Genomic DNA, 72,089 nt, shown 5'->3' with positions numbered 1-72,089 from the left:
TTGCCGCTGACATGCAGTAATTTCTCCAGATTCTCTGAACCTTTTGATGATATTATGGACCGTAGATGATGAAATCCCTAAATTCCTTGCAATTGTACGTTGACGAACATTGTCCTTAAACTGTTCGACTATTTTCCCACGCAGTTGTTCACAAAGAGGTGAACCTCGCCCCATCTTTGCTTGTGAATGACTGAGCAATTCAGGGAAGCTCCTTTTCTACCCAATCATGGCACCCACCTGTTCCCAATTAGCCTGTACACCTGTGGGATGTTCTAAACAGATGTTTGATTAGCATTCCTAAACTTTCTCCGTCTTTTTGCCACCAGTCCCAGCTTTTTTGGAAAGTGTTGCAGCCATATAATTCTAAATTAATGATTATTTGCTAAAAACAATCAAGTTTATCAGTTTGAACATTAAATATCTTGTCTTTGTAGTGTATTCAATTAAATATAAGTTGAACATGATTTGCAAATCATTGTATTTTTTTGATGTACTGTTTTTATTTATGTTTAACACAATGTCCCAACTTCATTGGAATTGGGGTTGTTTTAGCATTTGCATTATTTACACCACCCCATCACTTGTACACATTCTTTGCGTCATCACATTACACAAATAGTATTCTCAAGGCTTGTCCTGATCTATGTGGAAATATTTTTGAAGAAGCGCCCTGCATTCCTGACTGACGTGCCACACTTGGACTGTTTTCAGTTTCACCATTTTGGGTAATTAATTGGTTCTTCTGGGGGTCAAGTGGTTTCATGTCAATTCGGTCGTAGTGTACGTCAACCTGCCACGTGTGCATCTGTTTTCTTCTCTCAGCAGCTGCCAACTGGGCCTGGCAAATGACTATGGATTCCTACATGCACGCACACACACACACGCACAGACACACACACACACACAAATTGAGGTGTTTTATTTGTATTGGCTAATTACATTTGCTGAGATAGCCTTCAACAGTATAGAAGTTCAGCAGGGATTATGGCTAATTTATTGTTTGCATCCAGGATCGGTGCCTCCAAGACCACTAAACTATAGTAGGAAGCTGCTTTAAAAAAATTTAAATATGGATTGATCGCTAGAATACTGAACTTGTCAGAATTACAAATATATTTAAGAATCACACAAACAAACAAAATACTGTGATGGCTGAGACGAGATACAGGGTTGATTAAATCAAGGTTTCCTTCCTTTTCTGGAGTTTAGAGACCATTTATTTTTCATGTCATGAATCCTCGTTAGGTTGCAGGGGGAAAATTCCTTTTTCACGTTTTAATTAATCCGATTTTTTATGATTATACATTGAAAGGATTCTTTGCTTAGGATGGAGGAAATGCTACAAATTTCCCTGGCTGGTCTCAAACAGGCCATGTTATTGTCACAAGGTCAGTACTCAGCCATGAGTTGTCTGTATCTCTCAACGCTACATAGACAAATAAATGTACCAAACCTAAAATGATATAATGAGAAGCTAATATTCAGACCATCACACATTAACACACACACAAACAGAATATACAAGCATCTGCATGCAGTGACAGAAAGAAGAGCAGGGGTGGGTGGGTGGTCAATAAATTCCCCCTAGGGTCGCGGGCGTGCTGGAGCCTATCCCAGCTATCATCGGGCGGGAGGCTGGGTACACCCAGAACTGGATGCCAGCCAATCACTGGGCACATTCAAACAAACAACCATTCGCACTCACATTCACACCTACGTGCAATTTAGAGTTGTCAATGAACCTACCATGCATGTTTTTGGGATGTGGGAGGAAACCGGAGTGCCCGGAGAAAACCCTCGGAGGCACGGGGAGAACATGCAAACTCCACACAGGCGGAACTGTCCTCAGAACTGTGAGGCAGACGCTCTAACCAATCTTCCACCGTGCCGCCGGCGCATACTACACAATTACAAATATTGGTCTGTTTTCATCAGTCAAAAGTTGAAATTTCTCCCGGTTTGAAACAAGAATGTTTGGAAGAGTGAAATGTTGAACTCATACTTTTGTGCCGTATTGGTGTACGCGTACGCCCTACAATGGGCCTGTGAATTAAGATGCAAGGCATGTTGGGATGCCAAGGAAGCCTCTCCGAGGAGAAAGTTGAATTAGAGATTGTCAGGAGTCACACACACACACACGCACACACACACACACAAGGATGGCAAACAACGCGGCGCGTTTTAAAGCTCATCTGCAAACTGATTCTGTCAGGGAGACTTAGTGACGTGCGGCTGCCTGCTACAGCTTTCCTCCATAACGGCGCCGGGCAGGATCAGCGTTGTGAGGCTCACAGGGGAGAAGGAGAGGCGGCGGGCTCTAAATAGAGCCTTCCTCTTTTAAATATTAACACTCAGCCTTCCTTTGACAGAGAGCAGGCAGCCATGTCGCCTTCCATCTCCACCCAGAGAAGATGCAACATCGCATTGCACTCAACAATACACACACACACACACACACACACACATACGCGCGCACACTTGGACACAAGGCTGTGGCCAACCCACATGAATACAAGATAAGTTATGTGCTGATGGTTCTTCTTTCCACCTCGACCAAATGATCTTATTATTCTGGACCATAGTTGTACCATTCAAAAAAAAAAATCCCTCTAATAGTCTATATTTTTTCTTGAAACATTTTGAATGTTTTTATTCCAAGACTACAGCCCTAATGATACTCGTAAGACAATGGTCCTTGAAATGAGCTGCCAAACTGTTACATGACAGTTAATTATTTTTTTTTTTGAATAGTCATTAAAAAAAGATCTCTTAGCAGCAGTTTTCTCTGTGGTAAATGTTAATGCAAGGACACACAGGAAGTGTGTTTTACTTGGCCTTGGAGGAGGCGGACTGGTTGCGTGTGTGTGTGTGTGTGTGTGTCTGTGTGTGTGCGTGTATGTGTGCGTGCGTGCGTGCGTGCGTGTGTTGTGGTGGGTAGTTGGGGGCCAAGACATGATCATCTTTGTTCAGAACAACAAGAGCAAGCATTGACGTATTTAACTCGTCAGAGAACAGCATGGTATGCAATAAGTTACTTCACGGCAAACCTTTTGAACACATTGTGGTTTTTGTGTCCAAGGACAAACAAAGCGCTGGAACAGCAGTAACATAAATTATACTTTATTAATGATGACAGTGGCAGCCTGTGCGTCTGGTACCTGGGCCTTCAGTGGGCCTCACCCAACATAATCCAAATCTGAATACCACCACTATCACGTTGCATTTACAGAAACCATCATTCCTGTGATTGGCTTGGACCATTTTACGTTGAAATCTCACGGCATGTCACCAAACAAAAATGTCACAAAAAGTGCAAATGTATAAATATTGAAATAATAATGAGTTCATCTCAATGTCTTTACAATTCGACTTACTCAGAGGGAATTGTGGACTTGTTTAATTAAACACAGAGCCGATATACTCGCAGGAAGCCATAACATATTCTGTACACAGGTAGAGACACAGGTTTATTGCGCCTTCTGTCATCTAATGGAAGAGCTTTTTTTTATTGTTCTGCCTGTTACTAGACGGCACGGGCAGAGATAGATCAACTAAAATATATTTGTAATTAATAAATAATGTTTTTATGACAAATTAAATGGGGGGGGGGGGGGGGGACTAATATTACTGCAGCTTCCTGAACAGTCTTCTTGGTGCCGGCGGTTTTATATATATATTATATATATATTATGTATATACTCCATCCACGACTGGTTAGAGCGTCTGCCTCACAGTTCTGAGGTGTGGGGTTCGATCCCCGGCCCCGCCTGTGTGGAGTTTGCATGTTCTCCCCGTGCCTGCGTGGGTTTTCTCCGGGCACTCCGGTTTCCTCCCACATCCCAAAAACATGCATGAATTGGAGACTCTAAATTGCCCGTAGGTGTGACTGTGAGTGCGAATGGTTGTTTGTTTCTATGTGCCCTGCGATTGGCTGGCAACCAGTTCAGGGTGTACCCCGCCTCCTGCCCGATGATAGCTGGGATAGGCTCCAGCACTCCCGCGACCCTTGTGAGGAGAAGCGGCTCAGAAAATGGAAGGATGGCTGGATTAGAAATAATTATGTTATTACTGTATGGTTTCATAAAGTACGATACTGTGTTATACTGTGAATGCTATTTTCATATTAAAACACACATTACAAAATTTCTGGTAGCTGTTTTATGGGAGGTTGGAGCAGATTAATTGTATTTCCATTTGTCTCAATGGGGAAAGATGATTTGAGATATGAGTGTTTTGAGTTACGCGCATGGTCACGAAACTAATTCAACTCACAATTCAGGACATCACTGTATTATCATTTTAAACATGTCCAATTTCCATAACAATTTCCAAACAAAAATAGTTGAAAAACATTCCCATTGCTTGATGGAGAGAATCCGAAATCCCTTCAATTTCCCTCACGTACACACGGTCGAAGGCACTGGTGTATGGATATGACGGATGATGTACACCTGCATGTTTAATTCATCACTTTTATTATTTGTGATCCAAAACATAAAAGAGAGCGTTGCCTGCAGAAAGAATACAAAATAGCTGACCTCATCGATAACAAGATAACATTTGCCTGCCTACTCAGCAGGTTTATGTTGACAAGAGTCAAACTTGAGCCATGAGTACATGCTTTTTCTTTGAATGTCAGTCCAACCAATATTGCTGTACTGTACTAGTCATACATATATTGCATCTTCTTGTGAGGATCTAAAATGATTATGATGCGTGTTAATTCACACATTAGACTACTATACTTCTAACCAGTTTTGTCTGTAATTAGTTGTTAGAGCTTTAAGGGCTGCGTCAGAAATGTTCCAGGACTGGTGTCCAAAAAAAGATACTGTACATTTCATATCCAAACTACAAGTTTTTCCCCTCGAAGTAATCCTCCTGGAGTTGAAAACACTTTTCCCTCCTTTTGTGCCACGCTTTCATGCATTCCTTGAAGAATTCTTCCGGGATTCTCTCCTGCTCTGTCATCACGGCCATCTTGATGTCGTCCACGCCTTCAAAACGGATCCCGTTGAGCTTGGGAAAGAGGAAGAAATTCACACAGAGCCAGGTCAGGAGAGTTGAGAGTTTGCTCCAGCATGGTGATGTTTGTCTGGGCCAGGAACTGTCAGATGCTCAGGGCATGGTGAGCAGATGCGTTGTGATGGTGAAGCAGCAACAACCGTCGCCGCTTCGCAAGCCGTGAATGAAGCGAAAGCTGCAGGATCTCTTTGTAGGCCATCTCGTTCCTCATCTGGCCCATATTGAAAGGGAACGTTTGGGTTTGAAACACTCAATATCTTCTGTGACACTTCCGAAGTGCCTCATATATTTGTAATCATATTCAAACGCGATGGCAGAGAGAGCTGAGATCTGCACAAATATTTATGGAAGTTTATTTAATGCCTCGCTGATAGTGAACTGCACACTGCAACCAAAGTAATAATGGGCCATTAGGAAGACATGACCTCATAGTAAGCACAGTAAAACAAAATTAATTTATATAGCGCATTTCATACACAAAGCCAATGTGCTTTACATGATTAAAAGCATTTAAAAACAAGGAGAAAAAAACATAGCTTATAAACATTTCAAAAAAGACAGAAAAATAAAAGTACAATTAAAAGAGCGTACAGTGCAAGAAATATCATTTAAAAGTGGAAATGCTCTAAAAAGCATGAGAAAAAAGAAGAGGTTTTAACCTGGTGAACCTAAAACTAGTCAAAGTGGTAAATGTAAACATTTGAACTCTGAGAGGAAATCCTGAAAATTTGAAGGTCATGTTTAGTGGTCCTCCAGCTCCAATGTTGAAAAACATGTACCTCTATGTATCATAGTTTTTACTCGTATCCCAAATATTAAAAAATGCAATTTCTGCGATAAAAAGAAAGAAGTCGCAATATTTGGAAACTCAGGCTTTTCATTGGCCAGAAAAAAAATGCAGATTTTTTCCCCCTCATTTGCAACTTTGTTGCGCTAATTTCTTCTTAATAAGAATACAATTATACGATATACAATACAGATAATACAACAGTTAAATGAATCTGATTTCCACTGAGGATGATTAAGCAAATTAAACAGTGGAAAGCGACTAGACTCATATTTATTTTGTGTTAACACACATTTACAGTGGTGACATTGTGTCATATTAAAATGAATAAAAATGTATGAATTGGTGGTGAAACAACAGATTTATCTTTGTGCTATTGAGAATTGAGGTCTCCTTCCCTCCCTGAAGACACAGCAGCCTTAAAATGTATGAATCATACAGGTATAAATAAAACATGATTTCAAACTTAGGGATAACAGTAACAGTGAGAAGAGTGTCTGTAAACAAGCGGGCCGGAAGTGGGTCACTGCGAACCACAAGTGGTTGGTTTTCGACATCCATTTGTCAGTTGGCTGAAGCATTTGGCAGGTTTTGTGGTGACATAGCAAAACATCCCCCCACCCGCCATCGTTCGCTCTCCTGTCTGTTGGTCCACTGCTTGTTTTACTTGGGCATTTTTAAACCCATTGTTTTCCCCACGACACAGACAATTAATAAATGCAAAATGTTATATAGAATGTTTTATTTCTTTCTAAAACAATGATTTTTGAAAAATAAATGTATATTGATAATTGCAGCACATTGGGTAGGGCCCGCACGGTTTGCATGACTCCTCCTTGTGACTAATAGTCGATGTGTCGCAATATTTTTTGTTGGCATTCCAAACACGAGGGGAAAGGTTCTTAATGCCTCCTCTCTTTTTCCCTGCGCTACGCTGGCAACGTTTAGTTGCTGGGTTTGCACCTGCCTTCCAGACGCGCTGTTTGAAGACGCAAGCTCAGCCAGCGCAATTCTTCTCAGGTTTGATAAATTACACTAATCTATTAGTATGCACTCCTCCCACAACATGCAAAAATAAACTACGGCAATTTGCCGCTTTTGGCAGAGCATGAGATGATCAGCTACCACATCTCTCCGCTTGTGGGAAAAAAAAGTCTTGAGCTCTTTTTTCGGATACGCAAAGTAGTTTCCAAGTTTAGCAAATCAGGCTCATATTGTGTAAGCATTCGCATCAACGCTAAAATTATAATTAAATAGCATAGTTATCGTCAGTGATATACAATAAGCAAGTATACAAATCTGATTATACAACAAAGCAAGTTTAAGTTTAACGTAAACAAAATTATTGCAGCACCAGGTAGCGTGGAGAAACAGTGCAAGTTAGGTGTACAAAAAAGGCAACTATATAAAAGTATAAGGCCTCTATTTTTGTGACCAGCTTAATTTAGACTGTTAGACTGGGTTTTCATAATTTGACAGATGTGCGTATTGGTGTGTCTACAGCTGAGTCCAATCAAAGCAGCTCTTCCCATTGCCTTTAAATTTGGCACAACAGGCTCACATGGAAACATCTCTATACAGAAGAGGACTCAGCAATCGGTGCGTTTATACAGTGATGGAGAGGATTCAATGGCCGCTTTTCACATACTGTATTTTGAAACGAAATACTTCTGTCATCCACCACACATGTCCGTGGAGGTCGCGTATCTGTCTTCTTGTGCCGTGATCAAATTCACCAAAATCATGTTAAATTAGCTTTGCCAAAAGTTCGATGTGGTCTCGTTCAGATCGACATTCTGCCACCAAATTGTCAATGCGCCAGCCGGAATGTCAAAGGACACATCGTTGCTGTGCCGATAAACCTATCTTGGCGCAGACGGGTCTGCCAAATTGACAAGCGGGTTGCAACAAGTCTTGCATTTGCACAAAAATCAAGATACACTAGTTTTTGCACTTCGACACAGTTTCACATTCCATGAAAATAGATGTTTTGTACAAATGGAACATATCCATGCATTTTCTATAACACCGAATCCATCTGACTTCAGGCGAGAGGCGGAGTTCAACCAGCCAATAACGGAGGCAGAAGTGCAGTGATAGAAATAGAGGAACTCAGAGAAGCAGGCAACGTGCAAGGGGGGCGGGAAATCTTCTCTTACTAATGAACCGTCACTTCCATATCTCAAGCCATGGCCTCCCAATCCCAACATCTGTCCCACCTAACCAGTCCTCATTATGACAACCCTCAACTAAGCCACACACACACATACACACTGAAATCCACTTTTTACGTACACATGCACGCTTTGGCGGGAACATCCTGTTGCAGTGCAAGGCAATGGTGGAAAAGTCTACCCCACTGTACTTGTCACATCAGATCTCCAACGCAGCGGCCAAGAGCATATGCAAGTGTTTTGTGTGTGTGTGTGTTTGTGTGTGTGTGTGTGTATGTGTGTGTGTGTTTGGGGAGGGGGTCGAGGTCTGGGGTTGTGCCTGAGGGCCTCGCCTGCACGACAAAAGACTCCACTCAACTCCGGTTAGTCCCTCTCACTAGCGTATCAACACTGACGGATTGCACACATGCACAAATACTTTCACGCAAATATAAGAGTTTCTCTGTGATTAAACGTGCCCCCCCCATCCCCACGACCAATAAACACACTCATTTTGGTCTGGACAGGAAAATGGAATCATCAGATGCCATTAAGTGCGTGTCTCAGTCGCGTCGTCTCTTACGTATGTGAGGAAGAGGTAATGAAGGTGCATAAGTGTGTGTGTGTGTGTGCGCGTGTGTGTGTGTGTGTGTGTTTTCGCTCTGCGTGCTATCACTCTCTTGCTAGGGGTGACAGGTTGGTTGGGGACTAATGCAGCGCGACGGAACTGAATGTGGCCTCGAGCAAAGCAGCTGCCTGCAGCCAGTCCTCATCTGAGCTGTCAAACACACACACACACACACACACACACACACACACAAGAACTCATTCCAATGGTGAGAGAGTTTAGGATCAACACACACACACTCACACACACGCACACACTCACTTCTAAACACTCATGAGCATTATAACCCCCGTCACCCCTACTTTTCTGCTTGTGTGGCTTGCAGACAGTAATGCCTGTGCCTGGATGAAGTGGTGAACATGACGTGTGGCTGTTGTTTAACTTTTTACAGTCCTTTTGTTTCACTTAATGAAGTCTTATTAAAGCTTGGAAATGTGGATAATGTATTTTAACAACATGTGAAAGCTTACTCGAGATGGTATTGGCGTAGAGAAAGATGATATTGGAATGTTGTACTGTTTTCAAACGACAATCACACAGTGTTTCTGCAACCTTAATTACGGCAAGGCACATATTTTTTCTTTTTATATTAGAACAAATCGTACAGCACGAGACCAAACAGAAATGTCACAAAAAATTGATACACGGGTAAAATCCCATTTAGTGGAAGAGCATTTATTTGTTCTGCTTGTCACAGAATGTTGCTGGCGTAACCAGACGCACAAAGACATTACTTGCAGTAAAGCATTCTTAGACCAATTAAGTGAACTTGGAAAATGTTCAGTGGCGCACCTGATGATCTATCATGGCAGGTTAGGAATCATTGGTTTAAGCTGCTGGAGAACACGTTTTAAAATGACTCTATCTCATATGTAGTAAGATAATAAAGCTGTAGTTTTTCTTTTTATCTATTTGTTTGTGGGAACTTGAACTCTGTTGGACTTGTCACTTGTCCCAAAGTTTCCAGTTTGGATCGCCAGTCCCTTAGTGACCATTTTGAAGTATCCTTGGGCAAGATGTTGAACCCCTGGCCGCTCCTGATGCTTCGTCATCAGTAGATAGATGAGGAGACACTGTTAAAGCGATTATATGGGGGCGCCGCAAGCAGGAGAATAAGTGATGACAATTGTTAGGGCCCATGACTGGCTGGCATCCTACAAATGAGTATTTCAAATAGTGAGACTACTGTATTTTTGGCACCGGCGTAAATCCAGCACGGCAGGCGGCGGGTTAGACCGGTGTTGGTCATTTCGTAGACCGGCGAAGCCCAACAGATCCGCGGATGGACGAGCTGCACCGCTGCGGTTGTGTTTCCAGCCGACTTCGTTCGCCGCCAATCAAAGCGGCTCCTCTCCTTCCCTTTAAATTGATGTAAGAGGATGAGGCGAAATCACAGTGATCCACGTGTGAGTGGAGGGAGCCTTGTCACTGCTCTTGGCTGGTGTGGCAACAGACAAAGTGAGCAGGTAGTCTTATCAAAAACAGAAGGAGGTGGTAATAACTGCTGACAACTTTAATATGTCTGTGGACCTCCTGCATCTGTCTGTCTGTGCCCCGATCAAATTCAAATGAAAACTTTAGGAGGTGATGATAACCTCTACCCAGATAATTCTGATTAAAGAAGTATCACATATCACCGTTTTTCATTTGTGTTACTCACTCAAGAATGGATAGGTTTCAATTCAAATGAGAAGAAAGATGTATTCGTTGAGTAAACAATATATTTGAGGGCGGGTCCACATAACCTTCAGTTTACCCTAACTACCTTCACACACATACAATTCTCACATATTCTTATCCATGTGATCTTATGTTGCGCTTAATTCAGGGGGTACCACTTTGTTGTGGCCGATGGTTTAACTACCCCCATGTTTACATCAGAGCTGGGGTGGTTACCATGGCAATGGAGTTCCCCTCTTAACTGGTGCACTCAGGAATAATGCATTGTTGAACATTGCCTGAGGCTAGGCACACACACACACACACACACACACACACACACACACTCACACACTAATCCTTAACATCTGCTATAGCGTATGTGTATAAGGTTGTGTGTGTGTGTGCGTGTGTGTGTGTGTGTGTGTGTGTGTCTGGCTGTCTCACTGCAAACTCATTGATAATCAGCTGAGGTGGGCCCCATTAAGTTCATTGGCAGTAGTCTGCCATACAGTTTACTGTGTGTTGGGGGGAGACAGATTCAATTGAGGACTGAATGAACCTTCCACACTACTAGTGCTCCGTCTAGTGGTCGGGGACTATTACTTACATTACTTCTCTGTCTCTCTCTCTCTCTCTCTCTCTCTCTCTCTCTCTCTCTCATACACACACATTAATTTCTTGTTATAGGAACTACGATATTGCTGTACTAGGAGCAATAACCTATAATTTACACGGTGAGGGGCATTTGGTTGTTTTCGAGATAATCTAGATTTGGGATTATGCAAAATATGAACACATCCTGTTGGGAATGAACCATCCAGAGGCACAGTAGCTGAATCAACCTGGTGTTGAGATAATTGCAGCCAAACCTATACCGTTGTTAGTCTCCAAGGACAGAAGTGACACCATTAGTAAGTCCCAACTTGCCTCATATAGCTCAAGTTTGTGCATAATGAGGCTCATCCTTCAGGTTGTGAGACGAACGTTAGCAAAAAGAAAGGAAGATAGAGTATCGGGAGATGTTTCCAAAGTCCAATTGGGGAAGTTAGTGCGTGGGGCAAAGGAAATGAAAAAGTCAAACAGATGAAACTGACAAATTTGAACAAGAATCCTACACCAAAGATGTTTAACAGTTGCTATCAGATATGAAAGCATGCTGCATTTAGGTGACGCTTTTCTTTGTTTGTTTGCAGCCTCCCAGAATCAACACAACTTATTTTCTTTTGTGTGCCGCGCATTTACTTTGCCATTATTAGGTTGCTCCTTTCATGCCAATGAACCTTGTTTAAATTTTGAATGCGAATTTGAATTTTAGAGGATAAATGAGGGGAGGGGGATGAGGGATGAGGGGTGGGGGTGGGGGGGGAGAAAGTGGGGAGAGAGGGCGAGAGAGTGAGGTTGTCAGTTGGCTGTCTGTGTTTAATGGAGGTCCCCGGTGTCGCCCTCAGGCTCCTTCACTTCGCAATTAATGGAGGAACTCTCTGGGGAAAGCTGTGCTTCTCAATAACACCGACACACACACACACACAAACACACACCTAGCAATAAACCTTCTGGTTTAGCTGAACTCTGCACCGGATCACTACCTCCATGTGAGCTCCATCACTGAGTTAGAGCACTGGGCCCACAGCACCAGTCTCCAGCAACCCGCAACTGTTTGTAGTAGTACCACCGGACGCATGGCTCCATACACACACACACAAGTTCTGAAAGTGGGGGTGCGTTGTTGAGATGCTATGGAGATGAGAGGAGGTAAGAAGGAAAGGAAGGAAGGAGCAAAATGCTTTTTCCTCAGAACTCAGGCTTGATTATACAGTAGCTCTGCTCTGATCTGTCCGCTTTGGTTTTTCTCTCAGCTCCCAATGTGGCTGTGTGTGCGGGCGATTGTGTGTGCGTGCGCGTGCGTGCGTGCGTGCGTACGTGATTACATACAACAAAGCGGACTTTCATGTAAAAGAGTAATAACAAAACATAAGATGTTCTACAGACTATACTTAATTTACAACAGTTAGATGATGGTTAATTTCAACAAACAAGACATTAAAATTATTTTGGGTCTTAGCTAATAACTGTTTTATGTCCAAACATGTCATTACTATCACTTTTTTATTATTATTATTATTTTAAGACATGCGGCACGGTGAATGACTGGTTAGAGCGTCTGCCTCACAGTTCTGAGGACCCGGGTTCAATCCCCGGCCCCGCCTGTGTGGAGTTTGCATGTTCTCCCCGTGCCTGCGTGGGTTTTCTCCGGGCACTCTGGTTTACTCCCACATCCCAAAAACATGCATGCTAGGTTAATTGACAACTCTAAATTGCCCGTAGGTGTGAATATGGTTGCGAATGGTTGTTTGTTTGTATGTGCCCTGCGATTGGCTTGCAACCAGTTCAGGGTGTACCCCGCCTCCTGCCCGATGACAGGCTGGGATAGGCTCCAGCAGGCCCGCGACCCTAGTGAGGAGAAGCGGCTCAGAAAATGGATGGATGGATGGATTTTAAGACGTGCAATTACGACTGAAGCTTGAATGTGAAGTTGTCGATTCAGAGTTCAATCAAACTATGCCAAAAACCAGAAGATAAAACAGTCGTTTTGGGTAACGTAAAGCAAGACTTTCCAGAAAATGTGTTTTGCATTTTCTTTTGCTTTTTATGTGTGAAAGTACCAATGACATACAAAGAGCTGACCAAACATATATTCTAACGATGTAGTAAAGCTAAAACAAATTTGAATTACTAAAAATATTGCCCGTCTAATTAAAGCTTTATCACATTTTAACACAGGAACATACATATTATGTTACATTACATTATGGGAACGCTTGTTTCAGAATGTTAACATAAGAGGTCAGCCAGTGTCACCGCAAAAATGTACTTGACTTTGGTGGACTCTCCTTTTTTTTTTAACCCCAAAGGGTTCAATTTGAAAAGAGAGAAGATGTAACATTTTGAAAACGATGATGTAACAGCAGGTTTAGGATTAAAGCGAGATTATTTTTAAGGATTTATGTTCATTGAATTATGTTCCTGGTAATAATGGAATTAAACAATTACTATTTTATTCATGTAATTGTATGTCTATCATCCTATGGTAAACAGATTACATCACATGAATGTAGGAAATCTATCAAAAAGATACAATGACTGGATTTGATCTGTAGCACTTGCCTTGATCAAAACCTATCCATGAATCCATTTTCTATTCATTCATCCGGGTCATTTCATTCTCAGGGCATTGAATCGATCGCAACTGGGCTGTTCTGTTTGTCTTAGAAGACGTTTCACCTCTCATCCGAGCAGGCTTCATCAGTTCATGCAACAAGGCTTCGTTGGGACGTGCCAGCTATTGTGCATATCCTCTCACGGGTCGCGGGTGACCCGGAGTCTATCCCGGGGCACAAACCGGTCATGAACCATTGACACTCACATTTACAGCAATGGACAATTTAGAGTCTTCAATCAACCTAACATGTGTGATTTTGGAATGTGCGAGGAAGCTGGAGAAAAAACAGGTAAGCATGTAGAAACCATGCAAACTCCATCCACAAAGGCCAGGAAGAAGAAGAAGATGATGGCCTTGGTTTGAATCGAAATGTGCAAATAATAATAACCAAGTTATATGAATAAAGTTGACTTTTACGTTGCCACCCCTCCCACCATGGACATACAGCAACCTCTGATTGGATGGCGCGTCTTCACCTGCATGCAGCCCTTTATTCTCTGCATATTCATCAAACCAGTCATAAATATTGATGAGCTGGCACCAGGCGCAGCGGTTGCCCAGTGGCTGCAGGGCATTGTGGGAAATTAGCCACATCACTAATTGTGATCCACTGCCCCTTGAGCGTGTCAATCAAACTCAGGAAGGATACTTTTGGGGGCACCTGTAGCTTCAAATGTGTATGCATGAAGCGGCGGGGAGAGATCGAGGGAGAAGAGAAGAACGAGTGCGCTTGTGTGTGCGGGCACATCCAGGGCCACGAGACCGCACCGTTGCCATGGTAACCTCTACCATCAGCGCACATGAGGCTCAGGCCCGTGATCTCAGAGAGTGATGGAGTGAGGCTGAGAAATGAAATGAGCCCAAAATCCATGCATCCATCCATCCATCAACCATGGAGTAAAACTCTCCCCACTTTTTGTACAATTATAATTGCAGTGCTGTTTATATATTTTATACTGATTCTTTGCCAAATTGTAGAGCGAAGCATTTATTACCAGTCGCTGTACACCAGCTACAGTATATGAAACCTTTAGGGATAGCCGTTGTTGAGCGCCACATGATTCACATGGCATCAATGGCATGTTGCCTACCAAACACAAAAGATTATTTGTGATTTAATTTTGAAGGTGATATATCGACGTATTCTGGAAAGCTCCCCGCTTCCTTTTACCAGGCAAAGCCACTTGTTGGCTCAGAATGTTGAAATCCTGCCTGGAGTGCTCAGGGCGGTATTTTCTATGATATTATGTTCTATAAGTACACAATATAATCGTCCTCAATTCATTCCTTTCATGGTTTGTACAACTCCTGAGGTTGCATTAGTGAATATTATCAACTCCTTATCTAGTTAAAGAGGAAACAACCCATCATTTTATATTTAAATTGCCGGTCAGCCTAGCACTTTTTGTAATACAAACACAGCAATTCTGTTCCAACAGATTAATGTTTTTCATGTATAAATCCTCTGACGTATGTAGGCCAACATGCTGTTGCTTTCTGTAGCTTGAGCAAAGACATGTTAAAATATACATACATTTAATTATGCATGTATTATCCAATATGCATGCAAATCAAAAGCTATGACCAAGGAGATCTTTATATATTTATCAACTGTGCATAGCTGTGTCCCTCTTTTATCGTCACTGCCTGAGCATGGCTTCTCATGTGATGACTTGCATCTTGTGCAAAAATAAGATCTGGAATTGCACCATACACGTGGCAAGGCGCTTAAAAACAGCAAAACATCTCTTAAAGATATGTCAAAATTCCCCGCCATCTAGCATTTCTACCACTTGATGTGACGCTCTTTGACATATCATCGCATGTGCTGTTATTTCACTCGGTTTATTTCTTTCTTTCTCGAAGAGCGCCTTGATGAATTGCATATCGCTCTGTTTGGAAATGCAAGACACAACAGCGTATTGCAGGTGAGTGAAGTCATTAATATTTCCTCTGTATCAATATCACTGGTGGAGGAGTGTGTGCAAAAAGTAGATGTGTGTAGAATGTGTGCTTTAGATTGACAGGTGGATGATCTCAGTGAGTAGGGCACCCCGGGATCGACTGCATAATCAGGGAGACAAAGGAGCAGAGGAAGAGATGAAGAGAGAGAGAGAAAAAGAGTGTGTGTGTGCGTGTGTGTGTGTGTGTGTGTGTGTGTCTGTGTGTGTGAAGGGGGATGAGAGAAGCACAGAATAGTAAAATTCCCAGAAGGTTGGAGGGGTTGTGTGCTCTCGTCTCTGTTTATTTCCCTGCATTCGTTTGAAATGGTTTGTGTGCGTGTACTAACTCCAGGCCTGTGCCAGTATGGGTGTGTGTTTGTGTGTGTGCGTGCGTGCGTGCGTGTGTACTCACTCTTGTATGGAAACCGTCGGTGTGTGTTTGGCAGGTGTTTGATGGTTTGCAGCAGTAAATGGGTTCATTGTGAGAACGGCAAAGGTTCTACATCAGGAGACTTCCCAGCTAATTACACAGAAACCGGCAAGTAAACCGCACACACAACAACACAGAGTTACTCCACTCAACACCCACCTTTTCCTACGCACCTATCTGTGTTGCCTTGTATTGTGGCGTGCGAGGCTGTAATGTGGCTGTTTGTCTTGCCATGTAGCAGCAGGTCTGTGATCTCAGGTGAGCCCGTACACGCGCTAGCAGATATGCGCAGAGGTTGGAAACAGGTTTATTGTGGTGGCACAAGAACTTAACTCAAATGAATTTAAAAAAAAAAACAGCACCAAAAAAACTAACTCACTCTGCTTCTTTTAGATCTCTTGTCATAGACTGTTGAGGTAGAGAAATAAAGCTTTTACGGCACAATATACTTAGATGTGAAGCGGCATGGTAGCCAATGGTACCGTGGTACGGATACAAAAAGTGCAATAACATTTTGTACTTTTTCTGTGACAGCATTTAATGACCTTCTTCACGTGCACTGGGACATGGCAGCCAGATTCTGTTTTTGGGCCAACACCTATTTAATTAAGTTCTACTAAGCTAAATGTGCCCACAGAGGCCACTTAAGGGCCTCCTACGAGTCCTCAGAGTGCACTTGAGCAAGCACTGCAGCATCTAATATACTGTAGTTAAGTCACATTCGACCCAAAGGTTGTCATTGGAGCGTTGTGCATGGCTTATAATGACCGAAAAAGGGTGTACTTTCATTATTTCTTTCCTCAATGTTGGAGGCAGGTGGATCCACTTGAATCAATGTATTTATTCTTACAATTGACTTGCGGAAAAAAAGATACAGTACCTATACAGCTGAAGAGCTATGAGCCTACTTTAGAGGACTTAGTTGAATACGCTTGCGTGCATGCTGTCCTGGGAGCGGTTTTATCAGAACAGGACAATAATGTTGAAATGAAAAGTTTTGTTTTCACAAGATAAAATAGGATGAGATCAAATAATCCTTAATTGATGCAAAAGGGGAAAATTCTAGTGTTTTAGCAAATCACAACACACTGTTTAAAAATAAATGTTAAGATAACAATTGTCCATTTGTTATTCATCTTGTAAGTACATGAGGTAATGCATTATGGAAGTATAAAACAAAGTCAAATATGCATTGCATCTTGTCATAAGCGTTTTCTTTTTCAAACTTTGCCACTACACATTATAATCAGTGATCATGTTGTGAAGTTCTGAAGGCGAACATTCAATAAACGATGCACATACAAAGTTCCAGTTCTTGTAATGATGATTTCGACTCTCAACTGTACAGTCTCATTCAATAGTATGAGGTGTGTCCACATTTTGTCAGTGTCAGGTACATTCTTCTGTTCAAAAGGTTCTTCTGGTGCATTTCAAATGTCTTCCATTTGTAGATGGACTTCGCCAAAACTCCAGTTGAATTTTACCATCTCCGTCTCTGCCTTTTCTGATAATATGAATAACTCAGGGTTGTGATACACTCTATTGCAGCTGAAAATGCTGAAAAAAAAATGTAAAAAATAAAAGTGAGGACCTATCTTAGGTCTACCCATGGTCATAGCAGTTAGCTTGATGATGATTCTGCTGAGTCATGCAGCTCACTTTTTTTCTCTTCCTCTAGATGTTTTAGTGACAGGGTTGTATGTATTTTAGGAGACACAACTTCAGAGTATAATTACCACTATTTAAAAATAGAACAAAATGTTGTCAACAAAAATGACAAGGACATATGAACAAAATCGTATGCAAAAAAAAAAAAAAAAAAAGATTTAAAGCTTATATGTGATATGGGCAGCAAGGTGGCCAGCTAGTTAGCACCACTGCCTCACAGTTCAGAGGTCGTGGGTTCATAGCCAGGCTCCAGCGTTCCTGTGTGAAGTTTGTGAGTGTGTCTTCTGTTCTTGCGTGGGTTTTCTCTGGTTACTCCAGTTTCCGCTCACATTCGAAAAAATAAAAAAATAAAAAATTCATTGTGGTTGGCAGCCATGTGATCAGCTGGGATAGTCTCCAGCATAACCCACAACCCAGCTGAGGTTAACATGTGGCCCTCAACAACCGTTCCAGTTTCCTCACATGGCCCCTTTGGAAAATTAATTGCACTGTCTGGATGTCGATGTCTCGTCGGCCTACGCAGACCACACTCTCCACACACACACACACACACACACACGCACACACACACACTCCATTGATACATACTGAATTCTTACTGCTCTGAATCTGAATCGTAATAAACACAACTTCTGGTGTCCAGTTTATTCTTCTTCTCCTCTCACGTTCTTCTTCTCTGAACACCAACATCCCTGGTCAAAGTGTGGCAAAAAGCCAAAAAAAAAAAAAAAAAAAGCTAAATAAGAAGCTACACATATGCAGAAGTCATAATTTGGTGCTCTAGTGAAGTGAGTTACAATTCTGTCCTACATAACACAGGACAACTGTTTGAACAGAGGTTTTGGAGCAACTTTTGAGGGACATTTTCTCATCGATCCAGGTTGACAGCAACATGGCACAATGATGAAAAGGGGGTGCAGTAAAAAATTCACTGTTTGAACAAATCTGGTGTCTACTCAAGGTCAACTGGAAAGAGTACAAAAGCAGTTCATCATAGAAGTACCATTAATAACCCTAAGGTACCATGAATACATACAGTATTAAAAGTCCCATGCTATTGTTTTGAATAATCTATGACGTCGTTGTATCGGATTTGCAAGGTAATTTGCATTGAAAATGCCCAGGATGCCCTTTTTCAAGATAGTATAGCTGGGCTTTTATTCCTAGTATTTGAGAAAGGCCGATTTCTCATTAACATTCAATATGTAAATAAACTTTGCTCTGATTGGATCATTAGTAGTAGTCGGCACGCTCGCATCCGATGACGGCGCGCTGTGAGCGAGACACCCCCTTCCCCCCAGTTGGTACCTTTGATTTTCTTATCCACTATCGTGTGCCCTGCGTGAGACGCTCATCGCTTGTGCAAATCTTGGTGACAATGACTGCAGGCTTCCCCATTTAATCCGCAGTTACATCTTAAATTATGAATAGAGTTAAGTATTGTTGTAAACCACAATACGTTTGCTTTTAGTGTATATACTGCATCGTCCGGCTGGGTTGCTCGCTCAAAACCTGGAATGCACTTCTAGCAGCGTGTGAAAGCTTACGTTTACGAAGTCACCCTCCACCAAATGTCACAGTGCGATTCGGATTCCAAAAGGCTTAGGAACTTCTCCAAAAAGTAAATTGAAGCCATTTATCGCTCACTCCTCTGAGTCTGGTGGGTTTTGCAAAGGTTTGCACAAGAAGCCATTTTTTCCTGAGTGAGTGGGCGTGCACCAACCATGAAGTGGGCAGGTACTTGAATAATACAGTAAGTATGTTTTTTTTTATTACGTCACAATAGCGGTGAATTCAAATCCACCCGTATTGCAAGCAGTTTGGTGTTAAAAGGCTATTGCTATCGATTTACTAACTCCATAGATATCAAACTTAAACCAGCTCACAGACTCAATTTGACCTATGATATACAAAAAAAAAACAGGGGGCAATGTGAATTTTGATTGAAGGGGACATTTAAACGATCATCCATAATCATAATAACTATCCGTACATCTGCAGTATCTGCTCTATCTGCAAGGATTTAAAAGCTTCTAATGGCAAAGGTCTCTTACTTAATCTTGCTAATACAGTCTACACAATGCACATTATACCTCACAAGTCACAACATATATGCAAAGAGCTCTGCGTTAAAAGATTACAGAGATTACACAGGAATTACACAATCGAAGCCCTAGAAACCTTTGCAGAGCCTCCTTGCATGTGTAAAATTATAGCTGCGTGTGGGTGTGTAATTTCCCCCCAGGCTGCACTGCCAAACCAGCGCACTCTACTGGTTGGGACATGAACAGCAGGAAGAAGGGAACCACTTCTCCCATATTACTCAAAACCAAAGCTTACAAAGTCACTTTAAGTCCAATCATACGTAATGTTTCAGTGATAGCTCGTAAATGTGTTTAGGTCTCGTCTAAATAGAGTTTACGGGTGTGAACAAAGCTAAAGCAATTTTTTACACCAAAATTACATCACATAAATGAATGTTTTTAGTTTGCGTTCACACCATTCTAAAACAGAAGATACGATATTTTCCTTTTAGGTATTTGCCAATAAACTATACAGGGTGTCTGGATTACTTGCCATTAAGATACAAAATTGAAAATTGCAAGTTGTTGCATTTCCATGCAAGAAGTCTGTAAGCAAATCAATAAAATGGAAATGACGTGTTACCAAAACTTACTACCAACTACTGTATCATTATACTGTGCACTGCACACAATATTAGGAACACCTTTCAAATCCAATAAAAGAGCTCAGTTTTAATATTATCAGAGATGCTTATCATAGTGAGGTGTAAAACTGCGAGGAGAAGTGTTTCTTACACAGTACTGCATTTTGGTGACTTTAGAATGTTATGCAGACAGACAAAATACATTTTTTTTAAAACTGTATGGTACACTGTAGTTTTACACCATTGCAAACTACAACCACAAAAATTAACATATTGTTCATCACCATAATGTCAATGAAAAATGAGCATTATAGTCTTTGTAAAGACAGAATTCTTAATTCTGTCCTTTTCGCATCTCTCCGTCGTTATCTTCGCGCACAGATGTACTTTGATGGCAAAGAAATTAGATTTGATATTATTATACCCTCGCTGCTCATATCCAAACAAAAGTGCAAGGATGGGAAATATTGGAGAGACTTTTGACTTCCGTGTGATCTTGAGCAGCACTTTAGAAAACTCCAGCAAAGGGAAGTTAATGAGCATCGATCCGCGCGCAAACACGCACAGACGCACGCGCACCAGGCCCACTGAGCCAACAGCTGCTGAAGTTAAGTTTGGAGATCAATTTTATAGCATCGGTTGCTGCTCGATGGCTGTGGACTTCTATTAATAATATTGTTCAGCAGTGACCGTGTGGAAGAGCGTCGGTTGATTGATTGCTTGGATGGAGAAGAACTACTTCACTGAGCAAGAAATAGGAAGGAACTATTATTGTAATTATTACGAGCCAAAGGATTATGCAGCATCTCCAATATGCTGGGTTGGTGGGTGCATGCTGTCCGTTGGTGGCAGATTGGTCTTTGCTGCACTATTTCAGCAGCAGCTGACACGTGTTTGCCCTCGATAAAAACCTCTCAATTGACTTCAAGACTAATTACGCAACACAAAGAACAAACGCACTAATTGGCAACGTAAAGCAGCAATGATACCCCAACGCCTATCTTGCCGAATGTATCATTTTTATTTGACTTTTTTACGGATGTCCGTCAAGTAGTGGGTAGTAATGTAGTAATTGTGATACAGTTTTACTCGCCGTTATGTTAAAATTTACGAACGAATAAAGAACTGAGGAGAAAGCTGAAGTTGATAAAAGGGTCATTAAAGATTGTTTTTGTGTCTATTGGTCGATGTGTTTCTCCCTGACTGTCCATTTATCAGCGACCACCTGTTTCCTGCCACCTCACCTCACGCACTGCATGCATGCATGCATGCATGGGCAGAAATTAATTTGCTGCAAAACAAGGCGGTGACGCCCGAGACCCCCCACCCCCTCCCCTTTTGTAAACTGACAAGTAAATCCCTACAATTAGCAGATCCATATTAGCATATTAACCTGTGCTTTCTATCCTTTATCTAGGTCAGACACCAGTTCTCTTAATTACTTTTTTTTGGGGGGGGGGGGGGGGCTTGGGGGGGGGGGGGGGGCAGGACAAACATCTTCTCGGCCGTTTGTTTTTACTACACGCCATGATTGCGGTAGTCGTTATTTGGGCTGGTAAAAGGTTCCAGTCTAACTCTTGCAGGTCCCACTTTTAACGGACGCCCACAGCCATATGAGCGAGATGAGTGATTAAAATGAAAACAGACTCGAAAACAAGACCGACGCATGCGCACAGACGCTAAAGACACACACACGCACACACGTTGCACGTCTCCAACTCTTTATTTTGTAACATGAATGAATTGACACAACACCACGCTGACATATTTCTTGGTCAATATTGATTGATTGGGGATATTTGCAGGATTGTATATATATATATATAGATATATATATTCTTGTATATATATATATAGATAGATAGATAGATATATTCTTGTATATATATATATATATATATATATTCTTTTTTAATTATTATTTTGTTTTATGTGTGTGCAGTTTGCAGCGGTAATATTTTTGAAACTCTCAATGTCGCCAACCCCAGATAGAGGAACGCCTCTCAGTAAACAATGAAGTGCAACCCTAATAATAAACATGACACGAAAACTTCTTTGACACTGTCAGTCACAATTGAACATGATTCTATTTATTAAGTCGGATGTAATACCTGCAGTTCTTGAATCGGATCGCATACAGGTGTACCTGATGACGTTGCCTGTGGTTGCATGAAGTAGACAATGACAGAGGCTCAGAAAAACTCAGCATTTGACTCCCATGCAAAAGCATCAGAGATGTACAGTGTCATAAGCCAGAAATCAAGGAATCAGTGTCATTTTCACTTGCTGACACATAAATAACGATGAAAAAATGATTGTTTCAAATCCACAGTAAACGTGTTTCCTATTGTTTAATTCATCGCTCCTTTGTATTATTATCAATTCACTCCATAAGCATGTTAGGATTGTCGTCATATTGCATGTGTGACTGCAAAGTCACACATAAACTGTAATTCTCTCGATACTGTATGGTTTTCTGACACTTGCTCTAAAAATATATCAACAAACCCGCACAGCTCCCTGTAGAAAAGCAATGTGCTGATCAAAATTCTCGCCTCTGGGCTTGACTGCGTTTTGGGCCTTTCCCCGCCTCGTCAGGCGGCAGATGGACTGGCTCCTGTCCGGAGATCAGCGCGCATCTGGTGCACGCGGCGCTTCCAGCCCCCGGTACATATAGGGCCACTATAGCCAAGCATTAAGCCCAGTTAGGACCCAAATAATGATGGCTCTACTGTATTCGGCATTCACTGAGTTTGAATTGAAAAGGAAGACGCCTTCTCTCTTAATGCAAGGATTACGAAGGTTATGTTAAAATTATACAAACAGATCACCAAGTTGCACATTTTGTTTAGCTGGCAGACTTTCAATTGTAATGATAATTTCAAGTTGAAGTTGGGTTTTTTTTCCCCCAACAAAAGTAAATGTGCAACCTATAAAGCAAAGTAATTAAATCACAATGATTATTTTAAGAGCTCATCTGATGCTGTTGATACATGTGGATCTTTTTTTTTTTTTGCCTGATGTAGCCCTCCCCCCTTCCTTGCATCCTTCCATGCACCTACACTCTCCAGCTCCTTCCAGTTGGGTTTGATACCTGGCCAGGATGCCACAACTGGCCTTCGTTGAGCTGAGGTTTGAGGCTGAGCCTGGAGAGCACAGGAAATAATAATCATAAACGAAAAACAACAACAACAACCTGTAATGGTGAATTAAAATATATTTTGAAAGGCCTTGAGAACTTTTTGGTTTTTTTCAAGGAGGCGTGTTATGTGAAAGTTTTGCCGATTCAGACGATGAGCTTGGAAGAAGAAGAAAAAAAGTGAGTTCCACTTCAGTGACGTAACAAGAAATATCACAAGCATAGAAAACAGCACAAGGATGAAGAAATAAAAAATGGTATTGGACATGCATTTATATTGTTCATGTGAAATCGTTATTATTGTTGTTATTATTATGACAACGGCGAGGACAGTGCGGGAGGCGTGCATGCAGGAACAGATGGGAGGGTTAAATAGTTGCTTAATTAAAGTGCACGGTCAATGGTGGCGACTGGGCGTCAGTAGTCTGCACTTTTTTTTAATAATATCACATGACGAGTGGCTTCGCTTCCAGCTGAGTAGCAATACAAAAAAAAAATGTAAAAACAAGACTGATTGGGGCTTATCTCCGCTATGCTCTCTGCGTGCCCATTTGCTGTGAAGGGGAAAGAAGGTGACAGTTAGTCAGACGGTGCACGCCGCTCCCCTCCCATCTCCTCCACAGTTGCATTTGCTGCTCTCCAGGCTGTGGCCATTAGCTTTTCCTTCTCGCGTTCACCTTTTGTGTTGCTGTTTCTTCCGAGGCTGCCCAAGGGCAACGACTGTGTTTCTATTCCTCAAAACAGACTGCAGATAGCGCGCGCCGTTCACCGTCATTCAAGTGTGCAGTACCTGTTCACTTGATTGTTCAAATTTTCATTTACAAGGCAAATGTCAATGAAACGAATGAAAAGACAAGAAAATAAGACCCTCGTCGAGTCTGTGCCTTTGTATTAGTATATCCTTGTACGATTGGCACGACCACCCGGAGGGCGCGTGCAAAGGTGAGTAAAATCACAAGGATATATATATATATATATATATATATATATATATATATATATATATATATATATATATATATACAGAGAGAGAGAGAGAGAAAGAGAGAGAGGGAAGGGCCACTGGACCTATACAAAAATATATATTGTTCAATATTAATAACGTGCAGATAGAAAACCAAAAAAAAAAAAACTTCTTAATCGAAGTTGACAGGGGGGGAAACGTGCATGTTCTTTTTCCACGATGACAAAAACACAACAATCCATGAAAGTAAATGTAAAATTATGAAGGGAAAATAATCAAATCAAAAGCTTCTACAAAGGGAGTTAAAAAAAAAAAAAAAAAAAAAAGCTATGGTTCAAATGACATAAAAAAAAAAATCACCGGCCAGAGCAATGTTGGAAATGAAAGCAGTCAATGTAGCTAAATAATATAGCCAAAGTGCATTTCCGATCAACACTGTTCTCGTAAAATCGAACGAATGCGTGTAGGAAACGTGCCTAAAACGCAGACCTTTTGTTTCCAAATCCGCATTTAAATGGGAAAGAAAATCCTCCCAAAAATATATTCATAAACATGTAAAAGGAATCTCAAACACATCCGCACGTCAAGTGCTTCACACAAGCCCTCCAAATATAATCGATTTTTTTTTTAAACAATTCTAATTCATTTGTATTTCCAAAACGATCAGGAAATATTCCATATAATTCACGAAAGTAAACTTACATTTTTTTGGGGGGGGGGGGGGTCGAAAATCCGCACGTTTTTGTAAAAATAAAAACAGCTTAGTTGCTATGAATAATAATAATAATAATAATAATAATAATAATAATAATAATAAATGAAAGACGAGCGAGTAGAAGAGCATGCATGCACAAACGGGTCAAAAAGGCAAATGTCCGCTCAAAAAAAAAAAAAAGTGTTGAAAGCAGCACGTGCTTCCTTATCAAGGCGAAGATACAATATTTATTCCTGGTCTCGTGGGATGCTTCGCTCCGTCTATTGTCCTCCCATTCCTCAGTGCTGATGCTTAATTTTCAAAAGTTGGATATTACCAAGGGACCTACGACATCAGCCGAGAAATACCCTGCAAGTACAAAATCCGTGAGCCAGCCCCGTCCGTGCAGAGGGGAGACGCTCGCCTTGCACCAGCTTTTCCCATCCTGATTTCCCGCACACAGCACGCGAGGGGAGACTTTTCCGTTCATCGCACATTTGGGGGATTTTAACGCTTTTTTTTTTTTTTTCCCCGCCATCGTCGGAGAGGAGAGGAGGGGGAGAAAAAACAACAACAACAACAACGTGTTACTTTGGAGAAAAACACAATGTCAGCGACCTTCCCGGGACTTGTCCACGACGCTGAGGTAAACCTTCCTTTATTGACCGGAAAATGTATTTCAAATGCGGTCGAATTTGTGTTCAACAAGTCAAAAGATATTTGCAACTTGATTTTTTTGCACGGCAATATTGGAGCGGGAGACCGCAGCAATTGCTTGATATTAAAATATCGGGCAAAAATGCAGGAGTTGTGCAAGAAAATAGATTTGAATGATGTGATTAGTCGTACATTCATCACTGAGCGAGTTATATGAAATCATGATATGTATATATGTAACAATATAAGAGCGCGACGACGTGAGTGACGTGGGGGGGGGGGGGGGGGAGAGAAGGCAAAAGCAAAAAGCAAATGATGGCCGGTGTTGCCGAGGGTTTGATTCCCTCCCGGGCGTGCGGAGGTGACATCTCCTTCAGGTGCGCTTTGAGAGTGGGAGTTGTGCGCGCGCGCGCGTGTGCTTTTTTTTTTGCAAGCGAGTCGACGGCGGCCGCTGCAAAATTGACGCGCTCGTCTTTTCTCGTCCCGCAGATACGTCACGACGGATCAAACAGCTACCGGCTGATGCAGCTCGGTTGCCTGGAGTCCGTGGCCAACTCGTCGGTCGCCTACTCCTCCACCTCCCCGCTCACCTACCCGGCGCCGGCGGGCACGGAGTTCGCCTCTCCTTATTTCTCGGCCAACCACCAGTACACCCCCCTGCACCACCAGTCCTTCCACTATGAGTTCCAGCACTCCCACCCGGCCGTGGCCCCGGAGGCCTACGGGCTCAACTCGCTCCACTCGGGCCAGTACTACCAGCAGATCCACCACGGGGAGCCCGCGGACTTCATCAACCTGCACAACGCGCGCTCGGCTCTCAAGTCGTCGTGTCTCGACGAGCAGCAGCGGCGAGAGCTGGGCTGCCTCGACGCTTACCGGCGACACGACCTGTCGCTCATGACGTCACACGGCTCCCAGGCCTACGGCGTCGGGATGCACCATGCGGACCAGAGGCTGCTGCCTGCCGCCGGCCTGGGCCTCTCCTCGGCCGCGGACGACCTGCAGGTACCCGCGGCCCGTTCGAACCGCCGCACCCACCGATAGGATGCTTCCCAACGTTCGCATTGTTTGACATTAGGAAGAAAATTAATATTAAGAAGCCGACAAAAACTGGATACAGAGATTCCTGCTGTCCCGTCTGAGCATTTCATTTGCGCTGCCTGTCACTATACGTCGCTGGCATCGATAGGTGAACAAAGCTACACTATTGTTTTTAATAATTGCTTTATTTCACTTTTTGGGACCAATTAAGTCAAATCCTAAAATACATCAATTCTAATAACATGACGTTGTTTTAAGCTTAAAATACATTTGAGTCTCAAAAGATGTGGTACGAGTACCACGAGCGGTGGTTTTTATGATGAAAGAATCACTCAACTGAATTCAATGCAAATTAAAACAAATTACATTTAAAACATCAATTTCAATCAAACATATTACAGTGAATGGAAATATCAATATGCTAAGAAAACGAAGGGAGATGAAAAAAATTCTAATTATTGTCACACTTGGGCCTACTACGCTACTCCATGTGAATGTTTGTCATTATACAAGAGTCAAGTCAATATACAATGTAGCATTTAGGAAAATATTTTGTAGTTTAGCTTGGGGTGTCGGCTACACTTCAATAGTCTGTCGTCAAGTCATCAATGTACACCATAGGCAACTAGTATTTTGGGGAATAGTCGAGTAGTCAATACACAGCAAAGGCAACTAGTGTGTTCTGGATTAGTCAATTGTCGAGTAATGAATTTAAGGCATAATAAAGTGGAGTGCAGTCGAGCCTGGAATATTAAATAACAGAGTCTATGACAAGTAGTCAACATTTGGCATAGTCTACGGTCTAGTCAATGATCATCCGTGCCCCACTGGCCTACTATTGACCGCCCCCCCCCGCCCCCTCCATTACAACCATAATTTCAAAATATGAGTGGGAAAGGAGGGCGCCAGATGTCTGCCAGTCCGCTGACTGCGCTCGGCCCTGCGTGTGTTTGGTGCGTTTGGGAAGAAAATGCTGCATATCATCTCGAGATCATTTGCGTGCCAGCAAGTGAGGAGGGCAGGCCGAACGGAACGTGACCGTACAACCAGTAAATGTCAAGTCTGCACGGGGCCTCGTCTCTGAAAGCCAGGCGTCTTCCCCCCCCCCCCCCCCTTTTTTTCTAAAGGTTAATTGACTGGCAGTCTATACAATCCTCGTCAAATCTGCCCTTTATTTTTCCACGCGCACACGTGACCCAGATTTTACATAATTCTTTTGGATGCAAAGAACTATAGTCAAGATGAAAAAGTGTGTGTGTGTGTGTGTGTGTGTGTCCGACTAGCTGTTGAGGCAAAGAAAAGCGGCAAGTTTGTCTATTCTGCGGTCAAGGGCGGATTAACAGATCGGGTTTGAGGACACAATAGCGCCCGCTCGAGCGCCATAAAGCACCGTAGTTGATCCAATTACGGACTTAACGTCAATCAACTTTGTTACTTATGCAGCGACATCTGAGAGGATTTGAAACAAGCTTCGACTTAAACACGTCGGCTGCGTTAACTCTGTTTTACCAATTTTGGACTTTCCAAATCCCATAATTTGTCCATAATGCCATTGTTTACTAAAGATTGAAAAATCACTTGTTTAGTTGGATTGTGATTTAAAAGTGATGTGTTTCTATCAGAATATACGGAATTAAAAATATGCGTGTTTATATTATATTGGAATATGATTAGATGTCATTACATTTTAATTACAGTATTATACTGCCTCATAACGCTGATATTGACAATATATATATATTTTCATTTATTTCCAAGTGCATTTAAACAAAAATGATGTTTTTATAACACATTTCAGTTATTATTTATTTTCATTAGTTTTTTTTTTTGCTGTTTTTGCACTCAAGCTTTTTGTCTTTATTTGTTTCTTTTTTTATTTTGGGGGAAATGAAAAGTCAATTTTGACTGAGATGCTATAAAAACCAGCGCACGTTTGCTCCTTTATCGGGAAAAAGAAAGAAAGCAAAAGGGTCGGTGAACGGAACAGATGCGCCTATGGTTCCGTGGAGCCCACTGTCATCTTTTGAGCGCCTTAAAGAGATTTTCATGGCGAACAAAAGCAGCTGCCACACCTTTCCCCCGTCACTAAGCTAATTCATGCAAGACCAGCGCGTTTTGTATATTGATTTTTATAATCACTTTAGCTTCGCAATGGAATAAAAAGAAAGAGAACAGGAGCTGGTTTTATATCTCGCCCACATACCCCCCAAAAAAGACGAACTACAACTAGCTCCCTTTTCCCCACTTTGTTATAATCGGGAGGCTTTCTAGGTGGATGCAGGCCTCGAGGCTCGCACATGGGGGGGGGGGGGATTTAGTGTTTTTCTGAATAAAACGAGCGTGTTCTCTTTTCTTGATGACATTGCTGATAGTGCTGATGTGGAGCAAAATGGCGGCGCTCACACGTGCACATATATCTGGGGACTGCATAGCCACTGAGTCGACAACAGGTTGGATCTGCAGAAATAGTCAATATATTATTTTTTTCTTAACTGAAGTGAGCTGCTCTATGTAATAATAATAATAATAATAATAATAATAATAATAATAACAAAGCGCTTCAATGTTGACTGTATGTCAAAGGCTCCCAACAGTACATTACGCAGCATGTACATTTTTATAGTTGTTGTTGAGAATGAAGTATGGTAGAGATGGGCGAGCACCAATTCAAATTGTGTGCGTTTATGTTTTTGATTCATTATATTAATATCATGATATTACAGATGTCATTCTCTGTAACGATTTGCGTCCGTATAATTGCCTTTCTTCACTGATTGTCTGGGAGGAATCACGTGGTTTTACTGCATGCCAAATTGTGAAGCTCATTTTTTGACATTCGAGTTCATGTGACCAAATCTGTGTGTGTGTGGGGGGGGGGGGGGGGTCATTTGAATTTACTTAATTCCAACATGTACATCGGTTGCACACGATTACAATGGATTAAACGAACATATATGATTTGATTATTTTCGAGGACAAGAGGGGGGATATGCGTCACTTTCCCACATTTGAATCATGTGCCGCTGAAAATTAAATACTTTTTTTGGGGGGGTGATATTACATTCAAAAGCTCTATGGCAAATGGTGAATATTATACACGCATGTATCAAAACGCTTGTGGAAGAATATCACAGGTTTGTTTTGTGTGTTTTTGCACGTTGTTGGTGGAATGCGCATGCATACACATGTAGTACCTGTTGTCCTCGTTCGCCCCCCCCCCCCACCCCCAAGAACAAAATGCAGCCTTTCTTTCTGTCAAAAGGCGGGCAAAGTGATTTTGAGCATCCCACTCGTGCTAACGAGCGCGTGTCTCCACAGGGCTCCGTGGAAGCGCAGTGTGGGCTCGTGCTCAACGGCCAAGGGGGCGTCATCCGCAGAGGTAAGACCCACTCGCGCTCGTGTGTGTTCCGTTGTGTTGCATTGTTGTATGACCCCAGGCCGTGAGCGCTCACGTTCTGACACGACACGACAAGAGAGCGGCCCACTCGTGTGCTTGTCAGCATGTTACACACTCTCACTTGGAACCGCGTGGATACAGGCTGCTTCCTATTTCCGCTCTGAAATCACTTAACAGTCACTCACACTTTGAGAGATGATCCCCCTTTTGTTTCATGCTGAATATTTGATCGCATATTCAATTATGACGCAGGCTTCCTGCGGGTCGTCACGTGGGTCTTGTTTTTTTTTTCATTTATCAACATCATATAAAGACGAATGTGATGTCAGAATACAGAATTTGTGATGCATGAAGACAAGTCGAGCAAAACAATTTGTGGTAGGGATTATGTGTTAAAAAATTTTTACTCCCAATATAAAATCAACCAAACTCATTGAATTTAATTATATTCGAACATGTTGCGCGTGATTAAAAAGTGTGAAACTAACATATATTATTTGATTCTTTTTTTTTGTGAGGAAAGCAGGGTAAAATTACGTCAGTTTGCCACATTTTAATTATGCACAGCAGAAGAAAAAAAGTGCACAATTATTTTACTACATTCCAATGAGACTCCAAATTCTTCCCGAACAAAATTCAATGTTTTTATTGTGGTTTTTAATTGGAATCGTGGTATAGTTCATATTTTTTTCTAACTATATTTTGGCCAAATCCTGTAAACACATCACAGCCTCCTGAAAGTGATCTTTAATTGGAAAGGTACTGATGTTGTATTGAATCAAATTGGATTTGTACGCGTTTTTATTGGCAGTGTCAGTTGTTGTTGTTGTTTTTTTTTTTTTACCATTTTATTCCCAGATTTATCTGTGAATTATAGATTTGATCATTTCGGATGGAATCGCATTTCCCCGTCGCAGAAAGGTGTATTTTTGTCTATGTTCTTGACAGGATGAGGAGTTAAATAGTCTTTCCACTGCTTTTGAATTAAATTTTTTTTAATCGCAAAAGCTGCGTGCGTGCGAGTGTCTGTGTTTTTGGTGCGTGTGTGCATGCGTGTTTGTTAGGGAAATAGTCAGGCCGGCGTGGTTTTTCCATCCGGGAAAGGAAAGCTGCGTGTCTCCATTTGAATTTTTCATCCGGCCCGCTGAGGTGTTGGGGCTTTTCTCTCGGATTGACGCGGGAATCCCTCCGCTATCACATTCGGTTAATGGTGCGCAGTATTTGGCCCTGAGCTCAGCCGCCGCAACCATCACAAGCAATAATCTTTGCTTTCGCTCGCACTCCTGTATCGATAGCTTCTCTCGCCCCGGGCGCACGCTTTGATATGCTAATGAGGAGCGGGGCCCCGGATTCAGCCGAGATCATATTAATGTTGTTCTTTCTGACTGCGGCTTTGCAGGCATGAATATTCAAACAAGCCGCCATCGCCCCCCCCCCCCCCCACCCACCCACCCACCCAACACATACCACACCCTCAGAAGAAAATCAGTCAAGAAAAGGAAAAAAAAAAAGAACGAAATGACACCGCCATGACACCCACTTCCGGTTGCGAGCACGACATCGCCTGTTGTCAAGCAAGTCACTTCGCCGCCTTGTAAGACGCTGTAAACATTGTTGTTGCGCTATGTGACGGATGACGTTTGGCCCGTGTTCTTCTTCCTTTAATTTTTGTGGCAAAGTTTTGTATTTTATTTTTTTTAAAAAGGCGCTTGATTCGGCGTGTGATCCCGCCCGCCGCTCGCGCCGCAGCCCGAGGCTACTCTCCGTTGCTTAAATACCGTTATCGCCTCTGGGCCCGCACGCTCCACTCGCTGCACTAGCAGCGATAGCTCGTTTCGATTGCCCTTGGCAACGTAAAATACAAACTACTTTGTATCAAAACATTTTTAGGGGAATTAACAGGATGTGAACCCGCGGCTTTCAGAGCGCGTGACTCTGACAGACAGGTCACATATTGGTAGGAGAGGAGCCGTAGGCGCGCGTGCACGCGCAGTATGAGTCTGGGTTGCGTCCGTGGGGTCGCTGTCCAGGTGCTGAAAGAAAGCGCCGCTGTTATTTTCAAAGCCTAGTTATTTTGAAAGTTATTTTCAAATATATATATATTTTTTTCAATTGAGTTGTACAGGTTGCAGGTTAACTAATTAATTGAAAAAACATTATTTATCTTGGTCTCATTTTTATATGTCACAAAAACCTGACATTTATTATTAGCCATCTCTTTTGTTAAATGTTGTATTATTGACTGTGTTGAATGTGTTAACAGAAATGCATACATACATAAAAAATATATATGATTGTTTTGTCTTAATTGTATGACTAATTTTGGAGATTGGTGTCCTTTTATTTGGCTTGTGCACCTACCACCGAAAATGTCTGTGCGTATGCCTGCATGGTGCATTTGTGCTGGTAGTGAATAATACATTTTGCCAGCTAAAATGTAGGTTAGCAAGCCTTAGTTGGTGGCCAAACGTGTCCATGTTGGCCTCCCACCCAAAAAAAAATAATAAAAAAGACTGGCGTGGGCATCTTTGCCTGGAGCCTTGTTCTGCTTGGCCTAAATGGCATCTTTTCCTCCATTTCCATCACATGCAGCATGGCCTGATAACAAAGCGACACACCCCGCTGTTAGATTTGATAATGAGGCAGATGAATAATAGAATATAGCCCACAGTACATCAGACAGCAACCTTGCGTTTCAGCTGCTTGGCACGTTAGTTTAAGTGAAAGTTTATTAATAATAGGCCTTCTCAGAGCAGTCGTTATATTCCAGGAGGAAAGCAGTGAGACTCATTCAGATGCAGTTAATAATGTGTAAAAGCCGTCACGACAATGATTTATTCATTCTTTTACAAGCACAACTTAGTCAACTTGATGGTGTGTGTGAAAGGTGATAAAATAAGGGTTTTGTTTGGATTAAAGCAGACAGCTCCGACACACTAATATTAGTTTTAAGCTCAACCACACATGTAAGTACATAGTACATTGAAAACTACAAATATTCCGATTTTGAGAAGAGGAAGCTACGAGTGTCAAAAACAATCTTTTTCTGTCACAAAAGAAAAACTGAAATAGAGACAATGTGTTCAGTTATAACGATGCAAGAAAGCGTTACAAAACACAAATAAATAATCCAAGATATGACTTGATTGGCAGGCCAGTTAACAAAATATTTATTACCTAATTATTTAGAAAACGGTATTGATTTTCCATGAGCTCCACAGCACATTGAGGCATTCTCTTTGTACCCACAATGTCAATATGTCCGCATAGATTTATGTTTAGATGCAACTACATATTTCATGCATTTGGGGTGTAACTGTATATTTGAATATTACATGCAATACTTTGTGTTCTGTATATTTAACCCTATTTGTCACAAAACCTTAGATTTGCCCACTAACTACATTTTTGGGCTCACTGGCTTAAACAATATTCTACTTTTCAACTACTGTAATGAACTACGTTATTATCATGACTTACATTGTGTTGAATTAAATGTAACTGCAATCAATTAGCTTATTTACTCCTAGGCGCTTAAGAAAATAAGCATATATGTAATTGTCTGTCTCTTGTCATGCATTGTTTTTTGATGAACAGTACAACTAAATCACAAATGCTCCGCTTTGTGTCAGCGTTGGCCCTCCCCAAAAGGTTGTGGTGGTATTTTTGTTCTAACAAATTGTCTTGCGTTTCTGTGCAGGGGGAACTTGTGTGGTGAATCCGACAGATCTATTCTGCTCGGTACCAGGTCGACTGTCGCTACTCAGCTCCACCTCTAAGTACAAAGTCACCATCGCGGAGGTGAAAAGAAGACTGTCACCGCCGGAGTGCCTCAACGCCTCTCTACTGGGCGGAATACTGCGCAGGTTTGTGCAAAAATGACACAAATGTGACAGCCACATGACGTTTATTTTTTTGGGGGGGGGACTCTAGACACCGCTTACACACGCTTGCATTGTAACTAATGAGATCCAATACAAAAACTAACTATGCCATCACCAAGTTAATCATGAACAGCTCTGAGAGGTATTCATTTACCAATACTGTATATTTATGACATGCCGTGGTTGTGGTTCGCAGTGGGGTAGAAAACTGCATTGCATCATACCAACACTGTTTCTTATATGGAGGTTAAACAGAAATAATAATAGTAAACACCTCTCGATGTGATGCAACACTACTACACTTACACCACTGCAAAGTACAACCACTATCATAAGCATTGACAGTGTGAGTCAAAAATGAATGCAAAGGACCGCAGAAGGTTCTCCTTCCATTACAAAAGGGGATCGTGGTTGCTGAAAACTTAATGTTAGTGCTCAGTACCCAAGTACAGCGCAGGCTAAAGTTTATGAATACGTGCATGTCTTGATCAAACAATTCCTGTACTTACTGTATACGTTCCAGTCATGCACGTTGCTGAACAACGGCACTTCAATTATATCGAGTCAGAGGGGCCATAGCAATCGAGGGAGATTGTAGAACACTTTTTAAACGTTAATCTATCTAATGAACATTGAGGAGCGCTACATGAGTCTTTGTAGGGCTCAGATAAAAGAGAGGATATGCTGGTAGAGGAGCGTTCGCAAAGACTCTTGGCGAGTCAGTGGCAAACCATGCAAGGATTAGAGGAACCAGAGGGTCGGCTGTATTATTGATGGGGCAGAGAGACAGGGAAGGAGGAGACGGGCTTACGCGAGTGGTTAAATAAAGTAGCCTAAACATTAGAAAGAAAAAACCGCAACAACGATGGAAGATAATAAACATACAATATAACTAATACCTCTCTGCAGTGTCAATCAAAACTATTGTTTTTTTTCTAAAAAGCGAACATTTTATAGGGCTCTCTTACTGGATCGTTAGATGTAATTATTAGACATCCTTTTTGCTTACAAGTGTCATTATATAAAACAAAGCTTTGTTCGGAAATTAGTACAATTTGATGAAATTCAATCTAAACTCAATGATCCCCCCCCCCCCCCCTAAAAACGCATCAAGTTCTGTCTTAACATAATTAGAATGAGAAGTTAGCAACGTATGTTGTCACATTTCCACATGGAACAGAAAATGAAAATGACATGAATCTAAAATAGTATGTATTTAACCAAAGATAAATGCTCAAACAAAAGACACAAAGGAACTCAAGGGGAATTACAAGCGCATTTAATATGCAAATGTATTTGATTAAAGAAGTGACGGTTATGTGCAAAGTGACATGTTTTAATTTATTCAGGCTTTCATTTAATATTATGGCTTTGTCATAATAATACAATGAAATCTTGTCTATATATTCCTTTGTCTATACTGGACACTTGCAGCCCAGGCGAGTCGTATTTTGGAGCAATTCCCAAGAAACAGGAGATCCAAATATTGTCCAAATATGTAAGACGTGACGTGAAACTTGCCGCCTCTTCCGCAGAGCCAAGTCAAAGAACGGCGGGCGGTGTCTCCGGGAGAAATTAGACCGTCTCGGCCTCAACCTGCCGGCAGGACGGAGGAAAGCTGCCAATGTCACACTGCTCACCTCCCTGGTGGAGGGTGAGTTACTTTTGATGTTTTCATTTTAGAATTTCACTTTTTGATCCTTCCCTTTTTTGGTCTGCATCCCTCTCATCAGTCTGCGATGTGTATATGCAGGAGAAGCGCTCCACCTGGCAAGAGACTTTGGCTACACCTGCGAGACGGAGTTTCCCAGCAAGGCGGTGGGCGAACATTTGGCCCGGCAGCACAATGAGTCCAAAGAAACCAACGCACGAAAGAAAATGGTTTTGGCTACAAAGTGAGAAGACACACAACACACACAAACAAAAACAAGTTGCCCTCTAACTTTTAACGCAAAGGCACACTGTACTACTGGTCCTGGTTTAATGTTGGTCCATGGACAGCCTTCCTGTTTGTTTACATTTTTAGAACTGTAGATAGATACTGAAATATCTATACTTTCGAGACCAGATCTTTATGCTCTAAAATCAATTCTCAAATCAAAATATTGATACTTTTGATAAATCAGTCTTTTGAGGTCATCTATATTGTTAACAGGAACAGAGGGGAAAGTAACTCAACTATTGAGATCTTGTCTAAATGAGACGCAGTTGGTGGGTTCCGCGCATAAGCGCAGCGGCACGCTGCTCTGTAAGTCAGCCTCAAAGTCTCAGTCTGGAGACTCAATGGCAGAGCGTAAACTGAGTCACGTCAGCCAAGACGCGGTGTGTTTGTGGAAAAACGATAAAGAGTTGTTCAAATATAACAAACCTTGTGAAATGGCGTGGATAGAAGAGGAGAGCTCAGTGTCAGGTGCTGCTGCTGCTAGGGCAACCCAGACATGTCTGCTCGAGTCCTTCGGTGCTGCAGGCAGGCACTATCCAGGTACGGAGGGAGAAAATGTCGACCCTTCAGCGGCGCTAAGCACTGTTGCTGTTGGACTTCAAATTCAAATTAATAAATTCGGTGAGAAAAAGAAGTCATGAAATCAATACATGCTTCAACAAGTAGCCGAATGAATTTAGCATGTGTTAATAATATGTGTATAACTGCGAAAATCGCACATTATTAAAAAAAAAAAAACAAACAAAAAAACATGTGACAAAATGGTGCAATTATTGGGGCATTTAATTAAGTAAATCATTAGTTAAATATTGACCGGAAATTTCGATTGGAGTCACCCGGTATTAAAAAACGGCAAGTGTCGGACTACCTAAATATAATTCTGAGTTTAAAATAGCTAAATTACTCTGGGTTAGGATTAGGGTTATCCTATTACATTATTTTTTTTTTTTAAAATCATCACACTAGGTATTTGCATAAAGTGTCGCTATTGAATCGGTATCGCCCATACCAGTTTGAATTTCTACTCAATTTAGGATCAGAAAGGAAAGTGGGGGTATTGAACATTGCCACTGTAGATTTCAATTGGAAGTCCAGATTTGCAGAATTGCATCCAAGACCTCCTTCTTATTTTGCTATCATTTGTGATCCTTCTCAAGGTAGTACAAAATCTATGTTGCATAAATGGGACCAACAGAAAATAAAGGTGTTGGCTCTATTGAGAGCCTCGGGGTTGCTGCTCGGGGGCAATTTGTTCAATAAAACAAATCACTTCAACAAAACAAAAACAGTAGCAGCTTTTTGGATGCCGATCCCGTAATTTTGTTTCTGTCAGGCAAATCTGTAAGGAGTTCCAGGACATGTTGAGCCAAGATCGTTCTCCTCTGGGCTCCTCCAGACCGACACCCATCCTGGACCTGGACATCCAGAGACACCTTACACACTTCAGGTAACAAACACAATGTGTAACAAAAAAGATTGGAAGTTTGGCGTGACCATTGGTGGAGAATTTTAATTAAGCATCAGCTCGAGTAAACTAATAATGAGCCTGTTTTGTCTCCACTGAGCTGTTTGCCATTTGCAAATGTGGCAGTGCTGCAATTTATTACATGAGGGAAGAGTAAGGGGGGACCAGTGGCCTGTTACGGAAAGGTCACACGTGATGTCACCTTCTGAAGAAAGTTTCAGCAAACCCCCAACTAGCTAACATAACAATGCCAGCAAGGGATATGCAGCACAACAAAAACACGTTTACAAAATGTTTTGACAGAACAAGTAGAGGCATACACACACACACACACACACACACACACAACAACAACAACAACAAAAACGATAGAGAAATCCCAGGCAATGCAGGAATCCGACAAACCCAACTGAGATCAAGAAGGCTGATGTTTGAAGTTACATTTTAAAACACACAAAGACCTATAATGATGAGGTACCTTAAAAATAGTGCTAATCATAAAACTAAAATAAATGAATAAATGAGTCAAGAAATCGGTAGATAAAAATCAATAAACCTCAGGAAGAAGATGCGATGACATGAAAGCCGGTCTAAAAAAGTGTGCTTTAAGAAGTGATTTCAAAGATGCCGCTGAATTTGCATGTCTCAGCTCCACGGGCAGGTTGTTCCAAAGTTGGGGCGCCCTGATGGAAAATGCTCCAAAACCTTTAGTTTTAGGCCTCGACTTTTCTGGAACAACCAGAAGGCCCTCACCTGAGCATCTGAGGCCGCGGGCTGGCTCATACGTAGTTCAAAGTTCACTTAAGAAGCTCGATGCTGTAAAAGTCATCAGTGAAATCTTGAAATCAATTCTAAAACAGACCGGAAGCCGATGAAGTGATGCTCAAGTTGGAGTGATTTTGGAATCAGTCAGAAGCATCGCTGCTGCATTCTGAACAGCTTGGAGGTGAAAGAGTCATTTGCACGTTTGAACATATCTTATTTATGATTTCAATAACTGATTTGACTGCAAGTTGGTTTTCATATACCTAACTGCAGAGAGACAAAAAACAAAACAAAAAAACACTTGAAGCTTCAAGAGGGTGTTTGCAACTTTGCACCCAAAAGCAGTAAGTTTGTAGGCTGGCGCTCACACAGGTGGAATGAGAAAAGAAGAAGAAGAGACATCACATATTGTCATGTCCATCCATCCATCCATTTTCTGAGCCGCTTCTCCTCACTAGGGTCGCGGGCGTGCTGGAGCCTATCCCAGCTGTCATCGGGCAGGAGGCGGGGTACACCCTGAACTGGTTGCCAGCCAATCGCAGGGCACATAGGAACAAACAACCATTCGGACTCACAGTCATGCCTACGGGCAATTTAGTGTCTCCAATTCATGCATGTTTTTGGGATGTGGGAGGAAACCGGAGTGCCCGGAGAAAACCCACGCAGGCACGGGGAGAACATGCAAACTCCACACAGGCGGGGCCGGGGATTGAACCCGGGTCCTCAGAACTGTGAGGCTGACACTCTAACCAGTCGGCCACCGTGCCCCCATATTGTCATGTCAAAGTAACTTATTATTAGTGTTACTAATGAAACATCAATGTGAAAATAAAGGCAACTATAATTGTCATTGGCAGTACAACTGCAACAACTTTAGTACAGATTTAGATTGTTACGACTGATATAGGAAATTAAAGGTCATGTTTATGCATTTATCATTATCAGCTTTACTCTGTTTATGCTATGTATGAATGAATGTATGAATGTTGTCATAGTGCAAGCAGCACAACAACACATACTAATAGCTGCCATTGCCATTGGCTGATGGGTGACCAACAAGTCAGGCCAATAAATTCCTATACAGCATCCCTAGTCTAGTCTGTAAAATGTTAGAAAAATGTGAATAATTTGTTTCTGGTCATGATTTACTTACTCACCATTCTTACGTTTGCTTTATCCTCTTCTTCCCAACAGTCTAATCACTCATGGTTTTGGTACACCGGCTGTTTGCGCAGCTCTCAGCACTTTCCAAACAGTCCTGAGCGAGATGCTCAACTACCTGGACAAAAACTCAAGCGGCAAAACAAGCGGACCAACTGATCAGCAGATTAACAGCAGCTCGGAAAAGTCGCAGCTCCGCAAAGCAGTTGAGCCCCAGAGCAAAGATGGCAAAACGGAAAAGACTGAGTAGTCCCACCTGCCTGGTCCCCCGTGCCTTGGAGCTGTGTGTGCATGTGTGTATGTGTGTGTGTGTGTGTGTATTTATTTCTTTATTTTATTAATTTATTGAGTTCTGGAATTATGACGTACACATGGACATTCTAACGTGAGCATTCCATTGCAGGGTTGCTAATTGCACAAAACACACACATTCACACGCACACGCAGACAAGAAAGGGTTTGAGGCCATCTGAATGTTTTGCAACTGTATACCAGTTTGATAAATACTTCTGAAATAACAAATTTGCTGCATATGTTATTTTGATAATTAATTATATTCAACGATGTGACGACAGGTTATTCAATCTCACAATAATGATCAACAATGATTTTACAAGATAGGAAACAGATAAATAGAATATGCAACACTCTATTTCGATAACGCTGCAAGTGTTTGCATTTGCAAATGATCAATTCTACATTACTGGGAAATCACAATGTCCCGTTACAGGTGAGCTATTTTTAGAACAGGCCCGCGGGCGCGCTCACGTGCTACTTGCCCGCGGGAACCGTGTTGGTGACCTCAGATCTAACACATTGCTCTAGCCAACTTTTATTGGCAACTTTCAAACTTTTCTAGCAGACGACACAAAATCTGCCCCCAACCCTTTCCGAACGCACAAATGAACCACACAAACGTGCCAGAGCACTTAGCTGGCTTCATTTTTAATTTCACATTCAGTGCCACAGCGGTTAATGTGTTTACCATATTAACAACAGCAAATAGACTGTTTTTACATGTGAGCCTTTACGATGCTAGAGTCTGTTCTCATGAGAATTTAATAGGATTTTGTATGAAAAATAATTCACTGAATTTATTATAAAACTCTTCATCCTACATTTCTAAATAATTTCTACATTCAAAATCATTTGCTCAAGAAGCTTTAAGATTATGGCACAATTTCATTTATATTTATTTATTATTTATATTTATTGAATTGTGCAGCATGTCTGCCATATATGTGGATTGCGCTGCATCATTTTAAGAGTTTTACTTGGCGGATTTGTACGTGCAGCCGTCCAGTTTGAACGTCATTGAGCGCACGTAACTTTTTAAACGATTTCTTACCAAATTCTTGTGAGAATAAAATGAATGTCACAACGTGAGCTATAGGCTACGTAGTAACATGTGTGTGAAAATGTATGAGTGTGTTTTTGTGAGTTGGGTTTTTTTTTGGGGGGGGGGGGGGGGGGGGTGTAAAGTGTGAGATGGGTCCAAGTCAGCCATTTTGTAACAGTGACTCAGCAATTACTATTTCCTGTGCATGTCCATGGTTATCTTTGTACACCCTCCAAAATCACAGGTTTCGCCAACACAAGCTCTCCGATTTGCTCATGAACATTTGTAAAGATATATATAAATATTTAAATTACTTTTCTTGTAGGATTTTGACTATATATATGTTAAACCCCTACATTTTAAAAATGCTGGTGTTCAATAAATACGAGTTGCTATGTGTTCTATTATTTTCTTTGACCTCAATGTGTGCTACATGCAGACACGCGCACACAAAGCAGTAAGCAACTTTAACTCATTTATGCCAGTTTGCAATGCTGAAATAATATCTAAAAGCACTTTCTTTTCTTTTCTATGATGTGAGGTGAGGATCCACCCATGTTCAAAGCCTGTTGTGTTTGCATGCGCATTCATGTTTACTTTCAGGCTGAGTGATTTATGTCAACTTAACTGCTTAAATAAATTTAAAGGTGGGGGGGGGAGATAAAACAGATAGCGGCTCAGCTCTGTAGGTTGTGTTTACTTGTTAATATTCCAGTCATTTAAAAAAAAGGAGGTCACGCTCACAACGTGGCATTGAAATACAAAATCAGTCACATTCCCGGAGACACCTGTGCTTGTTTGTCACATTCACTCAATACCGAGAAGCTTCAGGTGGGAAAGCGATCTATCAGTGACGACAGTGATATGTGAAGGAAAGGTGTGCCATGAGTGTACAATTGTCATTTGTTACAGGTCGACTGCTATTGTTAGATTTCACACTGCTTGTTTTCCAGGACAGATATGGCAGGAAGGATTATATAGGGGGGGGGGGGGGGAAACCGAGAGATTTTTCTGTCTTTTTTTTTTTTTCATACATGTGTATGTATCATGGAAGAAGTCTTTTTTCACATTTGCCACAGTGAATGATATTGTAAAATATTTCATATTGTACATATCAATTATATAAACCTAACATCTTCATAGTCAAAATGCAAAGTGTAGTATAAGTGAGTTTAGGATTTTGCTTGAAATTCGAGTAAAACTGTGAAGCTAAATTTAACTCTAAGTGACAATTACAATTATCTTTCAGAAGCTTTTTTTCTGTTATTAAAGAGAAACAGCAGAGATATTAGATGGAGAGCTAAGAACTGATGATCCAGTAAATTGATTTTTTAAAAATTAAAGGCATTTGGTCAGTGCCGCATTTAGCACGTTTTTAATGTTACTGTACTTCCATCTATTATTTTTAACCTTATAAATATTAAATAGTAGAGCCATGCCTATTATTCATTGACACTTTTGACCAAATTATGAAGTAAATATTTGATGATTTAAAGAAAAAAAAAAGTAGTCGAAGACTGTTTAGCATTCATTCATCATGCCATAGCCAAAATAATCAGCACACGTTTCTTCACCTCCCTCTTTGTTTTCTTTGTTGCTGTTCGGTTTTCGACAGAAAGGTACACAAGAACCCTTCTTCATAGCTTGTGGGGGTTTCCTCATTAGATCACCTTGTTCCATATATATGCTTAGATTATTGCCCAGTCAGTTGACATGTGAGTGCAAAGTATTACTTTTGATATTTTCAGCCTTTAATGTTTAAAAGTAGGAGTTATATGGGTATACTCACCCAATGTACAGTATGCCTGATGAACAATTGTTTGTTTTCAATATTTCTAATATAAGCAGGCACGTTCAGAGACATTTTTAGGTAGGTGCTGAAACAAAACAAAAAAAGGGCCATCACCAAAATGTATCACACGATTAAGTATGTATTTAACTGATGTATTTATTTGTATTAACACAATCAACACAGTCAATAATACAACTATTAACAAAGAAGGTGAGGTGCTGGGGGCAAGTTGAGAGCATGTGTACAATTTTCCCAAGGACTCAAATATATGCCTGCCAGGTTTCAAAACTGATCACAGAGGGTTTTGAATGAAGAAAAAAGGTCTGCAGAAAAAAAAGTACACATTTTTTCATCCAGGGCAAAAGGACAGGTGCTTGAGCACCACTTAGTGGCTATGTGTGCACGTGCACTTGAATGTAAATCACACAAGATTTTCATCTAAAGCAGCACACACTTTGGCAAAAAAAGTAGTCCTATGTTTTGATAACAGCGGTGAGTTGAAATATGAGTGTAATTTGCTCTGTGTCGCTCACAACTCAAAACACTCGCATCTCAAACCATCTTTCCCCATTGAAATGAATGGGAATGCCATTCATCCGTTCCAACCTCCCAAAAAGACAAAATCTAAAATTGTTACGTGTTTTTTCATGAGAAATAGCACCCTTGCTTTATAAATACATAAGTAATGACATAATTACATAGAATTTTTAAAAATGAAACCGTTTTGGTGGAATGGTGGTGGCTGGTTAGCACATCTGCCTCACAGTTCTGAGGACGCGGGTTCAAATCCAGCCTCGCCTGTGTGGACTTTGTATATTCGCCCCGTGCCTGCGTGGGTTTACTCCGGTTTCCTCCCACATCCCAGTAACATGCATGGTGAGTAAATTGAAGACTCTAAATTGCACGTAAGTTTTGATATGTGCCCTGCGACGGGCTGGCGACCGGTTCAGGGTGCCGCCCAAAGTCAGCCGGGATAGGCACCAGCACGCCCGTGACCCTGGTGAGGATAAGCGGTATGTAAAATGGATGGATGGATTCAACAGTTTTTGTCACACTCTCTGCTTCAATTCAATGCACATAGTGCTGCTCATCCTAGTTTAGTTTGACAGTACACTTCAAATGAGAGTGGCAATAAACAGCTTGAAACCCAATTTGAAGTTACTTACTAATTCTGTTGAAAAAAAAAAAGTAAAACTGGTGCTTGTTGTGACGTGAGTCGCTGCCACAATACAGCGTTCGTATCTCAAATCAAAGCAAAAAATATAGCGCAGGACAGATCGTATCTCGAAAAACTCTTAAGTTGGGTCACTCGTATCTCAAGGCACCATTGCACATTTGACCTGTAGTTAGTCACAATCAGTGGCTGCTGAGGGGGGGTTGAGCCTCTGTAACAGCTGCATAAGCATGGAGTGACAGTGTATGAAGCAAGGCAGCTTTGATGGTAGCGCCAAGCAACCCACAGGAGAGAACAAATGTCAACAAACAAATATTTAAGATGCAGATAGTATATGCCCCCTCCAACGCGCACACACACACACACACACACAAATGTTATCTGCGCTACATTGAGCAAAAGTCTATTTGTGGTAATGTGTGAGAATAACACGTAATCTCAGTGGAGGAAGTTTCCTGGCTGACCCACATTAAAATCATAAGCATGCAGCTTGATCAAAATGGGCTGAAACCAATCAATACAACTCAGCCTGAAATTCTGCAAATGGACACACTAGAATTCATTGGAATAAATGTTTGACACAACTACTTACTTACTACGTTGTACTTAAAAATACTTAGCGTGGACAAAACCCACATAGGCATGGGGTCAACGTGCAAACTCCACACAGGAAGGCCGAAGCAGAAATTCGAACCCTGAACCTGGAATCGTGAGGCAGCAAACCCTAACCACGAGCTCCAGTTCCAAATCTGTATCATATATCATATTATTAGACATTGACTCAGATTTGTTGAATACATATCACTTATTATAGATCGCGTTGGTCATTTATGTTATTGTTGTTAAAGACATTATAACTTGCAAACTCCTGTTCCAATTGTGTTGCCCTCCGCCCTGCATTGAAGGCTCCTGTGGTGTTTTAGCGCCATCTAGTGGCCAGCTCAATAACTGCAATCCCGTCTGCTCAAACGCGGTTATGAATATTATCATAATCACATATAATGAAAGCAAAAGGGCAGAACAGGTGGAAGCGAAACCTCCTCAACTCATTCGGAGTCGACGTTAAAATACACGTAAATGTGGTGAACGGCTATGAATTCAAAAAGGCACAAGAGTATATCATTATATATAATGAATGAATATTGTGACATGTGTGGTATATGTTATGTATGCTGATACATCGTGCGTCAAAGCCCTGCAGGACAGCACCACAAACATGCCTCCAGACCTCCAGACTGTCAGGACATCTGTCATCGCTAACAGTCATATGCCCCTCCTTTGTGTTTGTGTGTGTGTGTGCGCGTGTGCGTGTGCGTGACAGAAAGACAGACAAAATGGATGAATGTTTGTCAGCAGGTCAATTGAGAGACGATGGCAACAGCCGTGCTTCTAAAAGATTCATGTCCAATGAAGGTTGGGGAACACAACACAAAACAGTAGAACTGCATAAGTTATACTGAGGCCAAACCTTTAAAGCACAATGGAATAATCCATGAGCAAGTTGTAGGGCACTAAGGAACATACATCACTGCACTGCTTTTGTTTGCAAATCTGTCGCAGTTGTCAAGTACCGATGAAAGCGCCTCATAACATGCAGCTTAAACAAAACTACACGAAAAGCTCCATTGTATGCATCTTGAATTGATTTACTCAGATCTTTGAATGAAGTTTCGAACCTGAAAAAAAAACAATTGGAAGAACGGCAAGCGCTGGATCAGTTGACACAGGGCTGCATGAATATTGTTGTGCCACTAGATGGTGCAGCTTATACACGTTTGAACACATCTCGTGCGCTGGAATGATACATTAATGATTGAATGATCAACTGTGACACACTTGAGAAACATGACGGATATTTATCACACATGAACCCAAAAGCAATATAATCATGAGCTTGGAGACTAAACTACAATGCACATGGACAGCTCATGCATGTAAAGAAATGGTTCGTTCCCGCTCATTTCTGTCAGCACTAAAATCAGCTGCACAACTTTGGGCCTTTGTCTGTATGCTGCAATTCCTCGCTGCCTGCAGCCGGTCACCTGTCACCACTATATTGCTATCGCTATTTTGCAGTGTTGCGGTTTTATTATATCTGGCTGATTTATGTATTTGATGTACTGCGCATGCTTCTTATGTTAGTGAGACATGAAAATGCTTTGCATGTTTCGGTCATTGTCTTACAGTATAGTTGATATCGTCAGTGTTTCCATGAACATCCATATCGCTTGTTTGGTTTGTGTGTTTATATTATTAGCTGGCATGTTAAGTGTTCTAAATAGTACCTCTCAGTGTAGGGTGTCTTAAATGTTATTTCTATTCACATTAACATTCCCTTTACTTTACTTTTTATTATTTTTCTGCATGATCACACATGTTGAATAACCTTGTATTTTAAGCATAAAACCTTTGAACAGGGACTAGGGACTTGAAATGGAAAAGTATTTATTTTCCCATTGAGATCAGTTTATTCATGTGCCGTGCACCTGTTCAATAAACCAATAGATGAATACAAGGAAGACCTATCACCAAAACTCTAAAGTACACATTATACACATTCACACAAGGACAATAATGTTGTCGTCAGTGAACCGACCATGCGTGTTTTTACCTGGAGAACACTCATGCAAGCTTGAATTAAGTTTCACAACAAACCCGATCCAAATGCATTTCTCAAGTGGGCCAGGTTGGCGACCACACCGCTCACACATTAAGGAGACTCGACAGACTCACAGGAGCAAACGTTCCATTAAGAACTCACCTGTAAACAGAAGAAACCTCGTACGGAACCGAGAGTCTGTGCGCAGCGGCCTTCTTCCTCAACTCTGTGATGAGATAGAGACACAAGCTGCTTAGTTCCATTTGTTTTCCTGCGGCTCTGGCCCGGGAAAAAAGAAAAAAAAAAAATCAAAACTATACTAAAATATCATGAATCAATCTAATTGTGGGCCAGTATCCTCGAGGAAGATAGTGCACTGTGCATCCGTCACCATGATGTCAATAATAATACATCTACAAGGGGACAGCAAGGGAACGTCTTAAGAAAAATGAAGTCTTAGAGTGTGTGATGATGCTGAGCGATGATGAATGCAGATGAGAGCGAAACGGGTCATGAGGAGTTTGATGAGGGAGTCGGGTTAACATCTGAGGAATGAGTGATGAGCACTGAAACGATACCCTGTGAGCAATTAATTCATTTCTGGAAAGTCTAGTTTTTTTTGTTTTTTTTTCTGAGGTGAGAGCCATTATTCTATTTTGATTCGGACAAAGTCCGGGGCACCGGAACTGAACAACAGATGAAAAGTATGACAACAGTCCGCCTGTCATCACCATCATGTCATCTCATGGACAGACAGACATACAATTTCAAAAACTATAGGGGTCATTTTCACATCATTTGATCAATAACGGGAAAGACATACCCCACTGAATTTCCTTTTGAAAATCAATGAATTTGACTGATATGCGTATTCGAACTACTGGCAGTTGTTATCATTCAAGCGGCCATAACTGTTTCTAAGAAAAGCAATTCTTGAATAATATTGTTCAAACCTTTTCTGTTAGGTGTCTGAAATGAAGTTTCGTGATGTGCAACATGTTTTCTGAAAATCTTCATTACATTATTGGATATATAGGAGGCGGCACGGTGGCCGACCGGTTGCCACATCTGCCTCACAGTTCTGAGGACCTGGGTTCAAATCCGGCCTCGCCTGAATGGAGTTTGCTTGTGGGCTTACTCCGGTTTCCTCCCACAACCCAAAAACATGCATGGTAGGTTAATTGAAGACCCTAAATTGCCTGTAGGTGCAAAGGGTTGTTTGTTTCTATGTGCCCTGCGATTGGCTGTATAGAGTAACTCATGGAGTTTTTGTGTTGCTGCTATAGCATTTTAGAGGCTTTTCAGGGTTTCCCTGTTCATAAAGACGGATTTTATGAACAGGGAAGGGGGTGAGATAAGGAGAAGGAGGGGGAGAGAGAGAGAGAGAGAGAGAGAGAGAGAGAGAGCGACTGAAGGATGTGACATCTTTTTTCTCTCTTACATTCGGTTTACGGACAGCGGAGAAGCAGCGACCATGCTGTGGAAACTAGTTGAGAATGTCAAGTACGAAGATATTTACGAGGTAACGTTACCATCCGTCATGTCGCATTTCGGTGAAATGGGATTATTAGGCATGCTTTCATTGAATGTGTTGTTTGTCTACACAGTTTTTTTTTTCCCCCCAGGTGGTACATGTATATAAACCTAAATAGCCTCGTAAACATGAAAAGGAGGCTCCTTGGGTTTGGGTTATGTTGTGTGTGGATTAGATGCATGTTTTCATTTATTAGGGCCATATGGTGAAAGAAATTGGGCAAAAAAACAACAACAATACTGTTTTATGAATTAAGAATTTTTGGGAAAGGCAGTCCTTTAAGATGAAGGGGTGCTGGTGGAATTTATTGGATTTGAAACATTGCATTTTGATTCAAAGACGCGAGTGTAGTCCATTGTCTATTAAACAACAGCAAAAGTTCCCATAAAGGCTCGTTGAGGCGTGTGAGCTGTATGTAAATCATCTTGGCTTTTATCCCAGAATGATAATGGGAGAAAATCGGCGAATTTCTGCAGACTGGCGGGAGAGAAAAGGGCCCCTCGGCCGAGCCCTGTGGGAGGGCCTTGTCTCGTGCCGCACATGGCCTCTCTCCCACGGCCACCGGAGTTGAAGGGAGCGCCTAATGTCATTAAACAAGCCCTGCGAGGAGGGCATTGTGGAGTTTAATGCGCCGTTTGACTTGTGACACGGTTCACACGAGTCCCCCACGCGCCACGGAGTGCACGGATATAGTTCCTTTTGCTTCATATATATAGGGCTGACTTCCGTTTGTTAAACTTATATCTTGGAGGGAGAACGATGTTGTCACGGAGATTCCCAGCACGTTGCGTTTATTGTTCGATTTGCGTCCACGACGCCACTGCAAGTGGAGTAATCCCGATATATCGCGGTTCGGCGTTCGCGCCCATTTATACGGAATACCCGCACAGCGCCGTTTTTATGGGTTTTACAGCTTTTGAAATATACCGTGGTCTATCGAAAATATCAACATTGATAAAAATGCTCTAAAAAGTAGCTTTGAACAAAATGAAAAACATTTAAGTAGGTTTGTTTTAAACCCTCCGATGCCCCCCCCCCTTGGGTACTTTATCTTCGAAGGCTTCCGATAGTGAGATTAAACGGCAGAAGACGCCTAACCAGCCAGGAGAGCTCCCGGATTTGTACCGGGAAATACGGAGTTTTTCTGCCGTTGAACGATGACACGAAGGTTGAATCCCATCCATTAGACATTACTGCCACCTAGAGGTATTCATAGCACACGGCAACTTCAATACCGAATAGTAGGATATTTTCTGTAAATATTATACGTGTTCATCATTTTTTTTTTGGTACATTCAAATACATTAACAATATTTTCCAAAGTGTGTTATTAATACGTTTGTATGTGTTTAAACGTGTGAGGGGTAAAATGATTTCTTGGTCTCTTTTTATTGCGGATTTTGACTTTTTGCAGGTGGGTGTGGGACGTACCGCCGCGATAAACGGGGGGCGAGCTGGTGACTGCAATATTCTTTTTCGTGGTCTTTTTGTGTTTCGGAAAACCGGCGATTGAAAACATCTCCGGCTCGTTTCCAAAGTCACTCACGGTGGCGCAAGATGCTTCTTCACTCGTGGCCTGCGTGTCGCCGGTGGGCTCCCTCGCGCATTAGTATTCGTGTAAATCTCAGTCATGAATAACAATTACACGGGTGGGGGGGGGGGGGGGGGGTGAAGGCGAGCGAAAGAGAGAGCGAGGCAGAGGGAAAGAGGAGAGAGAGAGAGCGAGAGAGAGAGAGAGAGAGAGAGAGAGAGCGCGAAGTGAGCCCTAGGAGGTGTTTGCAGCGGCATATGCTCGGACTCTTCTGGACTAAAAAGTTCGGGCGGTTTTGTTGTTTTAGTGAGGCTGACAGCGGTTGTCCAGATGTTAGTTCATTCTTACTGCACTGCGGTGAGTGTCTGCTGATGGTTGTTGTTTGGTTCGGGCTTTTGGTTGTTGTTGTTTGAATGAGTTCAAAGGAATTTTTGTGTGCTCCCTCAAGGACCGCCACGACGGCGTCTCGAGCCACAGCTCGCGCCTGTCCCAGCTGGGTTCGGTCTCCCACGCCGGGCCCTACTCCAGCGCGCCGCCCCTCTCCCACGCCCCGTCGTCGGACTTCCAGCCTCCCTACTTCCCGCCGCCGTACCAGCCGCTCGCCCACTACCAGAGCCAGGACCCCTACTCCCACGTCGGCGACCCGTATTCCCTGAACTCTCTGCACCAGAGCCAGCAGGGCGCATGGGGGGCGCGGCAGCGGCAGGACGGGGAGCGGATGGACAGCTCGTCTTTGCTGGCCCAGCCTCGGGCCTCGCTGCCGCAGCTGCCCGGGCTGGACCCGCGGCGGGACTACGGTGGGGTGAGGCGGCCCGACGTGCTGCTGCACGCCGCTCATCCGGGACTGGAGCCCGGAATGGGCGACGGACTGTTGCACGGACTACACGGCATGGAGGATGTACAGGTGAGTCCAAGGGCAGAATGGCAATTTCTCCACATGCCCTATCAAACCTTTTTATTTCCGGGGGAGGAGGAGGGGTTGTATATTGTCAATTAGTATTTTATTGTTCAAGTACAGGTGTCACAAAAGCTCAAAAGACCTTTGTGGGGGGGAAACCCCAACAACAACGAATAGTCAATTTCCTCAAATACTAAAACAATTGAACATGGGCCAAAAGAAAATAGGAATGAGGTTTGATACGTTTTATTATTCATGCCAGGATCAAATAAATTGTTAATATTCGAGAGGGGTCAGAAGTCATGCCCCCTCAGGGTTGACCCTTGAAATAATGCAGCTATGGTGTGACCCAAAAGGGCCCAAGGCTGAGAGCAGGGGCCACAACATGCATGCCAGCCAGACACTCTGCTCTCAAATCAACCACAGTTTCATAGACTTGCTTGAAATGTGCAGCTGCTTTATTACACACCGAAAATGTTATCTTTACAGTCACAATCTTGGGCTGCAGAAACAAAAAATGATCTTTTTTTTTTTTTGATCGTTGGGGTCATTGCTGAAATTGACTTTTAAAAATAAATGTGAAGCAATGAAAACTGGCGAATTTGGAATACATGATTTTTTGTTTCTATTTTTGGTCATGAGACTTATTTTCACTTTCAGGCCGATAAATAATCAATGTCAAACTATATTTCATGACCATGGAAATATGAGTGAATTCACTTAAAACACCCAAAGCTTAATTACGTGTGACATTTAATTGGCCTATTACAGTGTGAACTGTCATCATCCAATAAGCTTATAACGATGGTTTGTATCTGTCTTGGTACTGACAGACAATTGACGACACCAACGGAACCAGCATACTGGATCAATCTGTAATTAAGAAAGGTAAACTATATGCATGTCGCTCACGTGTGCAATATAAATAATGGATATTTTAAATGATGCTTATTTTGTATTGCTGAATCTATTTTAAGATTGTTTAGACGTAGAATGAGACAGGGTGGCATCACTGATTGGGCACAACAGGTTCACATGTACCGTGAAAAAAATAAATAAATCGAACATCAAATATAGAAAAAAATATGTACAGCTTTGACACAATTGTAGTAATTTAACCATATTGTTTTTGTGGCTATATAGCACGCGTGTAGAACTGCATAACATCACTTTCGAGTATTTTGCTGACCTTATTTAGCTACGACTATAAGATATTGCAAATCGAACATAGCTTTGGCAGTGTCATAATTTAGCATTATTGACTTTGTAATGCCAGATTTAGATTTTTTTTTTTCATACGAGATCTTTGTATTGCACTATAGGTGTACCTAATGAGGTGACCGGTGAGCGTTTTCTTATTGTTGGTAACACGATGATGACGAGGGACCCAAATGATTCTGGCACTCTATTACTGGAAAGCATTAAAGTGGAGTTCCAGTAATAAAAAAAATAAAATAAAAAACAGGCAGTTGTTCCTGCTCAGTGGCTCCAGGTTGGGGGGCCTGTAAAGCGGGATAACGACCCCCGCTGCCGCCGCGCGTGCAGGCGAGCCGCTGATGATGTGCAATGATTCAGTTGCGGGATGTTGAGTGACTGAGCTCCCCGCGGGGCATTTAAGCCGCTGATGTAATAAATGGCACCGCTCACGGAGATCTCGTGAGCTCGTTTTGAGCTAATCTGCAGTATTATCCCCCGTGGAGCTATAAAAAAAAAATAATAATAATAATAATCACACATCGGCGTTTTTAACGCATATAGTGTGAGCATTATCATGAATGGAAAAAAAAAAAAAAAAGATGAGGGAGCGCCCAAGTGCCTCTGGTGGCCGCGCATATGGAGCGAAAGGCTTGGAGGTCGATCACGAGATTGGGGAGAGCGATCCAATCAGCAATCGATAATATTGTAACCAGAACGTCGCGACACTTTCAATAAGAGCAGACGCCCTGCGCGTGGCCGATGCCGGGAGGCCTCATGAACGCGCCTGTTTTGATCGGGAGAAGATTGACAAAATTATTTTAACCGAATACACCAAATTCATGACCCGAATACACCCGGTGGCCACAGCATTAGATCAAATCACATAAATACTGAAAATTATGCATTGACAAAACTAAGAATGATCAGATTTGATTAACACTGTTAGTTTGCAGTAACTGCGCTAAATTAGCACTAAATTGTCTAATACTTTGCTTGCCCAATTTATTTCAATCACCCAAATATTAGAAACAGCTTTTATTCATTTGCAATGGTGTCGGGCTGCAATGGCACACAGCTGCGCACATATGAATATATTGAATAAAGTTCCTTATATGTTTAAATAATACCTCTTCACTCAGGATAAAAATACAATTCTACATATTAAAACCATTTTAAAAAATGAGATAAGACACATTTGAAATGTTTAGGATTCCATTCCAACTTAGCATTGTCATCTATGAAAAGACAGTATATATATTTTTTTAAATGTAGCGCTTGTATTGGATCTCATTTATACCAAACGACTCATTGAAAACAAATAAAAACATAATCATAATAATAATAATAATAATAACCCCCCCCCCTCTCTTAGTACCCATGCCACACAAGAACATCGGCTCGTTGATGCTGGGCAAGGACGGCCTGATCGGCGGAGTCAGCGTCAACATCAACGAACTGTTCTGTTCGGTGCCGGGTCGGCTGTCCCTGCTCAGCTCCACCTCCAAATACAAAGTGACCGTCGGGGAGGTGCAGAGGAGACTTTCGCCGCCCGAGTGCCTCAACGCATCCTTATTGGGGGGCGTGTTGAGAAGGTACACACACACACACACACTTATGCAACGTCTCTGGAGACACTTTGGAACACACACACACACACACACACACAAGTATCCCTTGTGTCATCCTCTAAAAGAAATCCATTGCGCATGCATGCTGTGTATCCAAATGTTTACATTTGCGCCCTTCCATTTTGGACAGAGCAAAGTCCAAAAACGGTGGGAGATGCCTGAGAGAAAAACTAGAGAAGATTGGACTGAATTTACCTGCTGGGAGGCGCAAGGCTGCCAATGTCACGTTGCTGACGTCACTCGTAGAAGGTGATTATTCAAATCATTATTTTCACTGGAAATATTTGTTTCCCAAAAGGGCGTGGCTTCAGTCGCCAGTTTTAGTTACATCATATCAAGTCAATTCCGATCTTTGATAATATTAATAATAATAATAATAATTTAAATTGAACTGGGATTGACTCGCATTATTCTTCATGAATCATTCTCGCTCATTCAACGGGTGGAAACATAACATTTGTATTTTATTAGTAAATTACAAATAGTCGAGAAAAGAAAACTATTAACTAATTCGTTTTAATCCCACTGAAAAATAGCACTTAATTTTTTTGGTTGCACATGATTAAAATGTGGTCAAATGACGTCATTTCCCCTCTTCTCGAAAATAATAGAACAACGTGTTAGTTTATCCTTGTTCGAATTACGTAAATTGAAATCTTTTTTTTTTTTTTTTAATGATTTAGCATCAATTAATTACAAACTAACACGAAACAAACACCAAAGTGGGCTTTGCATTTGATGCACGTGAATGTTGGAAGTTACAAAACGGAGAAGAAGAAGAAGAAGAAGAAGAAGAAGAAAAAGATGAAAAAGAAGCAGAAAAAACAAATAGCCCCACATACATCACATTGTTTGCAGCAATTGGTTGCGGTGCGCATGATCCACGCTGACTTTCCGCAGGCGAGGCCGTGCACCTTGCCCGGGACTTCGGCTACATCTGCGAGACGGAGTTCCCCACCAAAGCCGTGAGCGAGTACCTCAACCGGCAGCACGCGGATCCCAACGAGCTGCACACGCGGAAAAACATGCTGCTGGCCACCAAGTGAGTTTGATGGAGCGTTTGATTGGATTCCTCCTCGTTGTCTTTTATGGCCACTCTGCTGTTTGCCTTGTCCTCTTAGACAGATCTAACACCACATTCCGAACCATTCAAATATTAAACGTGTAGAATCTCTGTGTAAACAAATATATATATATATAATATATTGTAGCTCAGCGTGCTTCCTCACTTTTGAATGTCCCACAGCCTGAGAAACACATTGTTGCCGTTCCATTTGAATGACATAACTGCACTCGTTGGGGTGAAAAAAAGGGTCTTCATCACCTCCAAATGGGGGAATTTGCGGTTGGAGGAATTAGTGAGAAATTAAATCCTCCCTTGATTTTCCAGGGCCCTCAATGGTCCCCTTCTTAAAGAATGGCCTGAGGGAGCCAAGCGTGCTATGCTGAGGTCCATTCTGGCGCACTCAGCATGTCAATGACATTTGGATATGATAGTTTGATATGGTTTTAACCTGGTATAACATATAATGTTTGATGTTAGAAAATATCACCAGCTAATGCAAGAATTCTGCATTAAACCTCATATTGGCTACCTGAAAATAGCTTTAAAAGGAGCATATTTTATTTCCGGCAAATGTCAGCCTAAGATTAGAACTAGCCGCACAGTTTAGTGTGAACTGTGAGGCAGACGCACTAACCAGTCGTCCACCGTGCCGCCGGCTGTTATACATTGGAAATGAATTCAGGATCTTATTACCTTTAGCAACTGCGCAGCAATGGCTGTGTAAAAGAAGCAAGACCATCAGTATTGGACTGAGTCAGATGTACTGATTTTGTTGCTGTCTCTGTTTCACTCAAAAAGGTCAAATACCATTCATCAGATATATACACCGTCTGTTTATTCAAATGTATTGTATCACCAAAAATATTTAGGTTATGTATTATTTTTTTTTAAATGATCGAAATTATTTGGTCATAATCCAACATTTGCCCTGTAGAAACACAACTGAGTGCAAATGTACACAACCGCAGTGGCCCACTCTACAAATATGGCAGACAGAGTGCAGACAAATGGTTTATACTGCCCAAAAAGCAAAACATTTCAATGCCTGTTGGGGTTAATATTAAGACATGTAATTATATAAATATCTTCAAAGTCAGCAAACGAAATACAAAAATAGGGCCGTCACAATCAAATCTTTTTTTTTAGAATCGATTACCATATTATATTTTGTCGCGTAATTAAATAATCGCCCCTAAAATATATATATATATATATATATATATATATATATATAGTTCATTTTATTTATTTATTTATTTATTTATTTACTACTAACATGCATTTTATTCTCATTTTGGAGGGCTGGACTTCTATCCTTAAACTGCTTATGTTGGTGCTGAGTGTATGGTATAAACTCCGTACAGAATTTGAGACAACAAAATCAGCCTTTGCTAAATGGTTCGCATTTGCGATTCGCACGGGCGTGCTAACTACAGCTACCATTATATGTATAAAAACACACTAACTACCATTCAGCTCACTCATACATCATGTTATATGTACATTACACATCTAATAGTGTCTTAAAAATCACTTACAGACGCTCCTCTGTCATTTTTGTCAATGTTTTTCACGGGCCCAACTGTGCGTCCGTCTGCAACAAATGTCCGTGCGGTAAACATGGACAGTGGACAAATGGTTCCGGGAGGGTTCCGGGCTGCCCAAATATGCTTTTTATAATATTTTTTATTGCCTCGGGGCAGAAATCTTTGCATCCACCAATTTGTTGGGTTGATTTTGACATTTTCTTCCACAGCCCTACACAAAAATAAGTACAATTAGATGATAACTCACTAAAAATAAGTGGATTATTGTCTAATTGTTAGTAAATTCTCATGTCTGCTTGGTGCTCAGTATGGCTGACGTGCTTACCGGTGGATGTTTGATCCTCAGATGTTAACCTGCACCACTATACTGTACTATGTGTTGGTGGTGCCTCTTGGAAATTCATTATTTATCAGTGAAGTGTTTCAAGTCATCAGAAAACAACAGTGAAGGCCTAAAGTGTAGCCCGGGGTGGAGACTCCTTCTCTCTACTCAACTAACCCCAGCTGGGCTCGGCCTGCCTCGTCTGTCACTCATTTGCTGTAGTGCTGCCCTTAGGCCTGTGTATTGCACGTGTGTGTGTGTGTGTGTGTGTGTGTGGTGGGGCGGGGGGGGGTGGGGGGGGGGGGTGGTCTACAGAGATACCTTGAATATAAATTGGGCCCAAAACCAGACAATGATATTATTAAATTTAATGTCAATGGCAAAAACCTATTGATTGCCCTCATATTAAGGCCTTACATACCACTTTTTACTTGTGCAATTGTTTTACAGCCATTGCCATTTGCTATTGTTTCAAATGTTAAACTGGCGCTCTTGTTTGTTGCAATAAGCTTTATTATTTGATGTGTTGAGAACATTCAGACACGTAGCGATACTGTACGTCACATTCACAATCGTAAGCATCTTTGCACTGCATGATATAAATATTGCACGACAATTAGTACATGACTTAGAGAATGAAAGGTCAGCTCAGATCAAATGTTGTCTTTTGAAAAAATGTCACAACAAAATGGAAGAAAGAGATTGCATTTTTGGCCCGTTGACAATGAATGCATTGTTTTTGTGATCCAAATGAAACTGTGACCTGTGTTCTGCAAGTATCAAACATCTCTGGAAGACGCAGGAAACCCACGACAATGTATAACAATAATGTGCCCTAATAACTAAAACACAAAATATGGCAAATGATAGCTTTTGTAATAACACCTATGCAACAATGTTTGTGGGCTACGATTGCCTCCAAAATTCTTGATATATCATGTTGCGTTCATCTTTTTGCTTCGGAGTGTATTTAAAAAGCTCTCCAGAGAAAACATATACGAGATGAAACAGAAGACAGGTATTGGCAAAGTTTGTTCAAGTACAAGGCAAACTTCAATATCTGAACATTAAAAAAACAAACCAAAAAAAAACACAGCAATGTCACATTAACAAAACAGAGGACGAGTGCTCAGCATGTGATGTGTTTGTACAACAAATCAACACCATCTTAAAACGGAAGGGGAAAATAAAGTGAACTATTCCTGGCACGGTGTCAGTTGCAAATGTTCAAGAATTACACGGTGTAGCTTTTGCTAACACAAATAAGGCACACTTTAAATCAACATCTGCTTTTCAAAGATCCACTAACAAACTGCTTTTGATTTCTAGTCTGATATGATTTAGCAGTGGCGTAGCTCAAGCGCCCTAAAAATGTTTTGTGCCCACCCCCCCCCCCCAAAAATTTTTTTTTTCGGTTATTTGTGATTATTCCACTGCGATTGGCTGGCAACTAGTTGAGGGTGTACCCCGCCTCCTGCCCGATGACAGCTGGGATAGCGTCCAAAATGTACGTGTTTTAGACCCCCTATTATTGAGCTTAAGCACCCGTGAACATTTTGGTCGAGTGCAACAACATTTTGATTGTTATAGATATAAGCAAAAACTTATCATGGGAGGATATGGGTCATTTACATATAGTTTGATCAATAACGGTAAAGATAATCCCCACTGACTTTCCTCTTGAAAATCACTTCATATTCTTGATAGGCGGATTACAATTATTGTCAGTTGTTACCAATCAATCGGAAATAATTGTTCATCTAAGTAATATTATTCAAACTTTGAATGGCAAAATGTCTTCACCGTTTTGTGGCCCAAATGAAGTTTCATGATTAGCAACATGTTTTCTGAAGACGCTAATTACATTTTTGGATATATTGGCTTTTTTCTCCTGTTGCTGAATATGCCTTTTCCATGAAAACTAATGCAGATGCATCTCGGTGTCTTCAGACCTCCTTATTTTGGTTATTTGGCAAATTGTCCATGTTTGTCACTCCGGCTGTCTTTACCGTTAACGCCACTCGAGGGAGCCTCATTGTGTTGTTGCAATACACCAGAGGGATCTGCGAGATGAAGTGCCAGCATGAGGCCGCCATTTTGCGTTCACACAATAGCAGGCAGCAAAAATAAATTGTGTTATTTATGAGATATGGATGAATGAATGAAAGTGTCAGAACTATTGCATGTCCATCCATCCATCCATTTTCTGAGCCGCTTCTCGTCACGAGGGTCGCGGGCATGCTGGAATTGGTTGCCAGCCAATCGCAGGGCACATACAAACAAACAACCATTCACACTCACATTCACACCTACGGGCAATTTAGAGTCTCCAATTCATGCATGTTTTTGGGATGTGGGAGGAAACCGGAGTACCCGGAGAAAACCCACACAGGCACGGGGAGAACATGCAAACTCCACACAGGCGGGAGCGGGGATTGAACCCCGGTCCTCAGAACTGTGAGGCAGACGCACTAACCAGTCGTCCACCGTGCCGTCACTACTGCATGTCTTTACCGTTATTACAATCGTGTAAAGAGAAGATTGTAATGGGTTTAATGAGTAGTTGGGATTATTTTTGCACTTGTATCCGCAGAGTTTAAAGCGCAACACATGTAAATTGTGCAACTCACGACTTTTATGAATGTTTACATCTTTACCGTTATGCACTTTTGTCTTCACCGTTATGTGTATTTCAGTGGGCTACCACCATTTACATAATGGAAAATAAGACTCTAAGCGTGGCTGTTTCAGCATGGGAGTCATTTACCCATATAAAAGCAAGGTGGCATCAAAAAATTGCGAAGTTAGATTTTTGTTTTTTAACAAGTGTCTTTACTGTTATTGATCAAATTATATGCAAATAACCCGCATGCTATCTGAAGTAATATCAGTCTACAAAAGGTCTTTCCCCACCTGACGTATTATTGCTTGTCTTCCCTACAGACAGCTGTGTAAGGAGTTCACAGACCTGCTGGCCCAGGACAGGACTCCCCTGGGCAACTCGAGGCCCACCCCCATCCTGGAGCCCGGCATCCAGAGCTGCCTCTCTCACTTTTCCTTCATCACACACGGCTTCGGTTCGCCCGCCATCTGCGCTGCGCTCACAGCTCTCCAAAACTACCTCACCGAGGCCCTCAAAGGACTCGACAAGATGTTTCTCAACAATCCTCCAAACCGGCACGGCGACAACAAGGCCGGCGATAAAGACGAAAAGCAGCGGAAATGAACCAGATGTTACATTGTCACTCGCAGCTTTACGCTACTGAGACTGACGTGCCGCACGCAGGCCTGCATGAGGGCGAAGGGGACGAAGAACTCCAGACACACCGAAGGATTGTTCACCTGCGTTACCTTCTTCCACTGCCCCGAGGACATGCTGGTTGCGGCGTTACATCCATTTTGCTCCCCGTGCCGGTTTCCAGATCGAGGTGCTGCGTGCAGCAGTAGACATTGTGTGTGCGCTTGTGTTTGTCTTCACGCAACAAAAGCAAAAGCACCGTGAGTACGAAGATAGGTAATGAGATATATCTATCTGTGAAACAGATAGGTTTGGTAACTACACACAAATACAAGGTGATGGGGGCTTATTTATGCGTGTACATATTTATTTATATTAATTTAAAAGGTTGATTTTGTAAATAGGTGCCAACTATTTTGGAGTAGGCCTATTTATCTGTGATCTGATCTTTGTGAGTCGCCAGTGGGTGGGGGTGGGGACAGTAAGGACTCATCCAGTGTTTTTCTGTTCTTATAGAGCTGTTGTCATGGTGCTGATGATGGGTAGACATGCTTTGAATTGTCCTGTGCTTTCATTTCTATCACATTGATAATAAACCATGTGTTTTATTATGAGAGGTATGCCGAAGTTACCCTTCCTCCATGAAAACGCGACACTTGTAACTGAAAAAGCAAAGCACAATATTCATCACACCAGTCTAATAGCGTAATATCTCCGATGCAAGAGATTGAAGTAGTGTATAGTTAATGATGAGTAAAGTTGTTTCATTCATCTCTGCCTTCGGAAATTGTGACGCATTTCGGCTCTTGGGCACAGAAATATTTACTGATTGACTCTCGTTAAAAATTTAACATGCGCAGTAACGCCTCTTCAATGCGATATATATATATATATATATATATATATATATATTGTATTAAATACCCGCTGTTATATTATCCTGCAATAATGATCCACTTGCAATTGCTGAAAGGCGCCGTTCATTAGGATCACAGCATGCATGGCCTAACAATAGCTCTCCCATAATGTTTGCACATCTTCTTATTTTGTCAAAATTCTTCATACATACCACTTCACCTTTTACTATACCTACCACACAGATGTCAAACAATCATTCTGCAAGTAAGAAGAATATCAACTTTGCATATTTGATCTCAAACATTAAATTCAATTAAATGATCAAAGTAGGAGAAAGTAATGTAGACAGAACATTCAAATGAAACTGATTTTAAACATTTCAGTGTTCTAACAGACAACTCCATTTGAAATGCTCATATATTAAATCTGCGCCTTATCCAAGACACCAAATCGTTCTGATTGCTACTTCTGAGGGAATTGCAATAACAATTCCCTGAGAAATAGCATGTTCTTGAAAAAGAAATAAGAGAGAAATAAGAGATGCTTCTGCCAAGCCAAAAGTACTCCAAAAGAACCTTGAAGGGGTTGTTCATCAATGTATCCCACTGGCCATCCTCCTGTTATTATGATACACTATCATGGACATGTACGATAACAGTTGAAAGTTCAACGAAAAAATGTCCAGTAAGCAGGTCAGCTGCATGTGAAACTGTCCGGTCACCGCAAGGTGAAAATGTATCGCAACTGCTGTGATTGAATACTGATATGTTATTCGTAATGACTTACATGACTTACATGTGTTACAGCAGAAAGCAACCCCGCCCCACAACACAGGTTATTATAAGCTGTTCAAGTGTTTTTGGGCAAACAATAGCACTTTTAACTAAAACAATACCAATACAAGTACTGGTAATAATAGACCAGATACTGGTATTTCATCATGCAAGGAAGCTGCAATGTATTCCAGAGCATGCACACAGCAGGATGGATTCCAGGGAGATAATTGGCTGCATTCTCGAGGCCTCTCACTCGCACGTGCGCAAGGGGAAAGGAATTGTGCCTTGCGGGCCTTCTTCTGTGTTGGCTATCTTCTCCTGTGCTGGCTATATCTCGCAATGTGCTAATGATGAGAGAGCACGCGACGCACGGATTTGAGCAGACAGAGAGAGAGATTTTGCTTTTGAAATCAACTTTATTGGGCAGCTTTTTAAAATTGTGCTCAAGGTAAATGGCCACAAAAATAAAATATTTTCAAAAACACGAGTGGTGGGGTTGAGGGGGAGCCTGGGGCTGAGTGTGACCCGTGAAGTGGAACGCTGCGTGACGCAGGTGCAGAGTTCAGTACCCGCATGTCCGCAAGCCATTCCCGTTCAACAAAAGGAGAAGCTACTGAGGATCAGTGGCTACACAACAAAGAGGTTGGCTGGCTGCAACAATAAACGTCAATAGGACGGGCATGACCTGATGATGTATTATTAAGTCTTAAGATAAAAAAACAAAAAAACATTTGGAACATTTTACAAATGTTACTGAACAAAGTATTTTTCCAAACAAAATACTTTTTTCAGTCTTTTCCAGAATAAATAATAGTAATTTCATGGAAAAGGTTCTCTTTTAAATTCAATAGAACTTTATATCCCTGTCAAACCTTGTCTTTTATATCGTAATATTAGGAATCTACCTTGGAAAAATACAACTGTTTGTAAGATTTTTTGTTTTTTTTGGTCAATTCCAATAAAGTTGGGACATTGTGTAAAATGTAAATAAAACAGAATACAATGATTTGCAAATCTTTTTCAACCTATATTCAACTGACTACACTATAAAGACGATATATTTAAAGTTCAAATCGATAAACTTTATTGTTTTTTGCAAAATATTCATTTTGAATTTGATGCCTGAAACCAAAAAAACTGGGACAGGGACAACAAAAGATTGGGAACGTTGAGAAATGCTCAAAAACACCTGTTTTGAACATTCTACAGGTGAACAGATTAACTGGAAACAGGTGTCATTATTGTGTACTAAAGGAGGATCCCAGAAAAGCTCAGTTATGCACAAGCAAGGATTGGGCTTCACCACAGTTTGAGAATAGCGTTTCTCGGCGTACAACTGCAGGGAATTTAGGTATTTCATTATTTACGGTCCATAATGTCATAAAAAGATTCAGAAAATCTGGACAAATCTCTGCACATAAGTGGCAAGACTGAAAACCAACATTGAATGTCTGTGACCTTTGATCCCTCAGGTGGTACTGCATTAAAAACTTGCATCACTATGTAAAATGACATTGCCACATGGGCTCAGGAACACTTCAGAAAACCATTGTCAGTTAACACAGTTCGTCGCTACGTCTACAAAAGCAAGTTAAAACTCTAGCATGCAAAGCCAAAGCCATATATCAACACCATTCAGAAACGCCACTGGCTTCTCTGGGCCTGAGCACATCTCAGATGGACTGACGCAAAGTGGAAAAACATTCTGTGTTCTGACGAGTCTGCATTTCAAATTTCTTTGGAGAAATCATGGACATCGTGTCCTCCGGGCCAAAAGAGAAAAGGACCATCTGCAAAGTTCAAAAGCCAGCATCTGTGATGGTATGGGGCGAGAGTTAACTTGCACATCTGTGAAGGCACCATTAATGCTTAAAGGTACATACAGGTTTTGGAGCAAAATAGTGGATGCTGCCATCCAAGCAACATCTTTTCAGGGACGTGCTTGCTTATTTCAGAAAGGCAATGCCAAGCCACTTTCTGCACGTTACAACAGTGTGACTTCATAGTAAAAGAGTGTGAGTACCAGACTGGCGTGCCAGCAGTCCAGACCTGTCTACCATTGAAAATGGCACATTATGAAGCAGAAAATACGACAACAAACACCCCGGACTGTTGAACAACTGAAGTTGTACATCAAGAAAGAATGGGAAAAAACACCTACAAAGCTTCAACAATTAGTGTCCTGAGTTTGCAAATGCTTACTGAGTGTTTGTAAAAAGACACGTGATGTTGGTAAATATGCACCTGTCCCATCTTTTTTTGGAATGTATTGCATGCAACGAATTAAAAATGAGTGCATACTTGCCAAAAAAACAATACAGTTAATCAGTTTGAAGATAAAATATCTTGTTTTTGTAGTGTATTCAATTGAATATAAGTCGAAAAGGTTTCGCAAATCATTTTGTTCTGCTTTTATTTATGCTTTACACAATGTCCTGACTTCACTGGAATTGGAGTTTGTACAAGACTCCTTTGTTCTCATAAAGACTTTTTTTTTTTTTTTTTTAGTACTAGCTCATTGTCATAACATTCTTTTCTCTAATTGGTTATTGAAGCAATACTACTTCTTTTCGTCAAAACTAGGCAACTTTTTTAATTCCTATGGCATTTGAGTGTATATGTGGTCGGTTGTTTAATTGGCATGAAGGTAATGAGGGTGATACTTGGAAAAATGTCTTGAATATAAGAGGTCCCTGGACCCAAAAAGTTTGAGAACCCCTGATCGAAACCCTTCCACTGGTGCTCTGGCTGTATGTTTAGGGTCACTTTCCTGCCGAAAGTTGAACTTCTGCCTCATTCTCAAGTTTTTTGCCGACTGCGACAGGTTTCTCCATATTTGGCTTTCCGTCACTCGGCCCACCTTTGATGTCCCTGCTGAAAAAAAGCATCCTCACAGCAGGATGTTGTCACCCCCATGTTTCACAGTAGGGATGGTGTCTTCAGGGTGTTGACAGAATTCATTTTTGGCCACACGTGGCATCTTGCATTTTGGTCTGAGCATGTTTGCTGTTTCCCCGACATGGCTTTTGGCAAACTGTAAACGGGACTCCTTATGGCTTTTTCCTTTCTTCTTGCCACTCTCGCATACGACTGATAGCTGTCCTGTGGACAGATTCTCCCACCTGAACTGTGGATCTCTGTAGATCCTCCAGTGTTACGATGGGCCACTTGGATGCTTCTCTGATCAACGTTTTCCTTGCCCAGCTGTCATTGTGGGTGGACGGACATTTCTTGGTAGGTCTGCAGTTGTGCCATGGTCCATTATCCGGCCTGCTGTGGAATATAAAAAGAAATACAACCTCGGTGGAACTGTCAGAAAAAGCCACTAAAAGTTACTGCAAAAAAGCTCATTGTAAACAATTATCACACTTGTGTTTGATCATTGCGTCGTATTTTTCAAATATTAATTATGGCTCTTAGAAGACTTTGTAAAAAAAGATTCCTGATAGGAGAAACTACTGAACTAGGGATCCGAATCAGTTTTCCATTATGTTCAATATCTGAGCTTAGATCATAACTACCCCAGTAGTGCGAGAAACGATATTACAAAAATGTATGTTGAACCTGTGAGTCACAATAAGTGCATAAAGGTTATATAAAGCAAAAAAAAAAAAAATCCTTAACTAGAATAGATAGTGTCTGGTATTTATAATATTGCTATAAAGAATCTATATTGTAGAAAAAATACCGGTAAGTCTCGTCCACTTTGAGGTTCTGAAACTAGTAGCTAAAATAGATTCTTCAATTAATGATCCAAAAATCCAACACATTAATATTTAGAATTGTTACTGGTATTATTTGAAATAATAATAAATAATTTGCTTTCTTTTTAAAGAATTGTTGTTGCTTTTTTCTAGTTAAAGGAAATTACTTATTGAGTAAAACGATTTTAATTCTCATTGGTCTAGGAGCTGGATAACCTGAAAAACAATGGGAATCTATTCTGTTGTCTTTTTTTTTTTTTTTTGTCCTGCTTAATTCTACTAATTACAGCTGACTCAGCAAAAAACATCTTCTGTTGCCAGCGATATGAAAACTTAAGCATGAAGGAAGACGACTGATGTGTCTGACAAAGTTGTTTTCATTAAAATGTCAGAGGGTGTTTAATGAGAAGACTGGTTGAACCTGATCCAGCTGTGAATAACTGAGCTCATAAAATCTCAGCACATGTCGAAGTTGTGTCTTGCTTCCTGTGTGTCATTTTGCCAGAAAGTGAGAGAGCATGTTGCCATCAGGAAAGCCTCTCAGCAGTCTGTCACCCAATGGACTGTAAAAATGCTTATCCTACACACACATATACACACAGGTTATCCGGCATGCAGACAGCCGAGTACAGGTCGGGAGTAATTCCTGCTCACAGCACTGTGCTCCAGGCAATGGAGGCACTGGATATTTCATTATTCATTAATTTACTGTTTAACAAATCCTGTCATTACTGAGCTAGAGCTGAGTTCTCTCTCACACACACAAAGATACACACACACACACACACACACATTTATACACACTCATAGTAGTGAGTGTCAGGCGTTGCAAATCGGCCTGTTTGATCCTGGCCTTCTCAACAAACGTGCAGAAAGCCATGAATAATAAGAAACGCAGCGCTTTGGCGGAACGAGCAAGCGTGACACTACCTCACAAGAAAAGCCCTTTAGCGTGCAGAGAATGTCCGCTGGGGCCTGCAATAGACGCCCGAGGTTCTTTATATGAAAAGACAAAACAAACAGTTGGCATAAGTGTGATCGATATGAAAGGCGGCGCCCCCACCCACACGCTCAGACGGAAGGTGAGAGTGACACTGGGCCATTTCCTTTTTTTGCATAAAAGAAGGTTATACACAGCTGCTGCCTATTTTAGTCACTACTGACATTAATGACGTGTGAATGTTTATGTATTTGTCTTTGGCTCCACAAAAAAAGAAAGCGGTGCGATACTGATTAAACAGCCTTGTTATGTTTCTCTCGGTTATTATTGCACAAGATGGGGGGGAAAAAATGCATCACAGGATTTGTCGTACCGAAGTTGCATCAATCAACAGCAGTATGTTACGAGTCGTGACAATTGGCTTGGTGGGACGGAAAAGGGTTAAATTGGACATTTGTAGAAATGTCATTAAATCAATAATTGGGCAAAAATAACAATATGTTGTTGATTAATTATGTTTTTTTGTGGTCTAATAATGTAGGTATTTGAGAAAAATATTGCTGATACAACACATCACATGGTACAGTGTACTGTACATCAGCGACAGATATAGATACCGTCGCTGTTCCATGGCCAAGTTTAATCAAATGTGATTTTTCAGTATTTTCTTAAAAATAATGTAAATAATGTATGAAAATATAATTTGTTACTGTACATTGTTTGACTGCTCAAATGCATTGACGAGACCATAAGTTTTGTTTTACTTTGCGTTATTGTCCAAAAACATAAGTAGGACATTTGTGTGTTTCTCATTAAATGCACACCGACATCATACAGTAATGTCTGTAAAAAGATTGGTTTACATTTATGATTGTAAACCTAACATTCATATCATTATTCTATTTTGGCAGGAAAATACAGTCATGTGAGAAAAAAATACTTTTTTTTCTAAAACTTTATTAGTCGTCAACATTTTTCCAGGTTTCCCTTCACAGTAATTTAGATTTGCAATGTGTCATACTTGTCCCCCATTATATCTGATATCAATATTGTACTGTACTTCTTTTTATCATTTGCAGAAAATCCAGTCTCATTGTCTCATTTATCACAATCAATGACTCCAACTTCTACTGTTCTATTGTTGTAGTATGAGAACAACAAAACCACAAAACCATGTGCTGGTTGGCCTTTTGGATTCCTAAAATACGAAAGAAAGTGAAATTCTCAACACAACAATACAAAAGCATATTTTGCTAGAATAGTATTCCTTTCATAGGTTTTTAACAATTAACCATTAATCATGTTGTTTGGAAAACGTGAAAAGAAGGGGGGTGGGCTCCTCAAAAGGCCTGAGGCTTAGCTTTCAAACACTTTGTATTCAAAAGCACAAGTCAACTGTAACAGAATAAAGAAAAACTCCAGCTCGTCAACATGTTCAGGGCTGAGCCATCAACTCAACCTAGTGACAGTCGCACTCGAAGAAGGCACCAGAAATGAGGGAATGCCTTTTTGATTCTTATTAAGACAGCAAACAGCAACTTCATTTTACCGCACCTCCAATTGCTGCCATGTGATTCAAATCTTACAACACAATACTCTAAGTTAGAATGATCAAGAACACCCACCCATCCTGAGTTAAAACCTTGAAATCCCGAGACTAAAATGCCAAAAGGCATAAGAGTGCCATTCCAAGGAGAAAGCACTGTGTATCTGTTTCTCAACGTGTTGCCCCTCAAGTACACCGTGACCTGTGGGTGGCCACCGACTTGATGTCATTAACGTGTGACATATGTAGAGCTGGCGAGGAGTGGCCGGAGGCCGGTGTGCGCCTTCGCGGCCGTTCTTGAGTCTGCGGGGCTGCGGGGCTCGAGCCAGCGCGGCTGAGTCTAGGCTTTGTCAGCGGTCGAGCGGCTAGTCGGTGTCTGCGCTTGAGAGTCGACGTGTGGATCAGTATGCACGACAGACAATGCGCATGGATGGTAGCTCAGGGCGGGAGTTATGGGTGGTTGTTGTATTGGGAGGAGGGTGGCGGGGGGCTTGGAGGGATGCTGGCAGTCAGCGTCCCTTAAGGACGGTTTGAAGATATTAAGTTGAAGTGACACGGTCGCTGCTGAGGCAAGGCGGCTCCTCAAGACGGCTCAAGGTCACACGGAGGAGGACACGCTCCTGTCACCGTGCCGCTAATGCTCATTTGGACACAACAGCACCACTACACAATCATCCCGTCACACCCGCATCAAAAAAATTACACACATAATGCTATTCAGCCTCAAAAAGAACAAAGACCAACCGTGTGTTATTAGTCAAATATCTTTGGCTAGGAACCTTAGAATGTTGTCACCTGCTCGTGTAGTACAGGTTTTGTTGAGGAATGTACCTGTTGCATTTTTACTAAAGAGTGGTAACATAAAAAGAACAACAAAAGCACTTGAACTTGAACTAGAGTCGAACGCCTTTGAATCTGTACAAGTTGTCATTCGACCAACATTTCTGGGGAAAATATCACTCGAAAATCAAGCATGCATACGGTATACCGCAAAACCTCAGCATTCCTTTCGAGAAGTCAGATCTGTAAAAAAAAAAAAAAAAAAAAAAAAAAAAACGTGCTTGCTTGTTTGTTTCGACATTTTTAAAAAAACCTTTATTCACATATTCCCCCAAAAAGGACTAGCCTCAACAAGGGAATATTAAGAAAAGAACATGAAAAGAGAAGACGAATACACAAAAGTTCATGAAGTAAAGCAGTCCATTTTTTTTGTCACCATGTGTACCATTGCTTGTTCTCAAAGTTAAGGTCGAATGGTTTGTTTTGCATAGGATTGTGTTAAAAGCAACACGTCTGTCACTTTAATAATAGCTAAACGCAACTGCTTTAAAGAATGTCAACGAGCCTGAATATAGAACAAAATCACAACACGACGGTTTATAGATTATGGAAAGGTCATTTTATCAGTCAACTGGAAAAATAAAAATCACAAATTGCATCATGACTTACATTTACAACATCCACTCACACAGGAGGTTAGTTGTGAAAACTGTCAAAAGCTTTTGCAAATAGAATAAAATGAAGCATTGTTTTGGTATGACAAATGTACTGTATAACTGTTGATGATTTCCATAACACACACGTAAAAAGTTATAATTAATCAATAATTGGGATTCAATGTGGAATTGTGTGTTTGTGCCTATCCTGAGCTCAAACCCTTCACCCGTACTTTGTTGAGTCCCAGCAACCTTCATCCTGCACAATTCTCATACATCCCACAATCCCTTGAGAAGCGCTTGTTATTAGATGCGGTTATTGTTCGAGGCATGCTCGGGTCAGAGCAATTACAGACAAATAAACAGGGATGCTAAAACTCATTACAGGTCAGTGATAAGACAAATTCACATTGAAAATGAATGACAAACATAGCCCAAGGAGGGCACTGAAATATCTTACGACTGCCAAAGGGTGAGTCGAATTGGGGGACATCATCAGCAAATAAGCCTCAAAGTGTTGATTTGACAAATATTTAGCTGTACATAAAACTGGTTAAAGAGTAGTCAAAAATGCAAAGCAACTATTTAGATACTATTTACTGAGAACACATTTAAGTGTGAGAGTAAAGAAACATAACGCACCCCAGCAATGACAGTACTTAAAAAAAAATATCAACTGGGCCATCATGACAAGGCTAAGAACGTTATGAGCGATCAAAACTGTTTTCCAGTTTTCAGTCTTAGCATGAAAATGTTTGAAGCCGCACTTAATTGATTGACCCTGTTAAGTACCCCTTCAAGCCTGCTGGCATTATGAATTGATTTACTTTCAAAAGAGACATTTGCACGGTTCCTCTTAATCCCTCCTTTTAAATAAACAGAACGCTCGTGCACTGAGGCGTGTCACTGGGGATGGAGGCGCAAACATGAGCGCAGTCTGGCCATTATTTGATGTTTTAGGTTAACGAGTTGGGTGTTTATTTGCAGGGTGAAACTCTGGGTTGGTTAGTCTTGGCAAATATATTTGCTGTTGCGTCAGTATTGAGTAATTATGTCAGGGATGAATACATTCTAACCCAGAGAGTATAACTGAGCACTGAATGTTAGTGCGTAGTGTCGGGCCTCAAAATGCATCGGAGGTCAATTTCTATCTGGTCACTGATTGTCAGGATGAAATTCTGTCAGCTCTTTTATTTGTCGTCAATCGTGAACACCATTTCTTGACAAAGGACACATTTGTTGTAGATTTATGTCCCTTATCATTAGTTTGCAGGTATGTATAGTATAGTATTGGGATCTCAGGGCAATACATGAGGTATTATGTAAGTACGAGTCAAGGTGATTCTTTGCGCTGGAAAAGTTTGGGTAACCTTGCACAATTGGAACAATGTTTCGATGTCTGCTCTTGGATGAAACAAAGTCTGCGTCAGATCAATTTAACCCGCAAAATCACACCAGGTCGACGGATCGACTTTAATTTCCGTGTGTCCGTCCGCATTATAATGTAAATGCATTGCAAACAGGTAAGGCGTGACCACAGATTTGGCAACAACAATTCTGGCGAGATAAGAGCAGGGGAGCACGTCTGATCATTTGTTATCGAAGAAAATGATGAGGGGGAGAAGAGACAGTGTATTATCTGCTGTGTTTCAGCTATAATAGAAATTCATCTTTGGCTCACAGACTGTGTGAAAGAGAGAGAGAGAGTTTGCCTCGGGGCGATGGAGGTCTCTGCTCGGTGTCTGAACAAAATGCCGAGTCTGATCGAGTGAGCAAGGCCATGAACCAACCATCTGCCCCTATAGCATCAAGCCCACCCTCATAACACTTCTAATACTCTGTGTGTGCGCGCGTGCGTTCGTCTGTGCATGCGTGCGTACAAAGGCTCGGCAGAGATGGAGCCACCAGTCCAATTCACTTTGAACACACAGGAAACATAAAACTGCAACAGAATGGCACTGCAATTAGGAGGAAACTGACATATTAAACTTTACGAGGGGTTCGATATCTTTAGTGGCCAAAGGTGTCCGAGGTCCTTACCTCTTATAAAACAAAACGTACCTTTGTTAATGTAGCATTAAATGATAGTCATATTTTATACTTCCCCCACCACACAAGATCCCCCCCCCCCCCCCCCCAAAAAAAATGTTTTCCAGGCAGCTATACACCTTAGAAATAATGTGTTATTCATGAAATGTCACGACTCCGTGACATTACCCACCACAATGTTTTTGAGAATTAGGGTCTTGAATAATCCATTTAGTAATTGAATAGGCAGACTTTTACCAGTAAGCCGTGTTCTTCAAACATCCACTAATCAGCAGGTGTGATATACAGAAATGCTGCCACCACGAATCGTGTGGAAGATATACTTCATCAGCAATCTGTCCCTGATAAATCTGCTACTCCATAGCACTGACATGAATTTTGCTGTCTATGACACACTCAGCGGCACGGTGGGCGACTGGTTAGAGCGTCAGCCTCACAGTTCTGAGGACCCGGGTTCAATCCCCGGCCCCCGCCTGTGTGGAGTTTGCATGTACCACTGTCTGATAAACTCCCAATTGGTGTTGTCTAGTCATCAACACATTTGCCTATATTCGATCACTCTATGCCTCCCCCAAAAAATTCTGTATTAAAAAAAACAATGTTAAACTATGAAAGCAGACTTAAACAATTGTTTAATACAGACATAAAATTCATCATTGAATTATTCTTTTCCAGGATATACCAATTATCTGAAAATGACAGTGCATTAATTACTCATACAAAATGATTATAAACAGACTGCAAATACACCTAAGATGCTTAGTGTGTACTAAATTGAGTTTGGTCTTTTTAATGGCCATCGAGTAAGATGCTGAATTTTCTTGTAGGCTCTTTGCTGTCTGACAACTTGAACTTATTTATAGCTGTATAACTGTCACGTCAGACACACAAACCTGTTTCTTGGCCATTGATTTATCTTTTTGCTATGTTTTTATTTAAAATTTGAACAGCATCAGCCTTTTTGAGGACTTCACGGGTAAAATATTCAATAATCGGGCCAAAGAAACTGTGTGCAATATCCACACTGGCTGAATGTGAGACAAGGAGACAAAAGGGACACTAGTGTGGCCAAAGGGCTGCTCGGGCTACCTTGGAGAGCAGCACAAGGGCTTTTCTTGATGTCGACCGGAGAGGACAGGAGGAGGCCCGGCCGTGACACTCATCGCATCTGAAGCCTCCATCTGTACTGGTGTCTCCCCACCAGTCAAGTAGCCAAACACACACATACGCAGCAACACGTATGGCACTAATTGATTCCGACAGTGCTCACATTCTGTTAGGGCCCACAGTGTTTGTGCATGTCACTGACCATAACCAAAACATGCACTCCTCTAAAGGAGCTACACCACAGGACACGGGGCGTGGACACCCGAGGAATAGCACAAGACAAGGGTGTGGGGAGGGTGTCCAAGGGAAGGAGAACAGATGCCTGCGGGTTATGTCATATCTCCGACATTTGGACAAAGTCAGGGGCAGCGTAGCCAGTGGAAACAAAGTAAGTGGACAGGCTGGACGCTGTATGCATGATCCTGTAAGGATGCGTCCCAAAGTATACTGCTTCTCCAAGTAAATGCAAGGAAATAACTTAAACACGAAGCATGGACAAAACAAAGATCATTACA

At 41.5% G+C, this 72,089-nt stretch overlaps 2 protein-coding genes across 4 annotated transcripts; both read left to right on the top strand.

Annotated features, from left to right (window-relative positions):
• The first annotated feature begins 25,237 nt into the window (after positions 1-25,237).
• tfap2d (transcription factor AP-2 delta (activating enhancer binding protein 2 delta)) lies at positions 25,238-40,739 on the top strand. Its single transcript, XM_061754887.1, has 8 exons — positions 25,238-25,627; positions 26,128-26,643; positions 29,998-30,058; positions 33,777-33,942; positions 35,496-35,614; positions 35,714-35,855; positions 37,236-37,349; positions 39,327-40,739. Exons 1-8 carry the CDS (start codon positions 25,589-25,591, stop codon positions 39,541-39,543), a joined length of 1,374 nt encoding a protein of 457 aa, XP_061610871.1. The 5' UTR covers positions 25,238-25,588; the 3' UTR covers positions 39,544-40,739.
• Positions 40,740-47,568: 6,829 nt separating this feature from the next.
• tfap2b (transcription factor AP-2 beta) lies at positions 47,569-61,521 on the top strand. Of its 3 annotated transcripts, none has more exons than XM_061754754.1 (7): positions 47,569-47,719; positions 49,711-50,166; positions 50,994-51,048; positions 52,730-52,949; positions 53,116-53,234; positions 53,886-54,027; positions 58,864-61,521. In XM_061754754.1, the coding sequence occupies exons 1-7, from the start codon at positions 47,672-47,674 to the stop codon at positions 59,144-59,146; spliced, it is 1,323 nt and encodes a 440-aa protein (XP_061610738.1). In that variant the 5' UTR covers positions 47,569-47,671; the 3' UTR covers positions 59,147-61,521. The 3 variants fall into 3 exon arrangements, with proteins under 3 accessions (XP_061610738.1, XP_061610740.1, XP_061610739.1); XM_061754755.1 differs by lacking the exon at positions 47,569-47,719 and adding an exon at positions 49,483-49,619; XM_061754756.1 differs by lacking the exon at positions 53,886-54,027.
• Positions 61,522-72,089: the final 10,568 nt, after the last annotated feature.

Source organism: Phyllopteryx taeniolatus, chromosome 18 (assembly GCF_024500385.1).
Source record: "Phyllopteryx taeniolatus isolate TA_2022b chromosome 18, UOR_Ptae_1.2, whole genome shotgun sequence".
NCBI lineage: Eukaryota > Metazoa > Chordata > Actinopteri > Syngnathiformes > Syngnathidae > Phyllopteryx > Phyllopteryx taeniolatus.
This window is presented reverse-complemented; position numbering and strand designations above follow the sequence as displayed.

Excerpts from the sequence above, each read along its gene's own strand:
- tfap2d (XM_061754887.1), top strand. The coding sequence starts at position 25,589 with ATGTCAGCGACCTTCCCGGGACTTGTCCACGACGCTGAG. Across the intron at positions 33,943-35,495 it reads CTGGGCGGAATACTGCGCAG|AGCCAAGTCAAAGAACGGCG; the intron begins GTTTGTGCAAAA and ends CCTCTTCCGCAG. Across the intron at positions 35,856-37,235 it reads AAAATGGTTTTGGCTACAAA|GCAAATCTGTAAGGAGTTCC; the intron begins GTGAGAAGACAC and ends TGTTTCTGTCAG.
- tfap2b (XM_061754754.1), top strand. The coding sequence starts at position 47,672 with ATGCTGTGGAAACTAGTTGAGAATGTCAAGTACGAAGATATTTACGAG. Across the intron at positions 47,720-49,710 it reads AGTACGAAGATATTTACGAG|GACCGCCACGACGGCGTCTC; the intron begins GTAACGTTACCA and ends TGCTCCCTCAAG. Across the intron at positions 53,235-53,885 it reads GCTGACGTCACTCGTAGAAG|GCGAGGCCGTGCACCTTGCC; the intron begins GTGATTATTCAA and ends GACTTTCCGCAG.